Source organism: Carcharodon carcharias, chromosome 19 (genome assembly GCF_017639515.1).
Source record: "Carcharodon carcharias isolate sCarCar2 chromosome 19, sCarCar2.pri, whole genome shotgun sequence".
Classification (NCBI taxonomy): Eukaryota; Metazoa; Chordata; class Chondrichthyes; order Lamniformes; family Lamnidae; genus Carcharodon; species Carcharodon carcharias.
Genome location: NC_054485.1, coordinates 72697703 through 72769791, shown reverse-complemented (window position 1 = coordinate 72769791; position 72089 = coordinate 72697703). Strand labels below are relative to the sequence as shown.

At 45.2% G+C, this 72089-nt stretch overlaps 1 protein-coding gene across 1 annotated transcript; it reads left to right on the top strand.

Moving 5' to 3' along the window:
- The first annotated feature begins 61071 nt into the window (after positions 1–61071).
- On the top strand, positions 61072–71412 carry LOC121291476 (gastrula zinc finger protein XlCGF71.1-like). Its single transcript, XM_041212707.1, has 2 exons — positions 61072–61093; positions 65264–71412. The coding sequence occupies exon 2, from the start codon at positions 65840–65842 to the stop codon at positions 66611–66613; it is 774 nt and encodes a 257-aa protein (XP_041068641.1). The 5' UTR covers positions 61072–61093; positions 65264–65839; the 3' UTR covers positions 66614–71412.
- The last annotated feature ends 677 nt before the right edge of the window (positions 71413–72089 follow it).

Below are 72089 nucleotides of genomic sequence, written 5' to 3'. Positions count from 1 at the left end.
GACACGGTTGAGGGCCCTGTCAACGACCGTGGGTGGAAAACCTCGGTTAAGGAAGAAGGAGGACACGTCAGAGGAACAGTTTTTGAAGGTAGCATCATCGGAACAGATGCGACGGAGGGAAAGAAACTGAGAGAATGGGATGGAGTCCTTACAGGAAGTGGGGTGTGAGGAGCTGTAGTCGAGGTAGCTGTGGGAGTCGGTGGGTTTGTAATCGATATTGGTGGACAGTCTATCACCAGAGATTGAGACAGAGAGGTCAAGGAAGGGAAGGGAAGTGTCAGAGATGGACCACGTGAAAATGATGGAGGGGTGGAGATTGGAAGCAAAATTAATAAATTTTTCCAAGTCCAGACAAGAGCATGAAGCAGCACCGAAGTAATCATCGATGTACCGTAGAAAGAGTTGTGGAAGGGGGCCGGAGTAGGACTGGAACAAGGAATGTTCCACATACCCCATAAAGAGACAGGCATAGCTGGGGCCCATGCGGGTACCCATAGCCACACCTTTTATTTGGAGGAAGTGAGAGGAGTTGAAGGAGAAATTGTTCAGCATGAGAACAAGTTCAGCCAGACGGAGGAGAGTAGTGGTGGATGGGGATTGTTCGGGCCTCTGTTCGAGGAAGAAGCTAAGGGCCCTCAGACCATCCTGGTGGGGGATGGAGGTATAGAGGGATTGGACATCCATGGTGAAGAGGAAGCGGTTGGGCCAGGGAACTGGAAATTGTTGATGTGACGTAAGGTGTCAGAGGAATCACGGATGTAGGTGGGAAGGGACTGGACAAGGGGAGAGAGAAGGGAGTCAAGATAACGAGAAATGAGTTCTGTGGAGCAGGAGCAAGCTGAGACGATCGGTCTACTGGGGCAGTTCTGTTTGTGGATTTTGGGTAGGAGATAGAAGAGGGCCGTCCGAGGTTGGGCGACTATCAGGTTAGAAGCTGTGGGAGGAAGATCCCCAGAGGAGATGAGGTCAGTGACAGTCCTGGAAACAATGGCTTGATGTTCAGTGGTGGGGTCATGGTCCAGGGAGAGGTAGGAGGAAGTGTCTGCGAGTTGACGCTCAACCTTCGCAAGGTAGAGGTCAGTGCGCCAGACAACAACAGCACCACCCTTGTCAGCGGGTTTGATAACAATGTCAGGGTTGGACCTGAGAGAATGGAGTGCAGTAAGTTCAGAGAGATACAGGTTAGAATGGGTGAGAGGAGCAGAGAAATTGAGACGACTAATGTCGCGCCGACAGTTCTCAATGAAAAGATTAAGAGAAGGTAAGAATCCAGAGGGAGGGGTCCAGGTGGAGGGAGAATATTGGAGGTGGGTGAAAGGATCCGTTGAAGGAGAGAGGACTCCTGCCCAAAGAAGTGAGCCCGGAGACGAAGACGGCGGAAGAAGAGTTCAGCATCATGCCGAGCCCGAAATTCATTAAGGTGAGGGCGTAAGGGTATGAAACTAAGTCCTTTGCTGAGCACTGAACGTTCAGCATCGGAGAGGGGAAGGTCAGGGGGTATAGTGAATACACGGCTGGGGTTGCGATTGGAAGAAAGGGTGGGGACAGAGGGACAGGCAGGGGTGGAGGGTCCTAGATGGGTGTTGGTGTCGATGAGTTGCTGGAGCTTGTGTTCATTAGCACTTGAGAGAAAGAGGAAAAGTTTCTTGTTGAGGCGTCGGATGAGCCGAAGAATAAAATGAAACTGGGGGCACGCGCAGCTTTGAAAAAGGGTACGGCGGTGCTGCTGGCGGGAGAGGTCGAGTGTGTTCATATGGCGGTGCATGGCACTGAGTGTGGATCTCAGGATGTGACAGGAACAGCAGTCCGAGAAACGTTTTATGTCCCAGAGATACCTGTAATCCTGGGTGGGTTCGAAACATGAGGGGTGGAATTTCAGTTGAAATCCACGTGGGTTAAGTCGGAGACGGAGACAGTCACTGAGAAAGGAGATATGGCTGTGAAAGCGGGTTTTAGTAAACACCTTGTCAAACACCAGGAGGGAAATGGAAAGCAATGAAGGTGAGACAGGCAAAAGAGAGGTACGGAATCCTACCCATGTTCTGCCTGTCAGCCAGTTCTCAATCCAGGCCATTATATTCACCGCGATCCCATGTGTCCCAATTGTGTTTAATAACCTATTGCATGTGACCTTATCAAAAGATTTATGAGAATCTAAATGTACTACACCCATCGGTTGCATCCATATCTATTACGCGAGTTATATCTTCAAAAAAAGACTCCAAGAAATACTTTAAATTTGATTTCCCTTCCATTAATCCATGTTGATTCTGGCCCAATCAAACAATATTGTAAGTGTCCTGTTATCACATCATTTATAAAAGATTCTAGTATTTCCCCTGTTAAATGTGTTAGGCTCAAAGGTCTGTAGTTCACTGTTTACTCTCTCCCTCCTTTTTAAATAGTGGGATTACATCTACCACCTTCACCGTTTTCATTGTGAATGTTATGGGCACTCTGACACAGAGCCCTTAATTCAGTATTTTAACTGTTTTGTAAACAGCGCCCCTATCTTAAGATTGCCATCATTGTCCCTTAATGCTATACTCTAATTTTCTTTATCTTTAATTCTATCTTGATCTATTGTCATGTCACTAACCTTTCGTTTGGATAAGCTTCCCCTACACGTCCATTTCACCCCTTTATTAAGTTTAAAGCCCTCTCTACTTCACCACCTATTAAACTCACTCGAACATTAGTGGCAACACAGTTCAGATGAAGTCCGCCCCAATGGTACAGCCCCCATGTGTTGTTGTTAGTGCCCCGCGAACTGGAAATCACTTCTCCCTCACCAGTCTTTGAGTCACGCATTGACCTGTCTAATCTTATTCTCCCTGTGCAAGTTTGCACATAGCTCAGGCAATAATCAAGGGATTATTACATGTGAGCTTCTGCTTATTAATTTAGTGCCTATCTCCTGACACCCCCAATGCAGAACCACATACCGATGCCAGTGATGCCTACATGGACCACCATAAGTTTCTCTCCAGCCCTGGCCAGGAATCCCAAACCCTGGCACAGGGCAAGCATAACAGTCTTCATGTAACTCGTTCTGAGCGGCAGGTAGCAGTGCCTTTCCTCCTGATTAAACCGTACCTGAAGAGAACTGCATTCATTTTAGCTCTCCCTAATTAGGCTCCTCCACTCCCACTTTCCCGATCCATTCACTTGCCTGCCCCACACACACACCACCCTGCACCGGACCACTGACCAAATGATGAGGTGAACCAAGTTTCCAGGTAACCTCTCCACTCCCTGATTTGTCGCAATGTAGCTGGGCTCAATTTGCTCTGAACCAAGGCGCTGAAAGCCGCAGATGGTTACTGAAAATGTGGTTATCATGGATTGCATTGCCTTCCAGCAGAGCTTACATATTGCAGCCAAGACACATCACCTTTCCTACCATTTGTATTTTGTTAATGAAATTTATTTTACTGAATTAATTCATAGTCGCTCTCTAAACCAACATCCCTAACTCAGCAAACTCCAGGTTTCTCTCTTGGTGCACTCAGGCACCCCTCAGGGACCACTTTATATATACGCTTAGCCCTGATCAAGCTCTGACACCAATTAAAGCCTAACTACCAAGCAATAGAACTCATCAGCACCTCTGTTTCAGCCCAGCTGCTGAATAAACCCTCATCCGTGTCTTTGTTAAATCCGGTTTCAGCTATTCCAATATTATCCAGACGACACAATTCATGTTAAAAACCTTTATGACATCGAGATCAACCAAAGCTCTGCTCTACCTCTCCAAACTAACACCAACTTGCGTTCACCCGTAATCCCCGTAATGACTGGACTACATTGCTACTGGTCAAGCAGGTCCTCAATTATCATCATTTTTGTAATTGGATATCTCCATTGTCTCACTCCTCCATTCAATCACATTCATCTGTATATACCCATAATCCTGCAAATAATTCAATTTTCTTGATTCATCCATACCCTGTGTTTGGAAAGTTAGTGGAGGTGCTGTGAATGGTTTTCTGGAGGTCGTGTTGTGAGCTGCTGCATACAATCAGTGAGGGCAGAGGATTTGGTGATCCAACTCTGGTTGTTCTGGGTGTTCCTTGTGCGCTTCCAGCACCCACCATGCACGGGAACATGCGCTCTCGCTTCATATGAAACGTTTTTCTGCACTAATGTTCCATTCACTCCTGTCAATTACCTTAATTAAGCAATGTCTTATTCAAGAAATTTCAGTCACTTGAACCAGTTTCACTTTAATTCCTCTGTCCAAAACCTTCATGAATTTCAACTTCCATATTAATTCTGCCCTTTCCCTTCACTGTTCTAAAGAGAACAATCCCATCTTTTCTGATTTCCCCATGTAACTGAACTGCCCACACCTCAGGAATCATTCAAGCAAATCATCTCCGTACCTTCACCACGCCTTTCTAATTATTCCCAATTTTTGATGATTAGAGCTGGACAAAATTCTCCTGCTGGGATCTTACTGATTCGGTAAAGCCATTGACGTTTATCCCTGACTTTGTCCTTTTATGTCCCTGTTAATAAAGCGAGGAAACCATACTTTTTTTTCAACAGCGTTCTGATCTTGTCTGCTCACGTTCAAATATGTTGCATTCATAAAGGCCGGATTTTCATGTCCTCACGGAGACGGGAATGGTGTCGATAATCACCACAACTTAGTTTCTTTCCGCTGAAAATGTAGCTATCCAATAAATAATTCAGTCCACACAACTTTTAGCGCTTGCTGCACGAGCGCTAATTCTGGTGACATTGAAGCTCAACGTGGCTCTTAACTTTTTTCACAACAGCTACTTCCAAGGCTCATGTCTGATTTGTGAGGCATCTCCCAGCCAAATGTGCACAGGCTTATCCAAACTGTGACTGTCTTCAGACCTTCTTTCCAAAGGCACATTCCAGAAGGAGGTGGACAGCGGTTTCTTCCCCAACACAGCTACTTCCAGGTCAACTCCCACAGAGTGTAGTCTCTGCCCAGGCAACAAGTATTTGATGGGGACGGCCTTTGTCACCACCAGCCAAACGATGCCTTGGTGCTTGTTTGGAAGGTATCATATTGAGGGTTTCTGACAAATGGCTTTGCGAGTATGCTTGGGGCATCACCCAACAGGAACCACCATTTTTTTCAGCAAAGTGCCTCCTGGATGTTACATGCAGCTCACTGCCTACAAAAATAGAAAATAGTAGCAGGTATATCTCATTCGGCCATTCGATCCTAACCTGCTACTCAATATGACCGTGTTTGATCTTATATCTCAACGCCACACTCCCGCTGTATTCCCATACCCCTTGATATCGAGGAAATAACTGAACTCCAGAGCCGAACTGAGAATCACTGCAAATGACATCAAGACAACATTTGATCGTGTGTGAGGTTGTTGAGTCGCAGCAAAACTGAAGTCAATGGGAATTACAGGAAAACTCTCCTCTGGTTTAGACAGTCCTAGCACAAATATAGATTGTTGTGGTTGTTGGAGGTCAATATTTCAGTTCATGAGCATTGCAGGAATTCCTCAGGGCAGTGTTTTAGGACAAACCATCTTCAGTTGCTTCATCAATGACCTCCCTCCCATCATAAGTTCAGACGTGCAGGTGCTCACTGATAATGGCACAATGTTCAGCACCTTTGCTCTGATACTGAAACAGGTCGTGTTCAAATGCAGCGTGACCTGAACAACATTCAGGCTTCGGCTGACAAGTGCCAAATAACACTCATGCCACGCAAGTGCCAGACAATGTCCTTCTCCAACAGAAGATAACCTAACCTGGATATTCAATGCCATTACCATGGCCTCAACACCCACTATCAACATTCAGGAGGTATCACTGGCCGCAAACTGAACTGGACTCGTTATATATGTACTATGGCTACAAGAACAAATGAGATATAAGGACACCTGCGGCGAGCAACTCACCTCCTGAACCTCCAAAGGCTGTCCGCCATTCACAAAGCACAAGTCAGTATAGTGATGAAATGCTATTAACTTGCTTGGATGTATGTCAATCCAACAACACACCAAAAGCTTGACAAAATCCAGGACAAAGCAGCCAGCTTGATTTCCACCCCTTTCACAAGCATTCACTCACTCCACCTCTGACGCACATTAGCGGCAATTTGGACCATCTTCCAGATGCACTGCTGGAATTCACATAGGCGCCTTTGACAGTACTGTCCATGCTCATGATCACTACTATTTAGAAGGACAATGGCAGAAGATACATGGGAACTCCAAGATCTGGAGGTTCCCCTCCAAGTTACTCACCATCCTGACTTAAACATTTTTCACCATTCTTTCACTTTCGCTGGTTCAAAATCCTGGCACAACATCCCTAATAGGACTGTGAGCGTACTTATCCATCATGGACTAAAACGGTGCAAGAAGGCTGCTCTCCACCACCTTCTCAAGGGCAATTACGTATAGCACTAAATGCTGTCTTATCCAATGACCCTGTAACCGCTAAATTAATAAAAAGTGAGGCTAGAAGTCAACTATTTTCTTCTTTAATAAATTCAGTGGCTTGGCCTCCACAGCCTTCTATGTAAGAGAATTCGAATGATTCGCCATCCTATGATTGAAGGAATTTGTCCTCAAGGCCCAAATGGACTGCCATGTATCCTGCAACTGTGACTCTTTTTTCTAGCCCCCCAGCTAGAGGAAGACACTTATGTGGGGTTTTAGCAAAAGCTTTCTGAATACCCTTATACACCACATCCACTGGCTACCCTTATCTATTCTGCCAGTTGAGTCCTCAAAAACAAAATCCAGTAGGTTTTTCAAACATGACTTTCCTTCCATAAACCCATTTTGCCTTTGTCTAATCCTGTTAACACGTTCTAAGTGACCTGTTATCACATACCTTATGATAGGCTCTTGTTTTATCCCTCCTGCTGATCTAAGGGCAACTAGGCCAGAAATTGCCTGTTTTCTCCCTCCATTTTTTTTCAAATTGTTGGGTGACATCAGCCAGGACAGTTCTATAATCTAAGCAATTTTGGAAGATGACAAGCAATGCAACCATTACTTCTATGGCCAGCTTCCTTAGTATCATGGGATGTGGGTTATCAGGCCCTGTGGACATATTGGTTTCAGTCTCATTAATTTCTCCATCACTATTTGTTTCTTCTTCCTTGAAGGCAGAACCGAAGCAGCTGCTTAATTGATTTACCAGTTCCTTGTTATTAATTTTCCCATTTTGGAATGTAAGGGACCTCCGCCTGATGGATTTAAGTTGAAAGTTGTTATTATCCATAATTATTCCTGCGAAGGATAGGTGCTATGAAACAGTCCATTTTTTGGGGGTGGATTTCATGGGATGTGGGTGTTGCTGGCTAGGCCAGCATTTATTGTCCATCCCTAATTGCTAGGTTCAGGTGTCATTTAATACTCAAACACATTACTGTGGATCTAGTGGCATAAGCAGGTGAGGCCAGTTGGGCATTAGTGAACCAGATGGTTCTTTTTATAACAATCGGCAATGGTTTTGTGGTCATCATGAGGTTTCTAATCTCAGATTTTTATTCATGTCAAATATGACCATCTGCCATGGTATCATTCGAGCCCGGGTCCCCAGGAATTACCCAGGGTCTTCTAGAATACTAGTCCAGTGGCAGTACGACTATTTCACCACCTCCCCCATAAATGTTTGTAGTGTCCTGCAGCAACGTGGTCAAACACATTTTTGGTAACAGTGGGGACAGGGAGAATCGGTAGGACAGGAAAATGTAACTAGACTGAAGAACATTCTAGTCAACCATTGATTGAAAAGACCCTTACCACGTTGAACAGGGTGATTTTCCGTTGATTCCAAAAGGATAAAATACCTTTCCCCAGCTCAAATATTATCATGAGCTGGTGTTACCAGAAGAATAAATGTATTCCCTGTAACAACCTATCGAAGGATCTACCGTGAATCTACAGAACTGATCGCTTCGGCGATTCACAAAATTCCATAGATTTTTTCATTATACAGAGTAACCAGATTTGAATATATTCGGGCTTTACCCGAGACACTTTATCTTTTTATTCTGTGCAGAAATTAGAATTTATACAGATTAGAACGTAAATGACGAATAAACTTGTGTAACTTCAACACTATGCTTAAGCACATGACATTATCAGTAATCTTAGGTAATTCATTATTATTTCAATTTTCTAAACAAAACTTCCATTATATTTCACCACTGCAGTCTTAAGGTGCACCTGTTTATTATTAATAACTTTATGATTGGATTCGGATGTATCAACCAGTGCATCTTGAAAAATTAATCTATTCAAACATTGTTACAAACCCCTGCGACAGTCTCAGACAAAATTCCAGCAAAGGGACATTGACAACAATCTTAATGCTAGGACTCCACTTGAAGTGGCCGTTGGCTTAAGAAGTGGTTCAGATACTTCAACCGCTAAGGTGGTCCTCTACATTCCCAACATTCCAGGGTATCCCGTTTGATTGTGGCTAGCTGCATGCTCTGTAACTTGTTGCTATGAAGAGGAGGCCAACTTCATGAAGGAAGAAGATGAAGATGACGAAGAGGTGGGTAGAGAGGACAAAGGCCAACTCAATAGATCCTGGAGACAAGGGGTACAATGTGCCTATCAATCGCCACAGGATTCTTTGCAGGCTTCATTGTGGACAGAGGCTGGTTCATCCAGCATCACTTCACAAGACGGCTGCCTTGCAAGAGTGTGAGGCAAGCTTGGAAGGGAGAGGAAGGAGTTCAAAACTTCCTGGGCACAACAGCTGTCATGGTTGGATTTGAACACAAGACCCCAGAGCATTAACCTGAGTATCTGTTTTGCGAGTTTAGTGAAATTACCAGTATCCACTGTCGTCCCCAGGTTTCACCACACAGATGTTAAGTTCACATCTGGACAACCCAGAACCTGTCTACATACCACTGTGACCCATTTGGTGTTCGAACCGCCGTGGTCTCCTCCACTCACTGACATTCCTACGCAATGTTTCCCTTGTCCCCTGTGAGGGTGTGGAGACCGGCTGCCAACCTGTCTGGCTAAATAGCTCTGAAGAACGCAGTGGTCAGCCTCGTTGCGTAGGAACCCTTGTTGACTCTCCCTGTGACTGCATTACCTTCAGCTCTGCAGGGGCAGCTGCCCTCACTTGCTGGGGTATATCAGAAGTTGCATCTAACTGAGGGGTCAAGGAATCAGATAATGGAGATATTCCCTCAAAATCCAATGTCCCCCCACCCCCACCCCACCCCACCCCACCCCCAGCCCCCATCCCCCACTCCTGCTCACGATTCTCAGCTCTTGGGATAGTATACCGATGGCTGGTTAGGGTGGGCTGCTGAAACACAGCTGCCATTCTCTCGAGAACACTGGTCGGTTACCCATGGTAGTCCTATTCAGGGTCCTTAACACTTCTCCCACTCTTGCAACAGAGCTAGTGCCAGGAGATCTCACATCTGCTGCGTGGGATCACCACAAGGCTGGCCAGTCTCTGGTGGCTGCTAATCATGTGCTCTCCAAACTAGAGATATGAATGATGACATGGTCATCAAGGACTCCTCCATTCAGAGTGTATGAGCCCCCAATACTACAGGGGACTAGGTAAGATGACCACTTATCTGCAGTTGTAGGTCCAAATGCTGAATCCTAAATTGAGACTCCAGAAGCATTAATGAGATGATGTCATGTATAATTTATTCATTCTAGGAGACATAGTTCCAAAGTCGTCCCTTTGCTCAGTTGTTGTCATTCACTGTCTCCCTGGCTAACCAATCTCATATCGTGGAGTTATAGATTGCCATTCTGATTGGAGCTGCCATTCACAAATCCCAGCCCGGCCCCTGCACCCGAGAGCCCAATCACCACCTGAACAACTGCATCAACACCAGGGCCATGTAAAATTGGAATTGTGGTCTTGTCGTCACCCACAATTTCAGTGGATGTTATCCTGGCAACGTGTATTGTCCTCTCCTCCACGGATATTTGGGAACCCACCACCAGTCCTCTGTAGATCTCCAGTGTTGTACAGGCTCTTTTCCTGCAAGCACAAGAGGCAAAGATTGAAGATTCCCCCAAATGTTCTACAGTTTATTGTAATCATTGTCATCCATTATCATTGACAGTTAATGCTTCACAATGGCAATGGGCACAGGGTCCCGTAGATGCGCTGAGCATCATATACCTTGTGCCCACCTGAGGCCTGAGATGCTGTATACAGTGATGCCAGGCTGAATGCCCAGTAGGGACATCTCCCTCAACTTGGTGGAGGGCAGAAGTTCTTGAGCTGCTTTCGACACTGTATCCAGGTCCACTGATGGGCATGACGTCCACCAGCTGCCCCCAAGTTCATTTTGTGGTGGCCAGAGGCAATCTGGATCCGTCAGGGAACAGGAAATCCATATGTGCTTCTAACTCTGTCAGGAGGATGTTTATGCCGTGCTCCATGAAGTGGGGCGCTGCTGTCTCCCGGGATCCCAGAGGGAACCTGGACCCTTCAAGCAGCAGTTTGTCCCTAAGTGTGTCTACCTCTTCAGGAGGATGTCCAGGCCATGATCTAAGAAGAGGGGCACTGATGCCTCTGGGACTCCTGGCTATTCATTCAGTCTGCCATCCTGCGTTAAGGGTATTGGAGATACATGGGTCAAGGTGTACGTGTCTCATTGTGTTCTCCATCATTATCCTCATGGGATGATACATACATGAGGGGGAGGTGCTACTCTGTGTGTGGAACCCCTGTGAGCAAGGGGTTTTGCATGGCATAGGCTGGGTGTCCTCAGCATTGCATGACAAGTGACAGGGTGTCAAGCTATGTCCCACATTACCAATCTAGTTAGTGCCCTAGGTCGTCGAGTAACATTCCTGACTTGTTTTGTGGTCCTTCTGGGGATAAACATAGGAGTATTCAGTGTGCTGTCTTGTCCAAATTGGAACGTATTGAGATGAGGTTTCTGGGTGTTAGAGGGTCTGATTGAGCAGTGAAGCTGTTTAAATTGTCTCATGTGGTCACCAGCAGAGCTGTGTAAGCTGATTTATAATGATTTTTTAGGTCAGTGTTTTTAAGGGGTGAGCAGGAAAAGATTCTTACAGCAGGGTGCACAGAGGTTGGAGTAGATTGAGAACATTGGGTTTTAACATTGGACACAGCAATGGTTAATGAGTACACTAAGATATTTTTTCTTACTCGGTCAGTCCTCACATAAGTACAATCAGATTCAACTTTTACACCAAGAAACCTCATCTCAATACGTTCCAATTTGGACAAGCCAGTACACTGAATACTCCTATGTTTATCCCCAGAAGGACCACAAGGTGCATCAAAACGATCAATGAATATTATAATCATTTCAATATGGTCAATGCAGACAATCAGACAAAGGTATTGGAGTTATCAACATACATCATGTTGCACTCTGAGGTGCTTCAATACAATTATAATACAATTAGCATTCAATGCAGACATTCATTTTGAGCTGTACAGCCCGAAGGGCTCTCAACAGTTCCCAGCCCCTGGGAATCTGATTGTACTTATGTGATGGTGATATTGAAATGGTTTGGAATGTTCTGCCAGATGTTTTATGAATAAAGTATATTTTTTTAAAAAAAATCACTGATGACTGAAATATCGTTGTCCTTTGAGGACTGACCGAGTAAGAAAAAAATCTTAGCGTACTCATTAACCATTGCTGTGTCTAATGTTAAAACCCAATGTTCTCAATCTACTCCAACCTCTGTGCACCCTGCTGTAAGAATCTTTTCCTGCTCGCCCCTTAAAAACACTGACCTTCAGCCCATGGAATCTGCACTAGCTCTGTCGAGCTTCCATCTGTCCCACTCTCGTTTTTTCCCCTCATTCTTGCAATTTTCCCCATCACATATTTGTCATTTTCTGATTGTGTGTTTGTGTGTATGTGAGAGAGATAGAGAGAGTCTGCATGCAGGTGAGTGAGTGTGATTGTGCGCATGTGTACATTTGTGTGAGAGTATGTGGTTGAGTGTCTATAAGTGTATGCATGTGAATATGTGTGTTTCTCTGCGTGTGAGAATTTGTGTATGAGTGTATGGTTTAGTGTGAGTGTGAATATGTGTGTGTGTGTGTGTGTCTGTGTATGTGCTTGTGTGTGAGCTTGTGTGTGTGTGTTTGAGTGCTTAAGTGTGTTAGTGTCAGTATGCATGTGACTGAGTGTGAGAGTATGCGTGTGCGTATTGTTGGGCGAGTGTGTGTGAGTGCGTATAAGTGTGTGCGTGTGAGCATGTGTGTTTCTCTGTGTGTGAGAATTAATGTGTGGGTGCGGGCGTGAGTGTGAATGTGTGTGTGTGTGTGTGTGTGTGTGTGTATGTGTGTTTGTGTGTAACAGTATGCATGTGAGTGTATGTACCCTTTTGTGTGTCTGAGTGCGTGTACACATGTGTGAATGCATGTGAGTGTTTGTGTTCCTGTGTTTGTATGTGTTTTTGTGTGTGTGCCTGTTGGCCTATTTCTTTCTGTGTATATGTGTGTGTGTGTGTGTGTGTTACCTGTGTGTGTGCATGTATGTGTGACGAAAGTATAATAATTTTCAAAATACATTTCTTGTTTTATTTTAAAGTAGGCTCATGGGTTAATTAAAAGTTTTTTTCTGTGATTTAATCATATTTGGAATCATGTGGACTGCAAGCTTGAAATCATCAAAACAAGATAGGTTTGCAAATCTGCTTGAAGTGCTTATGACTAAACATGACTGCTGGCTCTGCATGAAAGGTTGTGAAGGGAATTTGCATTTTTCAATAAGAGAAGGGATTACTAGATTTCAAAGGGATGGTAGTCTGTTTACAACTAGCCAGATAAGCAACGCTAGTGAGTGTTTAAAACAGCCATCAAGAAGCCTCCAGCCATTTGTGCATAGGCCTGCTCTGTGAAGTGACTGAAGTTGGCGTTCCACTGTCAAGCGGGTTTTGTTTTAACATGCTGGTCTTGTTTTAAATCCAGAACCTATTTTGTACTTCTTCCTTAAAACCGGTGTACAACTGGGAGTCAGGTCAATTTGGGTTTTTAAAATTTGTTTTAATAGGAAGTAATCGTATTCTTATGTGGATGTCTGAAATATTTTATCTTGTTGAGAAATATTTTAATTTGATTTTTAAAACCTCAAATTGTCTTGGTGGACTAATTACTTCTGAATTCAGTGCACAGATCTCAAAATAAATATGAATTACAAAACCGATGTTATAGCGTGGCCACATTTCTCTTGATCGGCCTGGCACACATCTTTTGCCACATGAGTGCGAACATATGTGCGTTACTGCGTGTGCTTGTGTGCATGTGTGTGTGTGCGTTCTCCGATTGTGTATGTGTGAGTTTGTGTGTGTGTGTATGTGAATGTGTGTTTGTGCACCTGGGAGTGTGCATGTGTATGTTTGTGTGCGTGCCTGAGCGCCAGTGTATATGTGTGTGTGTGTGCGCGTGTGCACGTGATTGTGTTCGCTTCTTGTGAGTGTCCGTGTGTGTGTGTGTGTGTGTGTGTGTGTGTGTGTATGTGTGAGTGAGTTTCTGTCAGCCTGCACTGCCGTGTGTGTGCATAAATATGTGAGTGTGCATATGGATGATTGAATGTGTGAATGCCTGTGCTTGTGTGTCCGCACGTGTTTATGCGAATGCATAAGCTTATGTATGTGTGAATGCATGTATCTGTGCGTGTTTTGTGTGTTTGTGTGTGTGTGCCTGTCTGTGCCTGCGTAGGTGTGAGTGAATATGCGTGTAATTGTGTGAATGTGCATGCTTGGATGTGTGTTTGTGTGTGTATGTGTGTGTGTGTGTGTGAGAATGTCTGGCTGTGTGCCTGTGTGTGTTTTTGAGTGTGTGAACATTTATGTGTATTTGTGTGTGTTTGTTCCTGTGTGCGCGTCTGTGCCTGTGTAGGTGAGTGAGTGGGTGCGCATGTTATTGTGCAAATGTGCATGGATCAATGTGTGTGTGAGTATGTATGTATGTGTGTATTTGTGTGAGCATGTCTGTGTGTGTCTTTGTGTGTACCGTGTGTGTGTGTGTGCATTTGTGCGTGTTTGTATGCTACTGTGTGTCTGCGCTTGTGTGTGTGTGTGCACTTGCATGTGAGTGCACATATGAGTGATTGAGTGCGTGAATATCTGTGTTTGAGTGACCGTAGATGCTCATGCAAATGCTTCAGTTTCTCTGTGTGTGCGTATGTGTGTGTGCGTGAAATTTAGTGAGTGAGTGTGTGTGCGTGTGTCTCATGTATGTTTATATGCCAGTCTGCCTTTCTGTGCCTATGTATGTGAGCGAGTGAATGTGTATGTGATTGAGTGAGTGTGCGTGGATATGTGTGTGCTTATCTGTGTGGTTGTTTGTTTGTGTGTGTGTGTGTGTGTGTGTGTGTGTGTGTGTGTGTGTGTTGCATGTGTGCCTATTCGTGCCTGTGTGCATGAGTAAATGAGTGAGTGCATGGGTGTTTATGTGATTGTGTCAGTGTGCGTGGATACGTATGTGTGTGTCCATGTCTTAGTATGTGTGTGTGAGTGTGTGTGTGTATGTGTGTCTGCATGTAAGTTTGTGTGCTCTCTGTTGTATTTATGTGTTAGTTTTTGTGTGTGTGTCTGTGTGGCTGTGTTTTTGTTTGTGTGAGCACGTACGTTAGTGTTTGTGTGTGTCAGAGTGAGTTTTATCTGTGTGTGTTTGTGTGTGTATGTATGAGCGTCTGTGTGCGTTTGTGTGTGTGCTTGTGTATGTGTCTGTGTGTGTGTATGTGTGTGTGCGCGCGCCTGTGAGAGAGAGATTGAGCGAGAGTTTGTTCATGTGTCTGTGTGTGTGTTCCCATATGTGCCTGTCTGCCTGTGCATGTGTGAGTGATTGTGTCTGATTGAGTGAGTGTGAATGGATGTGTGTGTTTGTTTGTGTGCATAGTGTTTGTGTGTGTGTGTGTAAGTGTGTGTATATGTGCCTGTCTGTGCCTGCATAGATGAGTGAGAGTGTGAGTGAGTGTGTATTCAATTGTGTGAGTGTGCCATGGCTGTGTGTTTGTGTGTGCGTGTGTGTGTCCATTTGAGTGCATGGGGGAAAGCGCGAGTGCATCAGTGTATGGCTGTTTGTGCTTTGTGAGTGTTTGTGTTTATGAGTATCTGTGATGTGTGTTTGTCTGTGCATGTGCGTTTGTGAGATATGGAGGCAGAGATTTCATGCCAGTGCACATGAGTGTGTGTGTTCATCTGTGTGTGTGTGTTTGTGAAAGAGGGAAAGTGTGCGCATGTGTCTGTGCTCCGTGAGTCATTTAGTGTGTGTGAGTGAGTGTGTGTGGGTTTTTGTGGGTGTGTGGGTGTGTGTGTTTGTGTGTGTTTTGTGTGTGTTCGTGTTTTGTGTGTGTTTTGTATGTGTTTTGTGTGTGTTTGTGTGTGTGTGTGTTTTGTGTGTGTGTTTTGTGTGTGTGTGTGTGTTTGTGTGGGTGTGTGTGTGTTTTTATTACTGTGTGATTGATTGCTTGAATATGTGAGTATGATTGTTCTAACATGTATGCGCGTTTTTCCTGGAACATACGTGTGTTTTAGAGAAAGTATGTGTCAATGTGTTTCTGGACGTGCCTTTGAGTGTTTGTGCATGTGTGTGTACATAGCTATGTGTGATGGGGGTTGTCAGTAGATGTGTAAGTGTATGTGTGTGTTTCTGCTTGCATGTGTGCTGTATTTATGTGTGAGATTCTGGGTGTATCAGAGTGAGTGACAGAATGTGTAAATGGATGAGTGGATTATTGGGTGAGTATGTGCATATGCGTGTGTGTGAGTTTATGTTTTTGTGTGAGAGAGTTTGTCTGTGTGTGTGTGTGTGTGTGTGGCTTCTAACCCCGGGTGTCCCATTTGTCCTGATTCTGCTGCTCAATGTTCTCACTGTGAGACACGCTTTAGAGAGCAGCACAGCCCGCAGGAGACTCCGAACTCACAGCAAGGGGGAGAGTCCCAGATACACAGAGATGGAAAGTCGAAGGAAATCCATCATTTTACTGTTTTTGCTCTGGGCCAATTTCATCCTGTTATGGTCAATGTTAATGGTTTATTCTATATGGAGCCGGGTGTACTTTTCTGTGTTTTATTCTGTATGGTTAGATTACTATGTTGTGGAATTGGGCTTCATGCTGCAGCTCCTGAGCTAACACCGCAATTTACGCCCTGACACAGACTCCCTTCAGACAACATTTGAAGAATGTGCTGAAATATCCCTTTACTACAATTATTCAACTAATTCATTGAAGAGAGAACACAATCACTGAGTGTGACTGGCCAGGCTACCTGCCAGTCATGGGTACTCAGTGCATGGATAGAGAAAAATATAAACTCCTAACTTTTGTGGTCGCCCATTGGCTGGACTGCCTGTCGATTCTAGAAACCCCTCTCTGATTGGGCAGAAAAAAACACCTTCTAACATCACGAACCACGCATTGGTCAGGCTGCCTGTCGATCATGGACACCCCTTACTGATTGAGGAGAGAAACACACCTCCTAAGATTTTTGACCTCCCATTGCCCTGGCAGTATGTCCATCATGCATTGACCAGAGAGAGAGAGAGAATGCATTTCCGAAAATCACTACCCTTCCGCATTGGCCATGCTGCCTGTCTGTCATCGCAATTCCTCAGTGATGGGAGAGAAATAAGACTTCTGATCATCTCTGGAAGCCCATTTGGCCAGGCTGCCTGTCTTTCATCGCCTTACCCCAGGCTGATCAGGCAGGGAAAATAAAAACCTCCGATCACCGCTGTCATCCACTTTGCGGACTGCCTGTTCATCCTTGCTATCCCTCACTGATCGGGCACAAAAGCGCAGCTCCTAACAGCTCTACGCGCATTTTACCTACCTGGTCAATATGGATACCACTCACTGGTTGGACAGAAAAATACACCTTCGAAAAGTGCTGCCATCCCTTTCGACTGTTCGAATGTCCCTTATCACTATGGCTCTTAGTGGTTGGGCAGGAATCCTTCTTTCGGAAACCTGGAAGACAAATAACAGTGAAAACAGGGGGCAGGGGTCACAGGGAATGAGGTCAACAGGAAGAGTATGGATCTGGGTCAAGGATAAGTGAGTGGGGTCAATTCATATTGTTGGTTAAAGGGGAATTGGAGAAGGGAGCGACAGAGAGAGAGACAGAGAGGCTGAGAGAGAGAGAAAAGGGCATAGAGCAAGGCAGAGAGAGAGAGAGTGAGAGAGATAGAAGGGGGGAGAGAGGGGGGTAGGAAGAAAGAAAGGGGGAGAGAGATAGGCAAATAGAGAGAGCCAGAGATAGAGAGGGAGAGACAGTGAGAGAGAGAAAGAAAGAGAAGCACGGGGACAGAGAAAGTGTGTATGTGTATGAGAGAGGGAGAGGGAGGGAGGGAGAGAGAGAGAGAGAGACCGTGATGGAGTCTGAAAGAGAGACCGAGAAACCAAGACAGAGAGAGACAGAGAGAAAAAAAGAGACGGAGAGACAGAAAGTGAGAGACTGTGAGTACATGAATGAGAAGGGGATCGAGACGGACAGAAATAGGCGCACAAAAATATACATAGAGAAAGAGATAGAGAGTGAGAAAGATACATAGAGAAAGTGAAAGAGAGAGAGAAACAGAGAGACAAAGACAGAGAGGGAGAGACAAAGTGAGAATGAAACAGATGCTCAGAGAGAGAAAAGGACTTGCAGAGAGAGAGAAGGAGGGAGCGAAAGAGACAAAGAGAAAGAGAGCATGAAAGAGACGGTGAGACTGAGAGGAGAAATGGAGAGAGAGAGAGAGACTGCAAGAGACGCGGAGGGATAGAGAGTGGAAATAAGGAGAAAAAGATAGAAAGAAATACAAATAGAGAGAGAGAGGGTGAGAGGAATGGAGACGGAGACACGTAAAATAGAGAGACGGAGGGAGATACGGGCCGGGGTTTACAGAGCGTGAGAGAACCTGAGAGAGGGAAGGAGATGGATAGTGTATTAAAATGAAAGAGAGAGTGGAACAGACACACAGAGAGAAAAAGAGGGAGATAAACATACTTGGAGAGAAAGAGGAAGGAGCGAAAGAGGCAGAGAGATAGGGAGAAAGAGACAAAGAGGGAGAGTGAGAAAAGAGCGAGTTGGAGGGATAGAGAGAGGGTGAGAGATGGATACAGAGAGATAGAGTAGCTGATAGAGTCCGAAAGGAAAAAATTGACAGAGAAAGAGAGACAGAAGTTGAAAGAGACCGAGAGAGAAAGGAAGAGAAGGAATTGGAGAGGTGGACAGAGAGAGTGATGGAGAGGAGAAAGATGGAGGGAGGAAGAGAAGTAGACAGAGAGAGATTAAGTGAGAGAAAGAAAGAGACATAGTGGAGGAGAGATAGGGGAAGGGAAGTAGAGTTAGAGAGTAAGAGAGATAAGGAGTGAGAGTAAAAGAGACAAAGAGGGAGAGAGAACAACGAAAGAGACAGGGAGTGAGAGTGATAGAGAGAGGCAGTGAAGGTGAGAGAGATGGAAAGAGAGAAAGAGAAAGAAAGAGATCGTGAAAAAGAACATGAATGAGAAGTAGGGAGAGATGGAGAGAAAAAAGGACGAAGAGAGAGAGTGTTCGAGATGGAATGAGACAGGGAAATGGAGATGGAATGAAGGAGAGAAGAAAGAAAGAAGGAAGTGGAGAGAGAGAACGAGAGAGTGAGAGAGACAGACAAATCGGCAGACTGACAGAGACAGGGGGAGACAGATACGAAGACAGCGAGAGACATATGTAGCAAAACGGGGTCAGTGAGACCGAGAGAGAGAGAACAAGAGAGGGAAAAAGGAGAGACAGAAAGAGTGAGACAGAGAGCGAGCCACTGAGAGATGGAGAAAGAGGCAGAAACAGATAGAGAGAAAGTCAGAGAGAGGGAGCGAAAAGGACTGATTGAGGAAGTGATGGGCATCGAGGAACATGCAGAGAGGGAAAGATGATGAGAGAGAGCAAATGGAGAAGAGACAGAGGGGTTCAGAAGGAGGAAGAGAAGGAGAGAGACATGCTGAGAGAGAAGGGGGTGTGACAGACAGAGATGGTGACAGATGGTGAGAGAGAGATGGACGACGAGAGAGAGAAGGTTGGAATGGTGACAGAGAGGGACAGAGCGGGATGGGGATGGGTTAGAAGGAGATGAAAGAGAAACACGGAGGAGAGAGAGTGATGGACGGAGGATGAGGTAGACAGAAGGAGTAAGAGACGAGGGCGGGGGAAACAGATGAGGGGAATAAGGAGCAAGGGGAAGGCTGGGAGAAAGCAAGACCGAGAGAGGTTGAGAAAGAGAGACGCTTATAGGGAGAGAGAGAGACAGAGAGACACAGACAGAGATACAGACAGTGTGAGAGAGGCACAGAAAGAACGAGAGTTAGACAGAGAGAGAGAGGCAGACAGACAGAGAGAGATGGACACGGAGCTAGAGATAGAGCCATAGAAAGCAAGGAGAGGGACAGGCAGAAAGAGAACAAGAGGCACACTGTGACGGGCATCGAAGGAGAGAGAGGGGGGTGGAGACAAAGGGACAGTGAGAGAATGAGACAGAGGGGGGCGACAGAGAGTAATTGAGAATGGCACAAAGAGAGAGATAGAGTCAGAGAGAGAGAGATAGAGAGGAGAGTTAGTGTGAGAGAGAGGGAGACAGGCAAAGTGGCAGAGAGATGGGGAGAGAGTACGAGAGAGACCGAGAGACAGAGAGAGACGTTGAACGAGGCAGACAGGCTGACAGAGAGAGACAAACAGAGAGAATGGCAGATTGAAATACAAAATCACCCAGAGAGAGACAGATTGTGAGAGAATGACAAATAGAGACAGAAACAGACACGGAGAAAGGGAGAGAGAGAGGGAGACAGAGAGAGAGAGAGACAGAGAGAGGGGAAGAGAGAGAGAGTTAGAGAATGAGAGAGACAGAAGGAGATTGAGTTGGGTGGAGGCAGAGAGACATGGACAAAGGGAGAGAGAGAGAGAGATGGACGAATGATGGGCAAAGAGAGAGAGAGAAAGCTGGGGAGACTGACAGGGGGCAGAGAGAGTGATAGACAGAGGGAGAGGGGGAGATGGAGATCGTGAGGGAGAGAAAGAAGGTGGGAGAGAGAGGGATAGAGAGAGGAAGAGATGGATATAGAGAGACAACAACAGATCGGCAACCAAAGAGGGAGCAACAGAGAGAAACAGAGAGAGAGAGAAAGAGAGTCAGATAGAGATTGAGTCGGCTGTAGCCAGAGAGACACGGAAAAAGTGAGAGACAGAGCGACGGACAGCGAGAGAGAGAGAGAGAGAAAGAGAGAGGGAGGGAGAAAGAGAGTGAGTGAGAGGGAGAGAGAGATGGAGAGACAGGGTTCAAAAGAGAGAAAGAGATAAATAGGAAGATGGTGAGATATGGAGATAGAAAATGCAGAGAGGGAGAGACAAAAGCAGGGAGACAGGGATAGGGAAACGGCAAGAGAATGATGGAGAGGGGTAGAGGGAGAGAGAGGAATAGAGAGAGATGGAGGCTGAGAGAGATATGGAGAGATGGGGAGGCTGAGGGAGAGCGCGTTAGAGAGAGAGAGAATGAGAGAGGGAGTAAATAAGAAAGAGGGAGAGAGAGGGAGAGACAGGAAGCGGAGAGAGACAGGCCGACGGTGAGGGACAGACAGAAAGAGATACTGAGAATGAGACTGAAAGATATAGCGAGTGACAGAACATGACAGACATAGAGAGGGTGTCAGAGAGAGAGAACAGAGGGAGAAAAAGAGTGAGAGAAAGAGACTTAGAGGGAGAAAGGGAAAGAGAGAGAGAGAGAGACAGAGAAAATGAGAGGGGGGTTAGAGACGGAGAGAAAGAGATGAAGAGACCGAAAATGGCAGAGGGAGATGGAGAAAGAGAGAGAGAGATCGATAGAAAGAGAGAATAAGGCAAAGAGACAGAGCGAGAGAGAGAGAGACAGAGGGAGGGACGAATAGAGACAGAGGTATAGAGAAATGGAGAGAGCGTGATGGAGAGACCACAATGGGGAGAGGGAGAGACATAGAAACAGAGAGAGAGAGGGATAGAGAAAGAGAGAGAGGGAGAGAAAGGCAGAGAGAAGTAGATGGAGAGGGAGACAGACAGAGAGTGAACAACAGAGGGACAGCAAAATAGGGAGTTACAAAGAGAAACAGAGAGAGAAGGAGAGAAACAGTCAGACGGAGATCAGGTCGGCTGGAACCAGAGAGGCACGGATATAGATAGAGTGACGGATGGAGCGAGAGTGATTGAGAGAGTGAGAATGACAGAGCTAAATAATGTGGTGGAGGCAGGGAGAGAGAAAAACCGAGGGAGAGATGCAGGTAGATAAAGAGTGAGAATGTGACAGACAGAGATGGCAAGTGATAGTATGTGGCAGACTTTGCAAAGTGAGAGACACAGAAAGAGAGTAAGAGAGGGAGAGAAACAAACATAGAGAGAGTCAGAGGGAAAGATCAGAGAGAGAGCGTGAGAGAGAAAGAGTAAGGGAGAGTGAGAGAGCACAAGAGAGAGAGAGATGGAGAGAGAAGGATGAAAAGAGAGACAGGGATAATGAGTGAGGGGGAGAGAGTGAGTTAGTGAGTTATGGAGGTAGACAAAGGGCAGAGAGAGAGACAAAGACAGACAGAGCGAGAGCCACACAGAGAGGGAGAGACGGAGAGAGAGAGATGGAGAGATGTAGAGATGGAATGGTAGAGCGGGAGGGAGAGAGAGAGGAAGACTGAGAGAGATATGGAGAGGTGGATAGGGGAGAGAGAGAGCTTGAGCGAGAGAGTGAGAGAGACAATGAGAGAGAGAGAAAAATGAGAGAGGGAGGGGAGAGAGAGAGAAAGAGAGGGACAGAAGGAGAGATAGAGGCAGAGAAAGAATGAGAGAGTTTAAAAAATGAGAGAGAGGGAGAGAGAGAGAAAGAGGGAGAGAGAGAAGAGGCACTGACCATGGGAGAGAGACAGATAGACATAGAGACTGGGAGTGCGGCAGACAGACAGAAACAAGCAGACAAAGAGAGGGAGTCAGAGAGAGAGAGAACAGAGACAGAAACATACCATCAGAGAGAGGGAAAGAGAGAGAGGGAGATAGAGATAGAGAGAAAGGAACAAGTAGAGGGACAGAGACAAAGGGAAAGGGAGAGAAACAGGAAGCAAGAGATGGAGATACTGAAAATTTAGGAGAAAGAGAAGGAGATACAGAGAGAGAGAGAAAGAGAAATGGAGATAGACAAAGGACAAAGATAGAGATACAAATACAGGGACAAAGGGAGAGAGACACGGAGGGAATCAGATGGAGAGATAGAGGCGGGGAGAAAGAGAGACAGAGAAAGAGAGGGGGAGATAGAGAGAGACATGGAGGGAGAGGCTGACCGAGGGAAAGACAGATAGGCAGAAGGGCTGAGAGTGATTCAGGCAGATACCACCTCTGACAGAATGTGATTGACATCAAGAGAGTCAGAGAGAAAAAAAGAGAACAGGGAGAGAAACATAGAGAGAGGGAGAGCTAGGGAGAGAAAGAGGGAGAGAGAAAGGGAGAGCCAGAGAGACAGAAAAAAAGGGAGAAGGAGACAGAAATGGAGAGGAAGAAGTGGAGGGGCTGAAAATAGAAGAGGCAGAGTGAGAGAGAGGGGGCATAGAGGGAAAGAGAGGGAGAGTTGGAGAAAGACAGAGAGAGAGCGGGAGAGTGAGAGAGCAAAAGGGATAGAGAGAGAGAGAATGACAGAGGGGGATAGAGAGGGATAGGCAGACATAGAGACAGTGAGTGAAAGAAAATTACAGACAAGGACAATGAGAGAATTGGAGAGAAGCAGACATAGAGATGAAGTCAGAAAGAGTGATCAGAGAGAAGAGAGACAGACATAGAGAGGGATTCAAAGTGAGGGAACAGATATGGAGGGAGGGGGCAGATGGAGGGAGAGGCAGAGAGAATGGCAGAGAGATAAAATGAGGGAAGAAATGAGAGAGAGAGAGAGACAGAGAGAGATAGGGGCAATGGGGCATAGTGAGAGACAGGGGGAGCGAGGAACAGAAACAGTGAGAGTAAAACGGAGAGAGAGAGATGGAGAGAAGAAATGGAGAGAAGGAGAGACAGAGAGAGCGAGAGAGAGCGACAGACAGACAGAAAGGTATAGACAGACAGAGAAAGAGACAGTTAAGAGACAATGGCAGAGTGAGTGTGACCCAGAGAGGCAGAGGGAGAGGGAGAGAGAGAGAGCTGGGAATGGAAAGAAAGTGGGAGAGAGAGACAGAGTGAAAGTATAGACAGATAGAGGGAGAGACTTAGAGAGATTGACAGAAAGAGAGCGACCGAGGGAGAGAGAGAGAAATTGATATGGTGCAAGAGAGAGGGAGAGGGAGAGGGAGAGAAATAGAGGGAGAGAGATGGAGGAACGAGAGAGACCGGCGTTGATTGAGGCAGATGGAGAGAGACTGGGACCGACATGTAGAGGGAGAGATGGTCGGACCAAGGGAGAGGGAGAGAGAGAGAGTGACGGACGAAGAGGGAGAGAGGGTGCGTGGGGGGGGGAAGAGAGAGAAAGGGTGAGGTAGTGAGAGAGAGGGCAGCAGAGAGACCAGCAGAGAGAGGCCGTCAGAGAGAGGGGGACAGTGAGAGACAGAGATGGAAGGAGACATCATGAGAGAGGGGCTGAGAGCGAGAGGGACAAAGAAAGAGAGAGAGAGAGAAGAATGAGAAAAGGGAGAGACAGAGAGAAAGATGGTGAGAGAGAGTTGCTGAAAGGGACAGAAAGAGAGAGAGAGAGAGGTAGCCGGACAGATTCAGGTAGAGAGAGATTGAGAGGGAGAGAAAGAGAAATACTGAAAGAGAGATTGAGGAAAGGAGAGGATTTGAGAGCGAGAGAAAGACTGAGATGGACGTAGAGAGTAATGGGCGGGCAAAATGGAAAATTGATAGAGTGAGGGATAGAGTGTGGGAGAACACAGAAAGAGCTAATGAGAGGTGGAGAGAGCGAGATGCGGAGAGAGAGAGAGATTGAGTGACAGAGAGTAGCTGAATCTATTCCATTGTTGAAGTTAAATTTAAAGAGCAGATGGAACAATGGTGAAAAAATTATCTGGAGTGGTGGAATAATTACCCATTGCAGGGGTTCAGTTTATTCTGGGTAATGTTTTAGCTGGATCGCAAATGTGGGTGATGCCTATGGTGGTTGAGCAGCCTGTGGAAGCATTTTCAACAGAAGTGCCACAGAAGGAACATCCTTAATTGCTTCCTGAGTGTGTTATAACGAGACCAAAAGCTCATTGGGAAGAACAAAATAAAATGAACATGATAATCAGACAGTTCAATGGTAAGACGAAGGTGTCAAAATCCAGTTAGCCTACAGTGTATTTGGCAACATTATTCAGGAGGAAGTAATGAAGGACAGCTCAGTTGAAGTACAGAAAAATGATATGCAATTAAAACAGTTATAGCAAAAAGCTTATTCAGAAGCTACTTTCCTGGATTCCGTGTCGAATTTCAGGGAAGGATTGAACAGAGCATGTGAGTTGGCAGAGGAACATTTAAAGATATCGCAGCAAGTGATGAAAGTGAAAGCAGATAAGAAAGCTAAATTTCGCAGTTTTGTTTATGGAGAGAAAGTATTAGTTTTAATGCTAGAGGGTTCATTAAGTGCAAGTTTTAGTGGACGTTACAGGATTGAAAATAAATTGAGTGAATCAGATTGTTTAATACATACTCCAGATAGAAGAAAGAAACATAGATTGTGTCATGTAAGTATGCTTTAAAAAGTGATTTGGCAGGGAAGGGGAACAAAAAGAGATGGATGCTGAGAAAGAGGTAGAAGTGCAGGACTCTGAAGCTGATTGTCCTCTAATCAAATTGGATAATATGGGGGTGCTGTAAAATTTAAATGTAGTATTTAGTTATCTTCCATGAAAGCGTCAAAGTGATTTGGAAAAGCTATCGCAGCCACACAACCCTATTTGTGGAAATAAGCTGGGAAAGACACTTTTAGCTTTGCATGATGTATACATGGAAATATCATTTTCGATATGGCAATAAACTTATAAATTAAATCAGGCAAAGTTATCACATGAACAAAATAAATTGATTTCAATGCTTCAAATGATAGAATTGACTCAAGTTGCTGTAACTGGAGTTCTCCTGTTGTATTGGTACCAAGACCAGATGGAACACAAAGACTTTGTGTGGACTATTGAAAGGTGAAGGAGGTGCCATAGCGGACATACATCCCAAACCATGGTTGGAGTATTGCATTGAGAAAGTGGGACAATCAAAATCAAAATCAAAATCCGCCGATGCTGCCAGACCTGCTGAGTTTTTCCAGGTAATTCTGTTTTTGTTTTGGATTTCCAGCATCCGCAGTTTTTTGTTTTTAACACTATTGACCTTGCTTGAAAAGATTCAAAGTAATCTCATTCTGAGTGGGATAAGGAATAAAAGAAAGATGAAAAACTAGCAAGAGACCAGAACAAAGAAGAATATTTAACCTTTCTTCTCTAAACTAAAAGCCGTCAATTAGAATGACATTCTGAAAATTACTGGGGAAGATTTTGATCAACGAGGAAAGGAGTTGTGTGCATAAAAATAAGCCATTTTGAACGCGCTGTTCCGAAAAGAGATTAAACATGTTTCTGCCTGAGAAAAGGTTTCAGACATAAATAAATGCCTGTAGTTCGTCGAGCGGGAGATAATTTAAATGTGAAATTAACTGGAAAATGCATTTTCAATTTGATATTGAAGAATTTATAGATATGGACGACACTAAAGTTCAAACGGTGAAATCTGAACAGTCTAATTCAAAAACTGAGATCAGAAACTGGAACATCAAGAACAATGAGGAGACTCTTATAGAAGGAACTATGGATTATAATTGTTTTAAGAAGAAATCTTTCAGAAAACATCGGACAGCAAAATATTTTGCCTTCTAATTGGAGTATTGCTCCTGGCCATTAATTGGGCATTGCGCTGCTGTCAAACTGGCTGGCTTATGGGCAATGGGAGACTTGTTTTGTGACTTGCCCATGGACTGAGCCGTGTGCTGCTGTCAGATGGGCTGACCTGTGGGTTTTGGGGGATTTTTATCAGCAATAACCATGTATTGAACAGTGTGCTGCTGTCCAGATGGATTGACTTGTGGATAATGGGAGAATTGTTTTGTGTAAGGACCATAATTGAGCAGTGCGCTGCTGCCAAGGTGACTGGTTTGTGGACAATGGGAGGATTGATATGTGTGTTACATCCGATCAGAGAATCTTTACAATATTAAGCATGTTGCAAGTTGTCAGATTTTAGATGGTAGGGATAAAAGCAAATCAATGATGATTTTATTTTCTTTATTTGGAGGTCTGACAAATATACCAGCAGCACGAATGTCAACGGCTATGCAGGTCATGTTTTCCACGAACAGGATGCTGCCATCCCTACAGAAGGACGTTTTACCTACAAAATTATCAAGCAATTTCATTCAGTTTCAGTGCAATACGATGTATGCAGGGCAACAATTGGTTGACCGAATCATCTACATGTCCCTTCCGTTGTTAGAGAGAGACTGAATAAAGACCATACTCAAATCAGCCCGAGCTTGCAAAATTTAAAAAAAAGGTCTACTCTTGGATGTCATTCTGCATTTGGAAAGCACTTGCAATACTGAGTATTATTATCTACACTAAGAACCAATTACAGATATTCAGTTGAGCTCGTAATGTGGCTCATTTACATTTACAACAAGACTCGAAAGAGTTACATTTACAACAAGCGTCACTGCAACTCATTCTGCGCAAACTAAAGGAATATGTTCGCGCGCTGTGCCTATTTTGAACTCGCTGGAGGTTTGGGAGCCTTTGGTTTTCCACTTCCTTCTCCATGGAAATGCCTCGGCCAATCAGAATCAACTTGCCAGCCATTTAGCATACTTTTCTCCTGATGAATTCAAGACGAAAACTATTAGCAGCAAAAGTTAAATATGGAAATATTTCTCGCCCAATAGGTAATGGGTGTTTTGAAGTTATTTTTAGACAACTAAATGCACTGAGTGTGCATTTGATATGCATCCCAAAAAGCACATAAATAAAAGATTTTTCGTACAAGGTGAATTTTCAGCGCTGTAATATTTTCTGTTCAATATTCACAGTCAATCTCCCCTTGGTGTTGGCCCTATGATGCTTTACCGACCTTTTTTCAGTCCAAATACCCGAGGATGTCTCAAACTTACTTTTATCATTTATTATTTTATCGGAAGTGTCTGTTGAATTCATAGTGCTTTGAACTAATACTGAGATCAATAATGTTTGTAAATATCTGATCAATGCTCAGATGGATAAACGCAATAATTTTCAAATTACGCCTTGGACCAATAATTACACTGTGCATTAGTGAGTGGAAGCCAGTGTCCAGTGGTGTACCACAGGGATCTGTGCTCGGTCCCCTGTTATTCGCCATTTATATAAACGACATAGATGACGATGTCGGGGGTGGGAATAGTAAATTTGCGGATGACACAAAGATTGGCCAGGTGGTTAAGAGTGAGGTTGAGTGTCTTGGGCTACAGGAAGGTATAGCTTGGCCTAAATAGCCAAGTGGTTATGGTACTGGGTTTGTAACCCCAAGATCAAGAGTTCAAATCTCACAGTGGCAAACTATGAAATAATGTAACTTCATCTGAATAGGAATAGATGGAAATGTGTTTGTACTCGAAAGAATTACAGGAAGATATAGAAGGGATGGTCCAATGGGCAGGAAAGTGACAGATGAAAGTTAACCCTGAAAAGTGTGAGGTGATACACTTTGGAAGGAGTAATTTGACGATGAAGTATTCAATGAATGGCACTAGGAAGTTTGGAGGAACAAAGGGACCTTGGCATCTGTATCCATAAATCTCTGAAGGCAGAGGGGCATGTTAGTGGGGTGGTGAAAAAGGCATATGGGACACTTGCCTCAAGATTACTCCCTGTGCCTGCCACAGAAACTCATTCCCACATTATGAAACTCACATCCACAGTGTGAAACTAAACACTAACCGTGCGAAACTCGCACCCACTGTATGGTTCTCATCCTCACTTTATGAAACCCACCCCACCGTGTAAATCTTATGCCGACCATATGAAACTGACCACCACCATGTGAAACTCACCCCACTTTAAGAAACTCAACACTACCGTGTGAAACTCAGCCCCACTTTATGAAACTCACCCCCACTGTGTGAAACTCACCCCACTTTATGAAACTCATATCTACTTTATGAAACTCACCCCCACTTTATGAAACTCATACCCACCATCTGAAAATCACACCCACTGTGTGAAACTCACCCCACTTCATGAAACTCACATCCACTTGATGAAATTCACCCACACTGTGTGATTCTCACCCCAACATTATGAAACTCATGCACACCATGTGGAACTCGCCCCTACTGTGTGAAACTCACACCCACCGTGTGAAACTCACACCTACCATGTGAAACTCACCTTCATTTTATGAAACTCATACCCACTTTATGAAACTCAGCCCCACTGTGTGAAACTCATCCCCTCTTTATGAAACTTAGACTCACCGTGTGAAACACACCCAAACCATGTAAAACTCACCCACACTGTGCTTAACTCATCCCCACTTTATGAAACTTAGACTCACCGTGCAAACTCACCCCCTCCATGTGAAACTCACCCGCACTGTACTTAATTCACCTCCACTTTATGAAAATCACCCTCACATTGTGAAACTCAAACTCACTGTGTGAAAAGCAAGCCAACCGTATGAAAATCACCCCAACTTTGTGAAACTCACTCTCACTTTATGAAACTCACTCTCACTTTATGAAACTCACACCCACTTTATTAAACTCACCCCCACTGTGTGAAACTCACTCCACCAAGTTTAGCTCACCCCCACAATGTGAAACCCACCCTAACCGTGTGAAACTTACGTTCACCGTGTGAAACTCACCCCCACTTTATGAAACCCAGCTGGACCATGTGAAACTCACATCCATTTTATGAAACTCACCCCCACTGTGTGAAACTCACCCCCACTGTGTGAAACTCACACCCACTTTATGAAACTCACCCCCACTGTGTGAAACTCACCCCCACTGTGTGAAACTCACACCCACTTTATGAAACTCACCCCCCACAGTGTGAAACTCATCCCCTCCGTGTGAAACTCACCTGCACTGTGCTTAACTCACCCCCACTTTATGAAACTTAGACTCACCGTGTGAAACACACCCCCACCATGTGAAACACACCCTCACCTTAAGAAAGTCACCCCACCATGTGAAACCCACAACCACCTATTGAAACTCACCCCCTTTTATCAAACTCACCTCCACCATGTGAAACTTAACCCCCACATTGTGCAACTAAACCCCACTTTATGCAACTCGCCCCCACCATGAGAAACTCACCCTCACTTTATGAAAATCACCCCAACCATGTGAAACTCGCCCCCACTCTTTGAAACTCAACCCCACCATGTGAAACTCACCCTGACCATCTGAAACTCACCCACATGGTTTGAAACTCACCCTCACCATGTAAAACTCACCAACACCGTGTGAAACCCACCTTCTCTGTGTGAATCTCTACCCCACTGTGTGAAACTAAACCCCACTTTAAGAATCCCACCCTCACCATGTGAAACACACCCCCACCATGTGAAACACACCCCCACCATGTGAAACACACCCCAACCGTGTGAAACACACCCTCACCCTGTGAAACTCACATTCATTTTATGAAACTCACCCCCACTTTATGAAACCCAGCCGGACCATGTGAAACTCACCCCAACCATGTGAAACTCACCACAACCGTGTGAAACTCACCCCCACCATGTGAAACTCACCCTCACTTTATGAAACGCACCCTCACTTTATGAAACACACACCCACTTTATTGAACTCACCCCTATTTTGTGAAACTCACCCCGCCAAGTTTAGCTCACCCCCACAATGTGAAACCCACCCTAACCGTGTGAAACTCACGCTCACCATGTGAAACTCACATCCACTTTATGAAACTCACCCTCACCATGTGAAACTAACCACTGCCCAATTGATTCTCACACCCACTTTATGAAACTCACCCTGACCATGTGAAACTCACACCCACCATGTGAAACTCACTCCCTCCATGTGAACCCACCCCGACCGTGTGAAACTCAGCCCCACGTTATGAAACTGACCCCCCCCACCATTTGAAACTAAACACTGACCATGTGAAACTCACCCTCACTTTATGAAATTCACCCTGACCATGTGAAACTCTCCCCCACAGTATGAAACTCACCCCCACTTTAAGAGACTCACCATGACTGCGTGAAACTCACACCCACCGTGTGAAACTCACCCACTCCGTGTGAACTCACACCCACCATGTGAAACTCACACCCACCGTGTGAAACTCACCCCCTCCATGTGAAACTCACCCCCACCGTGTGAAACTCACTCTCACTTTATGAAACACACACCCACTTTATTAAACTCACCCCTACTGTGTGAAATTCACCCCACCAAGTTTAGCTCACCCCCACAATGTGAAACCCACCCTAACCGTGTGAAACTCACCCCCATTTTATGAAAACCAGCCCCACCATGTGAAACTAACCACCCACCATGTGAAACTCACCTTCATTTTATGAAACTCATACCCACTTTATGAAACTCAGCCCCACTGTGTGAAACTCATCCCCTCTTTATGAAACTTAGACTCACCGTGTGAAACACACCCAAACCATGTAAAACTCACCCACACTGTGCTTAACTCATCCCCACTTTATGAAACTTAGACTCACCATGCAAACTCACCCCCTCCATGTGAAACTCACCCGCACTGTACTTAATTCACCTCCACTTTATGAAACTCACCCTCGCATTGTGAAACTCAAACTCACTGTGTGAAAAGCAAGCCAACCGTATGAAAATCATCCCAACTTTGTGAAATTCACTCTCACTTTATGAAACTCACACCCACTTTATTAAACTCACCCCCACTGTGTGAAACTCACTCCACCAAGTTTAGCTCGCCCCCACAATGTGAAACCCACCCTAACCGTGTGAAACTCACATTCACCGTGTGAAACTCACCCCCACTTTATGAAACCCAGCTGGACCATGTGAAACTCACACCCACTTTATTAAACTCACCCCTACTGTGTGAAACTCACCCCTATTTTATGAAACCCAGCCCCACCATGTGAAACTAACCACTGACCATGTGAATCTCACCCCCACCACGTGAAACTCACCTGACCATGTGAAACTCACACCCACCGTGTGAAACTAACCCCCACTTTATGAAACCCAGCCCCACCATGTGAAACTCAGCCCCACCATGTGAAACTAACCACTGACCATATGATTCTCACCCCCAATTTATGAAACTCACCCTGACCGTGTGAAACTCACACCCACCGTGTGAAACTCACCCCCACTTTATGAAACTTACCATCACCGTGTGAATCACACCCCCACCGTGTGAAACTCACCCTGATCATGTGAAACTCACCCCCTCCATGTGAAACTCACCCTCACCATGTGAAACGCACCAACATTGTGTGAAATCCAACCCCACCATGTGAATCACATTCCCAACCGTTTGAAACTAACCCCCACTTTATGAAACCCAGCTGGACCATGTGAAACTCAGCCCCACCAAGTGAAACTAACCACTGACCAAGTGAATCTCACCCCTAATTTATGAAACTCACCCCCTCCGTGTGAAACTCACACCCACCGCATGAAACTAACCCTCACCATGTGAAACTCACCAACACCGTGTGAAACCCAAACCCACCGTGTGAATCACACTCCCACCATATGAAACTAACCTCCACTTTATGAAACACACTCCCACCTGTAAAACTCACCCCCACCTTGTGAAACACACCCCCACTTTAAGAAAGTCACCCCCACCAAATGAAACCCGCAACTACCTAATGAAACTCACTCCCTTTTATCAAACACACCCTCACCTTGTAAAACTCACTCCTACTTTATGAAACCCAGCCCCACCATGTGAAACTTAACCCCCACATTGTGCAACTAAATCCCACTTCATGAAACTCGCCTCCACCATGTGAAACTCACCCTCACTTTATGAAAATCACCCCAACCATGTGAAACTCACCCCCACTGTTTGAAACTCAACCCCACCATGTGAAACTCACCCTGACCATGTGAAACTCACATCCACTGTGTGAAACTCACCCCCACTTTATGAAACTCACCCCCACTGTGTGAAACTCACATCCACTTTATGAAACTCATCCCCACTGTGTGAAACTCACCCCCACTTTATGAAACCCAGCCGGACCATGTGAAACTCACCCCAACCATGTAAAACTCACCACAACCGTGTGAAACTCACCCCAACCATGTGAAACTCACCACAACAGTGTGAAACTCACCCTCACCATGTGAAACTAACCACTGCCCAATTGATTCTCACACCCACTTTATGAAACTCACCCTGACCATGTGACACTCTCCCCCACCATGTCAAACTCACACCCACTTTATGAAACTCACACTGACCGTGTTAAACTCACCCCCCACCATGTGAAACTCACCCCCACTTTATGAAACTCACCATGACTGCGTGAAACTCACACCGACCATGTGAAACTCACCCTCTCCGTGTGAACTCACACCCACCATGTGAATCTCACACCCACCGTGCGAAACTCACCCCCTCCATGTGAAACTCACCCCCACTGTGTGAAACTCACCCTCACTTTATGAAACACACACCTACTTTATTAAACTCACCCCTACTGTGTGAAACTCATCCCGCCAAGTTTATCTCACCCCCACAATGTGAAACCCACCCTAACCATGTGAAACTCACGCTCACTGTGTGAAACTCACCCCCACTTTATGAAATCCAGCCCCACCATGTGAAACTCACCCCCAATTTATGAAACTCACCCTGACCGTGTGAAACTCACACCCACCGTGTGAAACTCACCCCCACTTTATGAAACTTACCATCACCGTGTGAATCACACCCCCACCGTGTGAAACTCACCCCCTCCATGTGAAACTCACCCCCTCCGAATAAAACTCGCCGACACTGTGCTTAACTCACCCGCACTTAATGAAACTTAGACTCACCATGTGAAACACACCCCCACCATGTGAAGCACACCCCTACCGTGTGAAACCCAACCCCACCGTGTGAATCACACTCCCACCGTTTGAAACTAACCCCCACTTTATGAAACACACTCCCACCTGTAAAACTCACCCCCACTTTATGAAACTCACCCCCGCTGTGTTAAACTCAACCCCACTTTATGAATCTCACCCCCACCATGTGAAACTCACATCCACTTTATGAAACTCAACCCCACCATGTGAAATTCACATCGACTTTATGAAACTCACCCCCACCATATGAAACTCACATCCACTTTATGAAACTCACCCCCCACGGTGTGAAACTAACCACTGAACAATTGATTCTCACACCCACTTTATGAAACTCACCCTGACCATGTGAAACTCACACCCACAGTGTGAAACTCAGCCCCACGTCATGAAACTGACCCCCCACCATGTGAAACTAACCACTGACCATGTGAAACTGCCCCCCACTTTATGAAACTCACCCAGACCGTGTGAAACTCACACCCACTTTATGAAACTCACCCTGACCATGTGAAACTCTCCCCCACCGTGTGAAACTCACATCCACTTTATGAAACTTACCCCCACCGTGTGAAACTCACACCCACTTTATGAAACTCACCCTGACCGTGTTAAACTCACCCCCCACTGTGTGAAACTCACCCTCACTTTATGAAACTCACCATGACCGCGTGAAACTCACACCCACCGTGTGAAACTCACCCCCACCATGTGAAACTCACACCCACTTTATGAAAGTCACCCCCCCACCGTATGAAACTCACCCCCTCCGTGTGAAACTCACCACCACTGCATGAAACTAACCCTCACCATGTGAAACTCACCAACACCGTGTGAAACTCACCAACACTGTGTGAAACCCAACCCCACCATGTGAATCACACTCCCACCGCTTGAAACTAACCCCCACTTTATGAAACACACTCCCACCTGTAAAACTCACCCCCACCTTGTGAAACACACCCCCACTTTAAGAAAGTCACCCCCACCAAATGAAACACGCAACCACCTAATGAAACTCACTCCCTTTTATCAAACACACCCCCACCTTGTGAAACTCACTCCTGCTTTATGAAACTCACCCCCACCGTGTGAAACTTACCCCCCGCATTGTGCAACTAAACCCCACTTTATGAAAATCACCCCCACCATGTGAAACACACATCCACTTTATGAAACTCATCCCCACCATGTGAAACTCACATCCACTTTATGAAACTCACCCCCACTGTGTGAAACTCACATCCACTTTATGAAACTCACCCCCACCATGTGAAACACACACCCACCGTGTGAAACTCACCCTCTCCATGTGAACTCACACCCACCGTGTGAAACTCACCCCCACTTTATGAAAGCCACCCTCATCGGGTGAAACTCACCCTGACCATGTGAAACTCAGCCCCACTTTATGAAACTGACCCCCCACCATGTGAAACTAACCACTGACCATGTGAATCTCACACCCACTTTATGAAACTCACCCAGACTGTGTGAAACTCACCCTACCATGTGAAACTCACCCTCACTTTATGAAACTCACCCTGACCATGTGAAACTCTCCCCCACCGTGTGAAACTCACATCCACTTTATGAAACTTACCCCCACCGTGTGAAACTCACACCCACTTTATGAAACTCACACTGACCGTGTTAAACTCACACCCACCATGTGAAACTCACCCTCTCCGTGTGAACTCACACCCACCATGTCAAGCTTACACCCACCGTGTGAAACTCACCCACTCCGTGTGAAACTCACCCCCACCGTGTGAAAATCACCCTCACTTTATGAAACACACCCACTTTATTAAACTCACCCCTACGTGTGAAACTCACCCCGCCAAGTTTATCTGACCCCCACAATGTGAAACCCACCCTAACCATGTGAAACTCACGCTCACCATGTGAAACTCACCCCCACTTTATGAAACCCAGCCCCACCATGTGAAACTCACCCCCAATTTATGAAACTCACCCTGACCGTGTGAAACTCGCACCCACCGTGTGAAACTTGCCCACACTGTGCTTAACTCACTCCCACTTTATGAAACTTAGACTCACCATGTGAAACACACCCCCACAATGTGAAACACACCCCCACCGTGTGAAACACACCCCCACCGTGTGAAACACCCCCACCGCGTGAAACTCACCCTCACCATGTGAAACTCACCAACACCGTGTGAAACCCAACCCCACCGTGTGAATCACACTCCCACCGTTTGAAACTAACCGCCACTTTACGAAACACACTCCCACCCGTAAAACTCACCCCCACCTTGTAAAACTCACCCCCACTTTATGAAACTCAGCCCCACCATGTGAAACTCACCCCCACTTTATGAAAATCACCCCCACTGTGTTAAACTCACCCCCACTTTATGAAACTCAGCCCCACCATGTGAAACTCAGCCCCACTTTATGAAACTGACCCCCCACCATGTGAATCTAACCACTGACCAATTGATTCTCACACCCACTTTATGAAACTCACCCTGACCATGTGAAACTCACACCCACCGTGTGAAACTCAGCCCCACATTATGAAACTGACCCCCCACCGTGTGAAACTAACCACTGACCATGTGAAACTCCCCCCCACTTTATGAAACTCACCCAGACCATGTGAAACTCACACCCACTTTACGAAAGTCACCCCCCACCGTATGAAACTCACTCCCTCCATGTGAAACTCTCCCCCTCCATGTGAAACTCACACCCGCCGTATAAAACTCACCCCCACCATGTGAAACTCACCTCCTCCGTATGAAAATCGCCCCCCATCGTGTGAAACTCACCCCCACTTTATGAAACTCACCCCCACTTAATGAAACTCACCCCCACCGTGTGAAACTCACCCACACCGTGTGAAACTCACCCTAACCATGTGAAACTCACCCCCACTTTATGAAACTCTGCCCCACTGTGTGAAACTTACTCTCACCAGGTGAAACTCACTCCCAATCGTGTGAAACTCACACCCATTTTGTGAAACACACCCATAATGTCTGAAACTCAAGTAGCGGAAACAACTGTTCAGGGTCTACCCTGTTAAACCCTCTCAGAACCTTATATGTTTCTGTAATTAATTAATTAATTAATATATAATACATTATAATATATAACCTATATATTATAATATAATATAAAATATAATAATATATGATATATAATATATACTAACTAATAATTCATCAATTAATAATGACTAATTAATTAGTAATAATCTTGTTGTAAAAGAACCTTTAGGAATGAGTGACCACAATATGACGGAATTTTACATTATTTTTGAAAGTAATTCACTCTGAAGCAAGGGTGTTAAAGTTGAATAAAGGAATTTATGAAGGCATGAGGGACAAATTAGCTGAGGTGGATTGGGCAAATACATTAAAAGTTTTGACTGTACATGGGCAATGGATAGACTTCAAAGAACTATTACATAGCTTACAGCACCTATACATTCGTTCAAGGTGCAAAAACCCAAAAAAGTCAGTCAACTGTGGCTGACAAAGGAAATTAAGGATTGTATAAGATTAAAAGAAAAGGCTTATAAAGTTGCCAGAAGTAGTAGTAAACCTGAAGATTCAGAGATTTTTAGAATACAGCAAAGGAAGAGCAAGAAACTGTTAAAGAAAGGGAGAGTAGAATATGAATGCAATCTAGCAAAAATCATAAAAATGTACTATAAAAGCTTCTATAGGTATGTAAAAAGGAAGCGTTTGGATAAGACAAATGTGGGTCTATTGCAGGCAGAGTCAGGAGAATTCATAATGGGGGATAGAGAAATGGCAGAGAAGCTAAATGATTACTTTGTGTCTGTTTTCACTGAGGAAGATACAGGAAATCTCCCAGATTTAGAGATCCAAGGGGACTTGAAGGAAATTAGTATAAGTAAGAAGGCTGTATTGGAGAAATTAATGGGACTGGAAGTTGATAGGTCCCCTGGACCTGGTATTCTGCATCCCAGAGTGTTGAAAGATGTTGCTATAGAGATAGAGGATCCTTGGTGATCATTTTCCAAAATTCTATAGATTCTGGAATGGTTCCTACAGATTGGAAGGCGGCAAATGTCACTCCACTATTTAGGAAAGGAGGGAGAGACAAAACAGGGAACTTCAGACCTGTTGGCCTTACACCAGTAGTAGAGAAAATGTGTGAATCTCTTATAAAGGATGTGATAAATGGATACTTGGGCAATCATGATCTACTTGGACAATCATGATCTGACTGGGCATAGTCAGCATGGATTTGTGAATGGGAAATCATATTTGACGATCTTGTTGGATGTTACTAACAAGATTGATAAAGGAAAGTCGATGGATGTAGTATACTTGGATTTTCAGAAGGCTTTTGATAAAGTCCCCCAGAGGAGGTTGATCAGCAAAATAAAAGCACAAGGGGTAGGAGACAATATACTGGCATGGATTAAGGATTGGCTAACAGACAGTAAACAGAGAGTAGGAGTAAATGGGTCATTCTTATGTTGGCAGGTTGTGACTGGCGGGGTACCGCAAGCATCAGTGCATAAGCCACTGAAAGCTAACATGCAGGTGCAAGGGGGGTTTCAGCAAAGGCTTTTTGCCCTTTGGTATTGGGAGCTTTTCTATGGTTGTTTGTTCTCCTTTGAAGGGGCTTCAGTGCCGAACATTGGGAACTTAAAGAGGTGATGGCTGCAACCAGTCAAGCCCCAAACCAGGGGGTACATAACATCGTTAGGGTGGCGGTGAAAGACAGTGAAGGAAATATACCCATTGACTGTGCCTTCTTCATTAAGAGAATCCTTTTGAAGTCGTGTGAATTTGAAGCCGCGGAGATCTTGCAGGACTTCCCCAGTGCTGGATACTTCGATGTGACCTTCAAGAATGTTGCTGCCTGCGTCAAGTTCCTGAAGGTGTTCAAGGAGAAGAGAGACCAGCTACAGATGAGGATCCTCACGGTGAAGCCACTCTTTGCTCTGCCGTCACAATGGTACCGTGTGGTGACTGTGCATCTCTATAACCCCCACGTCCCTGCCACCGATGTGCTCACCTTCCTCGTCAGGTATGTCGACAACGTTGGGAACTGCATCGAGGTCAAAGATGCCTTTGGAATTTGGACCAACAAACACCAGGTCAAGGTCACGCTCAAGGCGGATGGTAAGGGAGCCATCTTTCACCCTCCTTCCAGCTTCAGTATTAGGGGAAGCCGGGGCTACCTTGTCTATGCTGGGAAGCCCAAACTTTGTTGCTCATGCAGCAAGTCTGGTCATGTGGCGGCCAACTGCAGCGCTGCCCTCTGCAAGAACTGCAAACAGGAAGCGCACCAGACATAGGACTGCAAAAAGACTAAGTGCTGCAACCTGTGTGGCGAGACAGGCCACCTCTACAGGACCTGCCCTAAACGCTGCCTCACTTATGCACAGGCAGCCAAAGCCAATGAGGGGGAAGCAGATGAAATGGTCAGTCACTACGTGAAGAATACTTGTAAACCTCCAACCACCAAGGCCCCCAGGGAGTAAAATGGGACAAAGGAGGAAACGGAGAGAGACAAGGTGGAGGAAAAGATTGAGGCAGCAGACGGCTAAACAACTGCACTGCCCCCTGAACCTCCCACTCCTCAACAGAGCGAATCAATGGAGGAGGAAGCAACAGACAATCAGCAGGGGGAGTGGCAGCTGGTGAAGAGAGCCAAAAGGAAGAAGGGGCTAAGGAGGGACCAAGCCACTACCCAGACAAGTGGCAAGAGGCGTCTCCCAACCGACTTGGATCACAGGGGCAGCTGCTCTTCGGATGAAGAAGGGCCAGGGCGGCACCGACAGAAGAAGCGGCAAAGCTCTCAGGAGTTGGAGGATGAGACACCTGAGCTCCAGAACATTGGAGACAATGAGGAGACTAGCACACCCCAACTTTGCCCACAAATCAAAGAGGCCAGCACACCCCAGCCCCAGGAATCTGGGAGCAGTGAAGTGCTCAGCGTACCCCAGCTCTGGGAAGCCAGGAGCAGCAACGCCCTAGAGGGGGAATGGATCGGAGAGACTTCTCCAACAGAGAACAATTCAAACCTCACGCCTTGCACAAACACCCAGATGCTACATGAGCGGAACATCTCCAATGCGGTGGTTCAGGACAGTTTTCTCAGCCCATCTAAAGTGAGGCAATTTGTCTTAGACTTCCTGTTTGTGTCCCGTGTGTTCGCAGTCAGATCCACCGACGTCAAGCCAGTGTTTTTCTCTGACCACTGCCTCCTACTGGCTGACTGCCACTTAGAGAAGGACCAGAGGGTGGGTAGGGGGACATGGAAGCTAAACGTGCAACTGCTGACCCCAGAGAATATTGAGGAGCTCAAGAGGGATTACAAAGGTTGGAAAATCGTGAACTCCCTCTTTGAGTCCCTAACACACTGGTGGGAAGCGATCAAGGGAAACATCCAGAGATTTTTCATCCTCAAAGGTGTCCAGAAAGATAGAAATTAAAAGAGGGAAATGTCCCGACTCCAGAAAATCATGCAGAATCTGCTCCGGCTGCAGTCGATGGGGGACGATGTCAAGGAGACACTCCAAGAGATGAAGAGCCATCAAGCCTCGCTCTTTGCCTCAGAGCCCTCCAAGATCATCTTCCATTGCAGAGTCCGCTCCGTGGAGCAGGATGGCACGTGCTCACGTTTCTTCTTCCAAAAGGTACACAGAGAGAGCTCTGTGATCAGCAGCCTGAAGGAAGAAGACGGCTCAGTAAAGTCATCGCAGTCCGACATTTTGAGGATCAGCAAATCCTTTTATGCTGGACTGTATGACGTGAAGCTCACAGACAGCACGGCCTCCCAGTCCTTCCAGTTCTCTATCACGGAGGTCTTAGACGATAGTACCTGGGAGAGCCTGGACAAACTGCTAACTCCTGATGAACTGACTAAGGCCCTTGAGTTCTTCGAGAAGAGTAAGACTCCTGGAAATGATGGCTTACTGGCTGAGTTGTATTCGGTTATGTGGGACTGGATCGGCCCAGACCTGCTAGAAGTGTACGAGAGTATGCATACACGTTAATTAACCAGAATGGAGCGTTCTTGTACATTACATCTGCTACGAGGAGGTGCCCGCCCACCACCTCCTTAACCTGGGAGACGGTGAAGCTGCCTCCCCGCAGCAGAATACCCAGGCCAGAGGAACGTGAGTCATTTCCTCCTGACCAGATCGATGGCCCATGGGACCACCGTCATGACCATTGCCTGTAGGAGCTGAGGTGCGGTATCGCACACTCCTGCGGAAACAACAGGTCAGCTTTGACCTTAGCAAGGTAGTCCAAGGTCGCAACACATCATGTAGTAGATTTAATGCTACACATATTTATGGATACAATCTTTATCCCCATTTTTACACCATTTTGTCACTTACCAAACCTGTTGTCTTTGAGAGTTCCAGACCTTTAGTCGGCTGCTGCATACCCATAGTGTGCTCAAATTGCCTCACTTTGGATGGGCTGAGGAAACTGTCCTGAAACTCCCCATTGGCGGTGTTCTGCTCGGGTGGCATCTGGGGGTCCGTGCAGAGAGCGGGGTTTGAAATGTCCTCTGTTGGAGAAACCTCTCCAATCCTCTCCTCCTCTGGGGCGCTGCTGCTCCCGGCTTCCCGGAGCTGGGGTGCGCTGAGCACCTCACTGTTCCCAGATTCCTGGGCCAGGGGTGCACTGGCTTCTTCGGGTTGTGGGCAAAGTTGGGGTGCGCGGGTCTCCTCATTGTCTCCAATGTTCTGGAGCTCCGGTGTCTCGTCCTCCAACTCCCTAGAGCTTTACTGCTTCTTCTGTCGGTGCCGCCCTGGCACTTCTTCGTCCGAATAGCTGCTGCCCTTGTTATCTGTGTCGGATGGGAGACGCCTCTTGCCACTTGTCTGGGAAGTGGCTTGGTTCCTTCTTAGCCCCTTCTTCCTTTTGGCTCTGTTCACCGTCTGCCACTCCCCCTGCTGCTTTTCCACCGCTGCCTCCTCCTCCTCCATTGATTCGCTCTCCTGAGGAGTGGGAGGTTCAGGGGGCAGTGCTGTTGATTGGCTGTCTGTTGCCCCAATCTTTTCCTCCACCTTGTCTCTCTCTGTGTCCTCCTTTGTCCTGTTGTTCTCCCTGGGCGTCTTGGTGGTTGGAGTGACACGAGGCATTTCTTCTGCTTCTCCCTCGTTGGCTTTGGCTGCCTGTGCATAAGTGAGGCAGTGTTTGGGGCAGGTCCTGTAGAGGTGACCTGCCTCGCCACACAGGTTGCAGCACTTAGTCACTTAGTAAATTATTTTTAAATATATTTCCATCCATTGTTTTATCTCTACCTTTTAACCTTTTTCGATCCCTTCCCCTCACCCCACCCCCACTAGAGCTATCTGTACCTTGCTCTCCTGCTTTCTACCCTTAATTAGCACATTCCTTAGATAATATCACCACCTTCAACACCTCTTTGTCCTTTTGTCTGTGACATCTTTTGGTTATCTCCACCTATCACTGGCCCTCTTTCCAGCTCTTCTTGTCCCACCCACCCCTCCTTAACCCAGCTTATATTTCACCCCTTTTCTATTTTTCCTTAGTTCTGTTGAAGAGTCATACGGACTCGAAACATTAACTGTGTTCCTCTCCGCAGATGCTGTCAGACCTGCTGAGTTTTTCCAGGTATTTTTGCCTTTGTTCACATTGTCAGGGATAAACATTGGGGAAGGATGTGAACCTATAGATAATGGAACAAGATCGGACTTTCAGATCGGGCTGTATTCCCTGGGGTTTAGAATGTCGACTGGTGATTTGATTGAGGTTTTTAGGATATTAGCAGCAATAGCTGGTGTCTTCTATCCAGATGTAGGAGCAGACTGAAAGAGTGCTGTTGTTCTTGGTGTGGAATCAGTAAATAAAAGCTGAGAAATGAAGAAAGACTTGACTTCAGTGTTCTGTCATTCACTGCCCGGCTATCTGAGTTTTGACAGCCTGGCTGATAGACACAAGATGGGACGACTCGTCACAGAGTCGTCATGTTCTGGTAGAAACACCGGCAACATGAGGTGAGAGTGGGGTCACTCCAGTCTCTTCAATGAAAATGTGACCATTTCCTGAGAGATTGTCTATGACATCTTTGGCAGTCTCTTCTTAGCCTCCACCTATCACTGGCCCCCTATTGAGCTCTCCTGTCCCACCCCCTTCTACCAGCTTATATTTCATCTAATTTCTTTATATCTTGGTTCTGATGAAGGGTCATACGGACTCGAAACATCAACTGTATCCCTCTCCGCAGATGCTGTCAGGCCTGCTGAGTTTTTCCAGGTATTTTTGTTTTTGTTCCTGAGAGAACATTGTCAGTGCCAGGGAGTTCGAGATTTGGTTCCATTGGAATGTGATTCTCCTAGAGCCTCAGGGCGCAGGGGAGGAATTGCCGAGAGTTTTCCTGAAATGGTCACGTTCCAAAAGACAGCATTCCTAGGTGGTGGGACAGCAGCAAGCAAGTTGATGCTGTCTGCCGGATGAGACAAGCTTGATGGATCTGATAGAAATGTACAAAATGATGGGTAAGTGAAGAGTATGTACAGACTATGCATTGTATCTGAGCCCTGCCTGGTGTGTGGTTCAGAGATTTCACCCAGTCAGTAGCTGAGCCCAGTGACAATCCCCAGACTGTAGTTCCCCTATTAGAGAATTCAGCTCTTCCTCCATCTGTTCCTCACTAGGGTCTGTATGCAAATCGGCCAACACACACAGTTCATTAATTTTCCTTCCATGTTTAATTCCTGATCTTAAACTTCTCACATTTAAGTCATTGAAATGAAACATAAGAACATATGAAAAATGACAGACAGGAAAAGATGCTCTGGTCCATCCAGCCTGTCCCACACAAATGCAGTAAAATACATCAGATTTTCCAGCCCAACTGAGTCTGTGTTACCTCCTGGGAGAGACCAGAAAACAGGTTCAAAACCAAGGGTCATTTCAGAGAAAACTTTACAATGGATCAGTTTACAAAGAAGCTGAATCTTATTCAGGTACAGAATACTGGGAACTAACCAAGCCAGGCTGAGGACAAAGCTGGTGGAGGAACTGGTACAGGAATGGAGATTTAAATCAGCTGATAAAGTATTATCCAAGAACGCCAGTCTGAATAGTGAAATCTCCTGAGATATAAGGGTGACTTCATGTTGCAGGTGTTTTTGGGACACATGTAGTGTGTCCACCATGGCTATTCTCACACTGCAGGAAGACAGCAATCTAATAGGACTTCCACCTCAACATCCAGGACATCAATCAGATACTGGCAAGTTCCAGACCCCAGGATCTGTCTGGGAATAACACTCTGTTGATCTAAGTGGCCAAGCAGGGTCAGCCCTCCTCACTCTGAGTAACAGTTGGACAGTGTTTGGGAAAAGAAACATTCCTGAACTAAAGGATGGTTGTCTTTCTCTTCAAATGACTTGGCATTCCTTAGTTTGACCCTGAGTTCAGACAGACAGCATTCAACACCAGGAGTGTCTGAGAAGTACAGCTTGTGAGGCCAGTAAAGTATAAACTAGAACCACCTCTTGCTGCAATATTCTGTATATCTGGATGACCTTAGTGTGGATCATCCCCCTGGTCAGGGTGGGTTACAGATCAACTGATTGTCCCTAGTGTTGTGTTCCACACTCCGTCTAAATGTGACACCAGGAATCTCAGAAGGTCAGAAGCAGGTCAGAACCATTACTTGGAGATGGATCAGGTAGAGCTGCATCAGGTGACAGGATAAGTAAGAGAAAGGTACGATTATCATTATCAGTAGCGACTCAATTAATGTGCAAAAAAATCAGATTGAGAAAAAAACAAAATAAAATAAATGTGATAAAGGCACCAGGACCGAGACTTACATCCCTGGACAGTACTGATGACACTGACTAGGGAGGACTGGGAAAAGAAGCTACAGAATGTGACAGCCAGGGCAATGACTGGGGCTGGGAGCAGCCACTGGAATATAAGCCGTGGCTCCTTCAGCTCTGCCTGGGACAGAGGTGAAAGGGCCAGTGGCCATGGCCCCTGTTGTACATGAACAACGGCAGCACGGTCAGGGGAAGACCTGAACAGTAAAGAGTGTACCTCTCACCCTGGCCAAGAGGCAAATGATGACTAGAGACCTGCGGAGAGAGGCCTGGGCGGCAATGAAGCAGCATCACTGAATTCAACAGGAAGTCAAGCAACTGGAAAAGGATGTGAAAACCGAACTGGAGGACGTACCCCAGTGGCAGGCGATTTGGGACTGGGGTATTAGGGTGGACAATCATCCTTGGGTCAGAATTACCTCTCATATACTGGTGGTAGTGCAACTGCTAATTGTTATCGTCCTTCTGATCGAATGTGGTACCCGTTGCAGGTGATGCTGGAACCGAGCCATTGCTAAACTAAAGCACCAAGCAAGCCTGGGGAGAAACAGTTGGAAAATAACACTGTGTGAATCTAACCGTCTGCCTGGCCAGCAGTGATAGGGTGAGGAGCGTGGGATAGTTTAGCATTGGTTAGCCATCTTGGGGATTCATAGCCAGGGTCCAAAAGGGGGTCTGAAGAGGCAAATCAGGATTGTCAGGGGGTTAAAAGCAAAATACTGCGAATGCTGGAAATCTGAAACAAACACAGAAAATGCTGGAAAAACTCAGCAGGTCTAACAGCATCTGTGGAGAGAGAGACAGAGTTAACGTTTTGAGTCTGTATGACTCTTCTTCAGAGCAAAAGAGAAGTAAAAATGCGATGAAATTTATATTGTTTAAGGGGGGGGTGGAGCAGGTGAAGCTGGATAGAAGGCCAGTGATAGGTGGGGGCAAAGGAGAGATTGACAAAGATGTCATGGACAAAAGGACAAAGGGAGTATTAATGGCAGTGATAAGGGCTAAAGGAGGTGCTGATGGTGGCATTAAGGTCAGAAAGCAGAATGTGATAATAGCAGGACAAGAGTAAGCACTCTGGAAAGAACAACATGAACAAGGGACAGATGGCCCTCACGGGGGTGGGGTGGGGGGAGGGGATGGTGGCGGGAAAAAAGATCAAAAATAGGATAAAAGGTGGGGATAAAACAATTAATAAAAATGAAAATAAAGATAAAAATAAGTGGATAAAAAATAAAAATGAATATTGAAAAATGGGGATTAAAAAAGGGGTGAGGATGGAGGAGAGAGTTCATGGTCTGAAGTTGTTGAACTCAGTGTTAAGTCCAGAAGGCTGTAAAGTGCCTAATTGGAAGATGAGGTGCTGTTCCTCCAGTTTGCGTTGAGCTTCACTGGAACAATGCAGCAGGCCAAGGACAGTCATGTGGGCATGAGAGCAGGGTGGAGTGTTGAAATGGCAAACGACAGGAAGGTCTGGGTCATGCTTGCGGACAGACCGAAGCTATTCCACAAAGCAGCCACCCAGTCTGCGTTTGGTCTCTCCAATGTAGAGGAGACTGCATTGGGAGCAGCGAATGCAGTAGACTAAATTGAAGGAGGTGCAAGTGAAGCACTGCTTCACCTGAAAGGAGTATTTGGGCCATTGGACAGTGAGGAGGTTGGAAGTTGCACCTTCTACTACTACATAGGAAGGTGCTGTGGGAGGGGGATGAGGTGTTGGGGGTGATGAAGGAGTGGACCAGGGTGTCCCGGAGGGAATGGTCCCTGCAGAATGCCGAAAAGGAGGGATGAAGAGAAGATGTGTTTGGTGGTGAACCATTAACACTCCCTTTGTCCTTTTGTTAATGACATCTTTGTCAATCTCTCCTATCACTGGTCTTATATCCAGCTTCACCTGCTCTACCCCTTTAAACAGTATAAATTTCATCATATTTTTACTTCTTTTTAGCTCTGAAGAAGAGTCATATGGACTCGAAATGTTAACTGTCTCCCTCTCTCTCCACAGATGCTGTTAAGCCTTCTAAGCTTTTCCAGCATTTTCTGTTTTCATCAGGGGCTTACCCAGGCTTGGCCAAGTTGTGGATATAAGTTTTATAGGTGTCTTCAGTTAAAAAAAAAACTGACCTTTCATGAATATGACCTTTTGACCAGCCTTGGAAGCTAATGACAAGCCCATGGGTCAGTCCATGATAAAGATAAAGGAATGTGACCTTTGGGTCAGGATAAAAAAGTTGGTGAATGCATTATACTGTAATAAACTGGATTGCTTATGTCACGGTCAAGGTGAGATATGCAGATAAATTAGCACAGCAGCAAAATATCAGGATAGAAAAGCAAAGTACGTGTTTTGGAACATTGTGCTAATGGTCAGGTCTCCAGAACTGCAGAGGTGATGAACAGTTCATTCCCTGTTTATGTTGTAAACTCATTTGTAATTAAGAATGTAATAATCAGACGTACAAGATAAGAACATTGTGAGTTAATGATGAGTTACCTAAAAGATGGTATATATATCCGACAGAAACTGTGCAACTTTGAATTGCCTTTTAGAGCATTCTGAAAGAGTATTTCCCATGTGTGCACACTTGTACTAATTAAAGAACTGCTGCTGAATCTACCTACAGTCGAATCCATGCATTTGTAGAGTATCTTTGAAATATTCCTCAACACTAGGTTTGCTTATTAACACATTAGTTTATTTAACATGTTCACCTTAATTCTCATTCTGTACGAGACAGACTTAATTAAAGTTAAAACTATGACATCCTAGAACAGGATGTCTGTCTCGCATAGGCTTTCGTCAATGTTAACTATGTTTTTATTAACTGGCAAAGTGTGAATTTGTTCAGGATCATTACTCATTGCTGTACATCATGTTCTCTTCTCGTTCCACACCATGTTCCAGAAATCTGCACTGGGTTCAGTCTGGAAAATAATAACAGAAATTTCCAGTCAGTTGACTTCATCTTAAAAGAGACAATTTCTTTGAACAAGGGAGGGAGGTGGAGGTGGCGCGGGGGTGGAGGGGGGTGGGGAGGAGGGGAATGTTGGTGCAAAAGGCATTTGTTCTCAGGTGATTCATAAATCCCGGACACTCAGAGAATTCTGCTGTTCCTGACTTTTCTTCACTGCCTGCCTCCATGAATCTGAATGCATGTGCTGTATGACTTTCTCTTTTCCCTATCTCCCAACTAATTTTCAAAGTGAAAGGTTAACTTCCAATTTACATTGCTATCATTTTAGATCTGAAGGACCTATCCCCATCTGTAGTTCCAATCAGGATAGTCAATGTTCTCGAGGGGAACTTGCAGCTGGTGGTGCGCACCTGTTCTCCTGGTCCTTACAACTGGTAGAAGATACTAGCTTGGAAGGTGCAGCTGAAGGAGCCTTGTCAAGTAGCCGCAATACATCTTGTAAATGGCACACACTGATCCCATTTTGCACCGGTGGTGGAGGGATTGAATGCTTAAAGTGAGGGATGGGGTGCCATCCAGCCGGGCTGCTTTGTATGGGATGGTGGTGACCTTCCTGAATGCTGTTGGAGCTGCACTCAGCCAGGCAAGTGGAGAGTATTCTTCATATTGCTGGGTAGATGTCAGGTGATCCCTTACACATCCGATTTGTACCTTGTACATGATGTGTCAGGTTGGCAGACTGAGGAGGTGAGAAACTCACTACAGAATTCCCAGTATGAACTCCTGTTGTAGCTGCAGTATTTATTTGCTGCTTCAGGTAAGTGTCAAGTCCATGGTGACCCTGGAATGGTCATTGTCTGCCACTTGTGTAGCATAAATGTTATTGTCATTTACCATTCAGAGCCACAATATTGTCCAGGGATAGCTGCAGACACAAACTCTGAGGAGCTGTGAATAGAACTAACCACGGTATAATCATCAGTGGGTATCCACATTACTGACTTTCTGATGGAGGGAAGATCATCCATGAAGCAGCTAAAGATGTTTGGACCAAGTACAATACCCAATAGAGCTCCTGTAGTGATGTCTGGGGCTGAGATGACAGCCTCCTACTAAAAAAGCATCTCCCTTTGTGTTAGGCTTGACACCAGTTGGTTTATGGAGCTTGCCCACCCCTCTACCCCTGACTCCCCGATTTCCATCGCCTTCAATCTTGCTCAGGTTCCCTTGAGCCACAGATGGTTAAATGCTAATTTGATGTCAAGGGCAGTCACTCATGGTCTCTGAAATCCAGCTATCTTGCTGATGTTTATTCCTAGGGCTTTAATAAGCTCTGGAGCCCTGGAGGATAGCAAGCTGAGCATAGGTGTGCAGGATTGTTTAGATTAACCACAATTGATACCACAACTGTTGAAACCATCTCTTTGCTGATTATAGACAGTAGACTCATGGGGTGGTATTTGGCCAGAATGGATTTGTCCTGCTGCTTGTGGACATATATTCCTGGGCAATTTTCCACATTGCCAAGTAGATTCCAGTGTTGTAGCCAGACTGGAACAGCTTGGTCAGGTCTGCAGCTAATTCTGGAGCATGAATTTTCAGTCATATCTCAGGGACATTGCCATGACCCATAGCCTTCACTGTATCCTGTGCCTTCAGCCATTACTGGATATATCATGGCATGAATCAAATTAGCTGAAGACTGGAGTCTGTGATGATGGGGGCTTCAGAAGGAGGCCAAGATGCATCAAGCACTCTGGCTGATGGTGACTGCAAACCTTTCAAATGTGCCATTTGCATTCCCCTGTTTGATACCAACATCATTCAGATGTTCATGGAGACTCCTCCATCCTATAGTTTATATTAATTGTCCACCACTATTCATGACTGGGTGAGGCAAGACAGCAAAGCCTTGAGCTGATCATTTGTTTTTGGGATTGCTTAGCTATGTAAATTGCATGATGATTCTGCTGCTTTGCATGCAGGTAGTCCTCTGTTATACCTTCACCAGGTTGGTACCTCATATTTAGACATGGTCAGTGCTGTGCCTGTCATCATCTCCTGCAGCCCTCATTGAACCGAGGTTGCACCCTTGGCTTGATGTCAATTGTAGAATGAGGGATATGCCGGGCCATGAGGCTACAGATTATGGTTGAATAGAATTCTGTTGCAGCTTATGACCCACGGGGCCTCTTGGATGCCCAGTTTTGAGTTGCTAGATCTATTTGAAATCTATGCCTTTCAGCGTAGTAGTGGTAGTGCCACACAACAGGATGAAGGGTATCCTCAGTGTGAAGGTGGGTCTTCATCTCCACAAGGTCTGCATGGTAGTCAGTCCTACTAATACCACCAAGGGCAGTTACATCAGTAGAAGGTAGATTGGTGAGGATGAGGTTCTCTTTTGTTGCTTCCCTCACCACCTACTAAAGGCCCATTCTAACAATGATGTCCTTTAGGACTCAGCCAGCTCAGTTAATAGTGGTGCTACTGAGCCAGTCTTGGAGATGGACATTGAACTTCCCCACCCAGAGTTCATTCTGTGTCCTTGCCACCCTCAGTGCTTCTTCCAATTGGTGTTTAACATGGAGGAGCACTGATTCATCAGCTGAGGGTGGAGGGGGAGGGTGGAGGGGGGGCAGGGGGGGTGCTGTGGTGGCAATAGGATTTGTGATTCAAACCTTGACCATGTTTGCCCCGATGCCATGAGACTTCCTGGAATACAAAGTTAATGTTCAGGGCTCCCAGGGAAATTCTGCCGCAATGGTATAACATCTCTGGTGGGTCTGTCCTGCTGGTGGGGCAGCACATACTCAGGGATGATGATGCTGGTGTCTGGGCATCGTCTGTAAGGTATGATTCCTTGCTTATGACAATAGTTGCTCAAACAGTCTGTGGGCAGTTCTCCAAATTTCAGCTCAAGCCTCCAGATGTAAGTGAAGAGGACTTCGCATGTTCGACATGTTCAGTTTGCCACTATCGTTTCTGGTAGGTTATGCTTCAGTTAAGGCCATTGCTGAGACCACATCTGGAGTACTGTGTTCAGTATTGCTGTTCTTATTTAAGGATGTACATGTGTTGGAAACAGTTCAGAGAATGTTTACCAGACCAGGCTTGTCCAACCTTTTATCATTGGGAGTGGGGGGAAGGGGCGGGGTGGTGTGCAACAGTTCCATTTTTTTCTCACTCAAGGTGCTGAGGAGCCAAGTTTCAGAAAGATAAAGTTTGGCACAGTACTTAACATGATACTTTTAAAAATGGAGATATGAACAAAGAAACAACTTTCTGATCAATAATAAGGCAATGCAAAAGAAATAAATTGAGAACTAAAAATATAGTAATTAATAAAGATGACAATTAGAGTGTGAGAAGTTGAGAGTGTGTGTCTAGCTCACTCACAGTCTTATTGTGCTCACTCACTTACCTTCACCTGCTGGGAGAGTTGGTCTGATAATGTGTTAGTGTGTGGAGGTGAGAGCGAATGAGGGGCATATGCCAGGGGTGGGCCAGGCAAGTAATTACACATGCACACACACACACACACACACATACGCACACATACACAAAGCACAAGCACACACACCACACAGCACACACATACAGCACACGCACACAGCACACATACATGAAGAGCTGATTGTCCCAGCACATGACAATACTGTGTTCCTGATACATCTCATCGGTTGACTTCATATGTGAAGATGTGGATTGATTCCCAAACTCAGAACCTCATGATCAGAAAGACAGAAAGTTCCCAACTGAGTGCCAATGGCAACTGAACTATCCAAGTGCAGAATGGAAACACCCCCCGAATACATTAAGAGAACAGACTATAAATGCAGCATCCTCTCGGAGTCCGGAATCAAAATATTTCCACTCCGGCCACTGATCCTGAAGCTGAGGAAGTCTGTGGACGATGGGGAAAGCACTGCTTTTGGTGCTTTGTCTCTTGGTGATGACTCAGTTCATCATGGTTGAACTTGCAATTGACAAGAGAGGTGCCAGAGATAAACATCTGTAAATATCTCTGATCTTCCAGCAGCCATTGCTCAGTTTTATTTCTAAACTATGTTACTCCCTTTCAATCTCATACTTTGATTGGCTGATTTTTAAAATATTTTTCCTGGTGGATCCAGCATGTCTTTCCCATCCCTAATTGAAAAGGTAGTGGTGAGCCCCCATTTTCAAACCCTGCAGTCCATGTGGTGTAGGTACACTCACAGTGCTGTTAGGGAGGGCGTTCCAGGATTTTGACCCAGCGGCATTGATGAAAAAGTGATATATTTCTAAGTGAGGATGGTGAGTGTCCTGGAGGGAAGCTTGCCGACACAGGTGCTCTCATGCATCTTCTGTCCTTGTCCTTCCAGATGGAAGAAGGTATGAACGAAGGAGGCTTGGTTAGTTGCTGCAGTGTATCCTGTATATAGCGCACACTGTGGCACTGTGCGTCAGTGCTGGTGGAGGCGGGAGGCGGTGAATTTATAAATTGGGCTGCCGATTAAGTGGGCTACATTTTCCTGGATGGCATTAATCTTCTTGAGTGTTGTTGGAGTCACACTCATCCAGGCAAGTGGAGGGTATTCCACCACACTCCTGACTTATGTCTAGTAGATGGTGGACAGGCTTTGGGGAGTCAGGCCGTGAGGCACTCACCTCTGAACTCCCAACCTCTGACCTTTTCTTACAGCCGCAGTATTTCTGTGGCTGGTTCAGTTCAGTTTCTGACCCTGCAATCACAAACATCTTCCTTTGTGCTCGGTGTGACTCCAACCAGTGGAGAGTTTTCCCTCTGATTCCCATTGACTTCACTTTGCTGGAGCCCGTTTGATACCACGCTTTGCCAAATTCTGCCTTGAAGTTATGGACAGTCATTCTTACCTCTTGTGTTCAGCTATTTTGTAAATGTTTGGACCAAGGCTGGAAGGATGTCAGCAGCTGATTGGCTCTGGTGGAACCCAAACTGAACAACACTGAATATGTTATCTCTGTACAAGTGCTGCTTGATAGCAATGTCAATGATGCCTTTCATCACTTTGCTGATGATGATAAGTAGACATGATGGGGCGCTAATCAGCTGCAATGGGCTTGTCCTGCTTTGCATAGACGGGACATATCCAGGTAATGTTCCACTTTGTCGGGACGATGCCAGTTTAGCATTTGGACATGAACAGCTTGGTTAGTGGTGCGGCTAGTACTGGAGCACACGTTTGCAGTATTGCTGCTTGGAAGTTTTCAAGATCCACATATCCAAGTCCCACAACCATTTCCTGATATCACGTTAGGTGATTTGAATTGGTTGAAGACTTTCCCCTATGATGCCGGGGACCTCAGGAGGAGCAAAGATGTATTGGTCACTTCTTGTTGAAGATGGTTACTGATTATGTTTATTGTATTTAACCTGAAGAATTTGATCTAAACTAGTTCTATAGGTAAATCCAATGATTGTTTACTTGCTGTCTGTAGTGGAGATAAAAACATATAAAATGCTGTAAATAGTCAGCAGGTCCGGCAGCATCTGTAGAAAGAAAAATGAAGTTAATGTTTCAGATCCTTGATCTTTCAGAGGATGAGTGCTGTGAGCTGAAACTGAACCGAACTAGCCATATAAATACTGTCACTACAAGAGCAGGTCAGAGGCTAGGAATCCTGCGGTGAGTAATTCATCTCCTGACTCCCCAAAGCCTGTCCACCATCTACAAGGCACAAGTTAGGAGTGTGATGGAATACTCCCCACTTGCCTGGATGAGTGCAGCTCCCACAACACTGAAAAAGCTGGACACAGTCCAGGACAAAACAGCCCGCTTGATTGGCACCACATCCACAAACATTCACTCCCTCCACCACCGACGCACAGTAGCAGCAGTGTGTACCATCTACAAGATGCACCGCAGGAACTCACCAAGGGTCCTTAGACAGCACCTTTCAAACCCATGACTGCTACCATCTAGAAGGACAAGGGTGGCAAAGTCGTGGGAACACCACCTGGAATTTCCCCTCCAAGCCATTCACTATTCTGACTTGGAAATATATCGTTCCTTCACTATCGCTGGGTCAAAATTCTGGAACTCCCTCCCTAACAGCATGTAGATGTGCCTACACCACATGGACTGCAGCGGTTCAAGAAGGTAGTTCACCACCACCTTCACAAGGGCAATTAGGGAAGGATAATAAATGCTGGCATCCCATAATGTATAAAAAATGGATCTAAATATCCAGTAATAAAAGCATTAATTACTGAGTGATGCCGAGTTGGAGGATTTCAGCCAGAGTATTGACTGGGCTCAGAGACTCCACAATTTGGCCCAATACCCAGGGATTGTGGAGTGTATATGAGGATAGGATTGAGAGTTCCTTTTATCCCTTTCACCCAGACTCACTGTCCAGTCTCACTGGTGAAGGATGGTGAATGGGGAACGATATTGGAGGTACCTCTGGAACTGCTCCCCAACTGTTCCATAACATGAGGGAATGGGAGGGAAAGTGGTTCAGACAGGTTTACTCATTTTGATGAATATTTCAGCTTTCATAGCAATGGGGATGTGACCAGCGGGGAACAAACCCATGGTCAGTCATTAGATTTCATTCTGATTCAGTTGAAATTTGAGTGAAAAAGTCATGAATCACTCTCTGAATCAACATGACCCGGAACTCTCCATCCTGTCAAATCTCATTCGCTGTTTGTGGGACTTTGCTGTGAGCAGATTGGGCCTTTCCTATAAAACAGCGTCTGATCTTCAGAAGCAGTCTACAGTCTGCAAAACTCTTTGGACCTTCTGATGAAGAGGAAGATTCGATGTAATGGACAGAACTTTCTCAGTCGATGCTCTCAGATAGCAGATATGATGGGGTCCATCTTGAGAAAGTACATTTCAGGGCAGACAGAGAGTCTGTACAGGTGGGTGGTGGTGTGGGAGGGAGGTAGGTGTGTGGTTTGATTAGAGTCTCAGGTTTATTCATTGTTCTCCCTCCAATGTGTACAGAACTATTAATTCATTCATTCTTTAGTTTTGGCTGTAGATGTGTGCAGCAAGCTGGGACGTGGAGTGTGTCGTGGTGAAGACTGTTACACAGGCGAGAAGCATTTCCAAAGTATGGACTGCACCGTTGGGAAGGAATGTTGTAAGGTCTAAGCGTTAATTTCCCATTAACAGATTCCCTACAGCCCAAGTTCTCCCAGTTCTCGACGAATGAACTTTCCATTATCAAAACGGCCTCTGTTTGATTGTTTAGGTCCAGGAATGTCTGACCATGTATCACTGCTATCAGAATATTGGCAGTCCTCAGAAATAAAACTTACTGCATTGTTCACAGCTAAATATCTGTGTCTTGTTTCTCTTCAGGATCAATGAGTCTGAGGACAAGGTGTCTGGGGTGGAAGAGAGAGAGAGAAAAAGAGAGATCAAATGAAACAAAGAAAGAAAGGAAAAAAGAAAAAGAAACAAAGAAATAAAATAATCTACAAAGACAGAAAGAAGGAAAAAGTGAAAGGAAGAAAGAAAGAATGAATGAAAGAAAGGAAAAAAGAATAAATGTAAGAAAAGAGAAAAAAATGAAAGAGACAGAGAGAAATAAAGAGAGAGAGAGAAAGAGAAAAAAAGAAATAAAGAAAGAGACAAAGAAAGCCAGAGAGAGAAAGAAAGGAAGAGAAAGAGACAGAAAGAAAGAGGAGAGAAAGAGAGTGGGAGAGAGAGAGAAAGAGGGAGAGAAAGAGAGAGGGAAAGTGAGAGAGAAAGAGAGAGGAGAGGGAGAAAGTACGAGAGACAGAAAGAGAGAGGGAGAAAATGAGGGAGAGAAAAAGTAAGAGAGGAAGAAACACAGAGAGAGGAATAGGGAGGGAGGGGGTGAGGAAGGGAGTAAGGGAGGAAGGTTCAGCAAATTAAGTAACTAATCTGGTTCTGTGACTGAGACTTATTTGAATCTCCATAGTATAAATAAGAGAGTTTAAGTGCATTGTCATGGAGTTCAACTGGTACAGAGTGAAATTACTGCAAGTTTCATAAATAAGGGAGCTCGGTGGGGAGGGGAGGGAGGTGCTTTTTTTCTTCATTGCTCATTTCTTTTCTTTCTCAACCTCCAATAGACCAGGAGGGCATAATCTCAGAGTAAGGGGTGCCCATTTAAAACAGAGATGAGGAGGAATTTCTTCTCTCAGAGGGAAGTCAATCTGTGGAATTCTTTACCGTAGAGGGTTCTAGAGGCTGGATCGTTAAGTATATTCAAGGCTGAGATAGACAAATTTTTAATCAGTAAGGGAATCTAGGGTTATGGGGAAATGGCAGGAAAGTGGAGTTGAGGATTATCAGATCAGCCATGATCTTATTGAACAGCAGAACAGACCCGATGGGGCAATTGGCCTACTTCTGCTCCTACATCTTATGGTCTAATGGAAAAGCTGCACAAGAGGGCTGAGTTTAAAAACATCCAAGAGTGACATCACAGGAGAAACATAAGTTCATTGGTTGGTGAGAAATTGCTGTTAGGGAGGGTCTTCAAGTTGCTGAAAATTAGATAATCATAGTCATTTTAAAAGAAGGAGCTACTTAAATGTAAGTAACACAAGCAATAGAGAAGTAAAATTAAGTCAAGGCCAGGTAAAATAAAGTAGTATAAGTAAACCAAAGTAAAATAAAGTTAACATAAGAGAGGTAAATTGAAGCCATGGCAGGGCACCTCAGTCGTGTGAAATGCGTGTCCTGTGATATGTGGGAAGTCGTGGATGCTACTGGTGTCCTCAGTGACCACATGCACCAAAAGTGTCACCAGCTGCAGAAACTTGAGCTCCATTTTTCGGAGCTTGAGCAGTGGCTACAGTCACTCTAGCACACCTGCAAGGCTGAGAGCTATGTGAATAGTACATTCAGAGGTGGATCAGGTGGATACAGCACAGCTTAGGAGCCTTGAGGCGGAAAGGGAATGGATGACCACCAGGCAGTCCAAGAAAATTGGGCAGGTAGTGTAGGAGTCCGCTGGGTCCCACTCACCAATCGGTTTTCCGTTTAGGATACTGGTGAGGGCTTTGGTTCCTCAGAGGAGTGCAATCAGGACCAGGTTTGTGGCACCATGAGCTGCTCTGCTGTAGAGGAGGGAGGAAGAAGAAAGAAAGAGCAGTATCGATTTGGATTCATTAGTTAGGGGAGCAGGCAGGCATTTTTGTGGCCACAGATGTGACTCCAGGATGGTATGTTGCCTCCCTGGTTCCAGGGTCAAGGACGTCACAGGCCAGCTAAAGGGCATTCTTTTGGGGGAGGGTGATCAGCCAGAGGTCATAGTCCATGTTGGCACCAATGACTTAGGTAGGAAAGGGGATGAGGTCCAGCAAGCAGATTTTAGGGAGCTTTGAAGAAGAATGAAAAGCAGGACCTCTAAAGCAATAATCTCAGGATTGCTCCCAGTCCCACGTGTAAGTCAGTATCTAAACAGGAGAACTGAGCAATTAAATATGTGACTAGAAAACTGGTCTAGGAGGGAAGGCATCATATTTCTGAGGCATTGGGACCAGTTCTGGGGAAGGTACAAGGTGGATGGTCGACACCTGAACAGGACTCGGACGAATATACATACAGGAAGATTTGTGCTTTGCTAATGCTGTTGTGTGGGGGCCTGCTTTTGGGGGGGGGTGTGGTTTTATACTAGATTGGCAGGGGGTTGGGAACCTGATGCAAATTCAGAGCAGGGAGTGGGAGAGGGAGAATTAGTGAGTGACTCTGAAAGACAGAAGCAGCACAGATTAAAAAGTGTACAGCACAGGAATTTGGCAGTGTTAAAAAGTATATATGTAAATGCAAGGAGCATAAGTATATATGTAAATGCAAGGAGCTGACGGCACAGATTGACACATGGCAACATGATATCATCGCTATAATGGAAACTTCGCTCAAAGGGGAGCAAAAATGGCACATCAGAATCCTTGGATATAGAGTTTTCAGGTAGGATAGAGAGGAGGATAAAAAATGCGAGGGTGTAGCATTCTTGGCTACAGCTGAGGAGGCATAATATATAAATTGAGGCATCAAATGAGAGCATATGGATTGAGCTCAGAAATAAATAAAAGGCAGCCATACTGCTAGGAGTGCACTTTAGGTCCCCAAATAGTGGAAGGGAGTTGGAAGAGTAAATATATAGGCAAATTTCTGAGTGGGAAAACAACAGGGCAGTAATAGTTGGAGACTTTAACTACCCTAATATCAATTGGGATATGAATAGTGTGAAGGGCACAGAGGGCACACAATTCTTGAACTGCATTGGAGAGAACATTTTTAGCTAACAAGTCCAATGAGAGGAGGCATAATTCTAGATTTAGTCTTCGGAAATGAAGCTGGGCAAGTGGATGAAGTAGCAGCGGAGAACCATTTTGGAGTTAATGACCATAATATGGTTAGATTTATCATCATTATGGAAAGAACAAACATCAAACAGGAGTAAAGGTTCAAAATTGGAGGAAGACAAATTTTGCAAAGCTGCGAGGTGAACTGGCAAAAGTGGACTGGATACAGCATTTCGAAGAGAGAAAACAGTGTCAAATCAGTAGGGGGCATTTAAAAGCAAGATTCTACAGGCACAGTGTAAACATATCACCAGAAAGAAAAAAGGTGATACTGCTATCTAGAGTCCTCTAGCTATCCAGAAGCACGTAGGGTAAGATAAAGCAGAAAAAGAATACTTATGATCATCACAAAAAGCTTAATACTGTAGAAAGCCTAGAGGATGAAAGTAAGTACAGGGGTGAAGTAAAAAAGGAAGTTAGGAAAACAAAGAGAGGATATGAAAAAATATTGGCAAGGAAAATCAAAGAAACCCAAAGATGTTTTACTTGTACATTAAGAGCAAGAGAATAACTAAGGAAAGGGTAGGGCCTATCAGGTATACACATGGTAACTTGTGTGTTGATGCTGAAGATGTGGGCATGGTTCTCAATTAGTACTTTGTCTCTGTCTCCACCAGGGAGAGGGATAATGCAGACATTCTAGTTAAAGAGGTGGAGTGTGAAATATTAGATAAAATAAGCGTAATGAGAGAGGAAGTACTGCAGGGACTGGCATCCTTGAATGTGGATAAATCGCCATGGCCAGGTGGATTGTATCCCAGGCTGTTAAAGGAAGCCAGGGAGGAAGTAGTAGGTGCTCCAATCCCCACTTGATATAGGCAAGGTACCAGAGGATTGCAAGTCTGCGAAAGTTGTACCATTATTTAAAAAGGTACGAGGGAAATCCCAGAAAATTATAGGCTGGTCAGTTTGACCTTGGGCAAATTATTTAAGTATAAAACACTGGTAAGGCCACAACTGGAATATTGTGTGCAGTTCTGGTCACCACATTACAGGAAGGACGTAATAGCTCTGGAGAGAGTGCAGAGGAGGTTTACAAGAATGTTGCCAGGGTTAGAAAAGTGTAGCTAAGAGGAGAGATTGGATAGGTTGGGGTTATTTTCCTTAGAACAAAGAAGGCTGAGAGGTGACTTGATTGAGGTGTACAAAATTATGAGGGGAATAGATAGAGTGGACAGGATAAAATTATTTCCCTTGATGGAGAATTCTAGAAGCAGGGGACATAGATTCAAGATAAGTGGCAGAAGGTGTAGGGGGGACATGAGGAAGAACGTTTTTATGCAGAGGGTAGTGGGTGTCTGGAATTAGCTGCCCAAGTTGGTGGTAGAGGCAGAAACTTTAAACTATTTTTAAAAGTACCTGGATCTACACCTAAAGTGCTGTAAGCTGCAGGGCTATGGGCCGGGTGCAGGAAGGTGGGATTAGAAAGGGCACCTGGGTGTCCTTGGGCTGGCATGGACAAGATGGGCCGAATGGCCTCCTGTGCTGTAACTTTTCAATGGTTCTATTTGAATTAATTCTGAGAGACAAGATAAACTGTCACTTAGAAAGGCAGGGGAATTAAACTAATTTTACATCTTAAAGAGCTGATACAGTCATGACAGGTCGTATGTCCACTTTCTGTATTGTATTATTCTAGTATTCTATCCTGGAGAGTAAACTAACTCAAAGTCATATCCTCATCACACTCCTTCTTCATCAACCCAAATGACCCAACGCAGTCCCAATGCCTTCACATAAATGATTGAGGTCCATCTTGATGAATGAACTGACCATGCCCTTTCTATTTCTTTGCCATTGCTTGCTTATCTCTTGCACAGCTCTGCAATCTCCACACTCCCGTACTGCAGCAAGATCTGAACTGTATATCAGTATCACATAAGAGCACTAGAGAAATTCCATCACTAATGCCTCCGTCACATCATCCACATTGACTAGCAAGATCATCTCAAAATCATTAGTGTCCTTCTTGAATCCAGGTCCACAATTATTCAGAGAAAACTCCAATACAATCGACTTCGATGGAATGGCCAGTCTCCAGAAGGCTGAAAATCATCTGCTCCACTGGGTTCTGTTCTCATAAGTCTATATTCGAGGGAATTTAAGCTCAGTCTGTGCAACCTGGCTTCATAATTTAACCCTTTTAGCCCCCAGGATCATTCTGGTGAATCTACACTGCACTCCCTCCAAGGCCAATATATCCTTCCTGAGGTGCAGTGCCCAGAACTAAACACAGTTCTCCAGATAGGATCTAAAGAGAGCTCTGTACAGCTGGAACATAACTTCCACAAGGACACAGTTGGTTTTGGGGAGGAGAAGTTGTGGGTTATCTTTTCTCTTCAGGATGGTCCTTGAGTAATGAGCAGTTTTGGTAGAGGAAAGAAGGACCACTAGTGCTTGATGTGGTCCAGTCAGATCTGGTGATGGATGGCTAAACCAGTTGTGTACCAGATATGCTCAAATGTTCACTCCTTGGACTTGAGAAGCAGGGAGATCGACCAGGAAGAGAATAAAGGTATTTATGGGAACAGGGTGTAGAAGGTGGTTATGAGGGAGTGGTAAAACCAGATTGACAGTTACAGAAGCATTGTGGCAAATGGAGGGTCAAAGGGCAGAGTTGGGATTTAGAAAGCGCTGTCCAACTCGCCTGGGGGAAGAATGGAAACTGATTGGTCCATGGGCCTACGTGACCACTGGATCTCTGTAATCATTGGTGGGTTTGTATGATGGAAACGAGTTCTATCCTGTGCCACTAAAGTTTGGTGTTATTTCTGACCATCGGAATTGGGAGCCAGACTAAAGCACAGGGATTTTGAAGAAACTTCTGTCTATAGTATTCTGAGAGAGTTTCCCTTGATGTGAGAAAGTTTGTTTTGATTTAAAGTGGTAACTAGTTAGAGCTGCAGGTGTCAGTGTTGTCTTTCTGTCTGGGTTCCTGATTTTCCTTTATTCAGCAAATGTAAATCCCTGAAGCCATGCGATACACACTGCGGAGGAGATGATTCGGGACAAAGTCCATCCCTTCCTTCCATGGCAGATGCCAGCATTTCATGCATCACACACACTAAGGAGGAGGGACACAGGAGAGAGGACATTGGTCCAGTGTTTGGGCATTGACTCATTTATTGACACCTATCTCTCTGAGGCAGGTCACAGGGAGAAGCTAGTGGGATGTTGAAGAACTGTTTCAGGCATTGGCTACACCTAGGGATCGATCACAGTATTCCCCAGAGGGAGAGTGTACTGCACACTGAACAATATCATTCTCAAACAAGGTCTAGACTGGGACAGTCCAGGAGAGGAACTGAGAGAGGTAAATGGACTGAGACATCCCAAGAGAGGTGAATGGACTGGGACATCCCGGGAGAGGACCGGACAAGGTGCATGTTGAGTCTCCAAAATTGGAGCTGAGGGGATTGAACCTCCACAGAAGGTGACCCATGGACAGGGCGTGGTTGTCAAATATCAATTTATGGGGCATAGGCTCACACTAAAAGTCAATGCCCAAACACTGGATCAATGTCCTCTCTCCTCTGTCCTTCTCTCCTGTGCACGTGCTGATCCCACCACTGCACCCCATCACTGCCTTGGTTGATGTGGGTCTTCCTCTTCTGATCTGCTGTCAAACAGATCGAGGGCTACACATCCCAGACTGATGTTGGCAGTTTGAAAGCCTCCGAGGATGAAGAATGCTATTCTCACACTAGAAATCTCTGTCAAACATTTGCCGGGGGAACTGAGACAGCAGCTGCAATAAGTGAGGTTTTATTCTGATGGGACAATGACAAGTTTAAATCCCCACCTGATCTGCTGCTCAAAGTCGCCTCCGTTTCACTGGTCAGTTTCCCAAGCTTCAGGAAACTCATGTTACTCCAGAAATATTTGGATTGGCTGTGAGAGACATCAATCAGAAAGCCCACCTACTCTGCCCATTCTCTCCTCTTCCTCTTCCACAGCTGGTTCACTTCCTGTAGGGACTGAAAACCAAGTGAGGAGATGGTGAGTGAAGGAACAGAATTTATAATAATTACATCACATAATATCCACACTAATGTTCAGGTAGTCTGACTATCCTGTGGGGAATCAGTGTGGAAATGCCCCTTATGCTGTGTGAGAAGATCCAGCTGAGAGACCTGTTTACTGGGTGCTTTGTGCTGAACTGTTTGACTGGAGCTGTGTGTTGGATATTGAGTGTGTTTATTGGAAGCATTTCCCTTCTGATTTACAGGCTGAGTTTTGTTGATGGGTCATTACTGAATATGAGAAGGTGAGGTGTAATTATCTGGGAGGTGCAGAGTGTCTGAGGATTCTTACTGATTTCCTATTGTTGAGTTGTGTGTGTGTGTTTTGGGAGCTGATTATTATCCCTGTGAATGGTCAGTTCCATCTGTGTGTTGGGATCTGGATGTTTTTTGTCTTATCAAATCCCTCCAAGACCTCCCACCATCCTATCACTGAAACCTCCACCGAAAAGGAAAAAAGGCCTGCATTTGTATAGAGCCTTTCACGACCACCAGATGTCCCAAAGCACTTTACAGAAAGAAATTTCTTTTGAAGTATGTTCACTGTTGTAATGTAGGAAAGGTGTAAGCCAATGTGTGCACAGCAAGCTCCCACAATGAACATGATAATGAGCAGATAATGTTTTAGTGGTGTTAATTGACGTATTGATCTTGGGCTGGCCATCAGGGATAATTCCCCTGCTCTTGTTCAAAATAGTGCTTCGGGATCTTTTAGACCCACCTTAGAGAGAAAGCAGAAGGGCACCTTTGTTTCACCTCCCATCTGAAAGACAGTGCAGCACTCCCTCACTATTGCACTGGAGTGTCAGCCTCAGTGCTCAAGTCCTGGAGTGTAACTTGAACCCACAACTTTCTGACTCAGAGGTGAGAGTGCTCACTCCTGAGCCAAGGCTGACAATCAACTCAGCCCTACAACCCTCTAAGACATCTGTGCACCTCCAATTTTGATCTCTTTTGCATCCCTGATTTTAATTGTTCCACCATTAGTGGCCGTACCTTCAGCTGCTTGGGTCCTAAGCTCTGGAATGCCCTCCCTAAACCCCTCCGTCTCTAACTCTCTTTCTTCCTGTAAGACACCCCTTAAAATCCACCTCTTTAACTACATTTTTGGTCATCTGTACTAACATTCCCTTTTTAGCCTCAGAGTCAAATATTATTAACAATCTTGCAAGGCACCTTGGGATATTGAAGTATGTTCAAAAAGAGATAAAGAAAGTAGCCACGATGTCTGCTCCTGGTCACTATCCAGTGTTCCTGCTGGAAACAGAGGGTGTGTGACAGTTAAGTGAGGAAAAAGAAAGGACTTGTATCTGATTCCCCACACAGGGGAATAGCAGACTGGCACTCACTGTGGAACAGTCTCTAACTGGAAGGTGGCAGTGGTGTAGTCATTGGACCGGTAATCCAGAGGCCCGGGTGAATGCTCTGGGGATCTGGATTCAAACTGCCCGTACAGCAGCTGGTGGAATTTAGATTCAATTAATAAATCTTGAATTAAAAGCTAGTCTCAGTAATGGTGACCTTGAAACCATTGTTGATTGTCATAAAAACCCATCTGGTTCATTAACGTCTTTTAGGGAAGGAAATCTGCCTTCTTTACCTGGTCTGCCCTACATGTAACCCCACACCCACAGCAATGCGGTTCACTCTTAGTTAATTTAGAAAATCACGGAGTTGTATCAAAGTCATAAAGGAATGAAACTGGATGGACCACCTAGCATCGACCTAGGCACTAGAAATGACAATGGCACACCCAGCCACATCGGCCCTGCAAAGTCCTCCTCACTAACATCTGGGGCTTGTGCCAAAACTGGGAGAGCTGGCCCACAGACGAGTCAAGCAACAGCCTGACGTAGCCATACTTATGAAATCAAACCTTGCAGGCAGTGTCCCAGACACCAGCATCACCATCCTGAGGTATATTCTTCAGCAGCAGGACAGACCCACTAGAGGTAGAGGAACAGTGGTAGACAGTCGGGAAGGATTTGTCCTGGAAGTCCTCGACATTGACTGTAGATCCCATGAAGTCTCATGGCATCAGGTGAAACATGAGCAAGGAAACCTCCTGCTGATTACCACCTCCCACCCTCCCTCAGCTGATGAATCAGTGCTTCCTCGTCACTGAACACCAATTAGAAGAAGCTCTGATGATGTCAAAGGCACAGAATGTACTCTGGGTGGGGAACTTCAATGTCCATCATCCAGAGTGGTTCAGCAGCACCGCTACTGACCAAGCTGGCCGAGTCCTAAAGGACATAGCTGCTAGACTGGGTCTGTGATATGTAGTGAGGGAGCCAACAAGAGGGAAAAACCTATTTGACTTTGTCGCCCATCTACCTGTCGCAGATGCATCTGTCCATGATGGTATTGGTAGGAATGACCTTGTGGAGGCGAGGATTCAAGGATACCATCAAGGATACCCTCCAGTGTGTTGTGTGGCATTACCACCATGATAAATGAGACAGGTTTTGAACAGATCTAGCAATCAAGACAGGACAACCATCAGATGCTGTGGGCTATCAGCAGCAGCAGAATTGTATACAGTCACAATCTGTAATTTCAAGGCCCGGCATATCCCCCACTCTACCATTACTATCAAGCCAGGGGATCAACTCTGGTTCAATGAAGAGTGCAGAAGGGCATGCCAGAAGCAGCACCAGGCATACCTAAAAATGAAGCACCAATCTCTTGGAGCTACAACACAAGACTACTTGTGTGTCAAACAGCAGAAGCAGCTTGCGAGAAACAGAGGAAAACAATTCTACAGCCGACAGATCAGGTTTAAGCTCGGAAATCCTTCCAGATCCAGTCGGGAATGGTGATGGACAATCAAACAACTAACTGGTGGAGGAGGCTCTGCAAATATCCTTATCCACAATGATGGGGAAGCTCAGCACATTAGTGCGAAAGATAAGGTTGAAGCATTTGAAATGATCTTCAGCCAGAAGTGCCAAGTGAATGATGCATCTCGGCCTCCTCCTGAAGTCGCCAGCATCACAGATGCCTGTCCTCATCCAGTTTGACTCACTCCATGTGTTGGAGTCATATCTAGCACAAAGGAAGGTGTTTGTGGTTGTTGGAAGTCAATCATCTCAGTTCCAGGACGTTACTGCAGGAGTTCTTCAGGGTGGTGTCCTAGGCCCAACCATCTTCAGCTGCTTCATCAATGACCTTCCTTCCATCATAAGGTCAGAAGTGGGGATGTTCGCTGATGATTGCACAATGTTCAGCGCCATTCATGACTCCTCAGATACTGAAGCATTCCATGAGCATATGCAGCAAGACCTGGACAGCATTCTGGCTCAGGCTGATAAGTAGTATGTAACATCCATGCCACACAAGTGCCAGGCAATGACGATCTCCAATCAGAGACAATCTAACCATCTCCCCTAGACATTCAATGGCTGTACCATCACTGAATCCCTCACCAGCAACATCCTGGGGGTTACCACTAACCTGAAACTGAACTGGTTGAAGCCTGTGGCTACAAGAGCAGGTCAGAGGCAGGGAATTCTGCAGCAGATAACTCACCTCCTGACTCCAAAATCTGTCCACCATCTACAAAGCACAAGTCAGGAGTGTGATGGAATACTCTCCACTTGCCTGGAGAGTGCAACTCTAACAACACTCAAGAAGCTCAACACCATCCAAAGCAGCCTACTTGCTTGGCACCCGCCCACAAACATTCACTCCCTCCACCGCTGACGCACAGTAGCAGCAGTGTGTACTATCTACAAGATGCACTGCAGCAACTCACCAAGGCTCCTTCGCAGGCACCTTCCAAACCTGTAACCTTTACCACCTGGAAGAGCAGGTGCAGCTGGTGTATGGGGACAGTACCACTTGCAAGTTCCCCTCCAAGTCACACACTGTCCTGACTTCGCTCTTTCACTGTTGCTGGGTCAAAATCCAGGAACTCCCTTCCTAACCGCACTGCGGGTGTACCTACACCACATGGACTGCAGTGATTCAATAAAGCTCACCACCACCTTCTCAAGGGCAATTAGCAATGTGCAATAAATGCTGGCCTAGCCAGCGAAGTCCACATCCTATGAAAGTGTAAACATAAAATACAGAGGAGGCAGACCCTTCAACAAGGGAGGAGACAGAGTTGGAGGAAATCATTTTTCCTTTTCCTGTTTTACAGAAGGATTGCACTGTACTACACCAGAGAATACAGAGAGGATAGACACATCAGATAGATCCTGACCATCACCCAAAGAACAACTGCATCACTGTGGGAAGACATCCAGTCCCTTCACAGCATTGCTCAACACAGAGAAGGTTGGGCAGTGAAACCATCACCTGGAAATCGGTTGGGTCAGGGGAGCTTTGACATATCATCAGATCTGAAACTGATCAGTGGTGTGGAGCTTTCCATCAGAATCAACCTGTGGGCGATCGGTCAGGGTGAGGCTGGGAAGAAGTGTGAGTGGGCTCCAAGTGTGGCAAGAGCATCAATCATTCATCGAGCCTCATGAACGACTGACTCATTCCTACATGTGAGAGGCTCTTGAAGTGTGAGGTGTGTGAAGAGGGATCCATTGACTTGTAAGGTCTCCTAACACACAAAGTGCATCTGATGTACAACTGTTATCACAAGGACAGCTTCATGGAAGAGAAACCATTCAAGTGTGAGGTGTGTGACTGAGCCTTTACAACGCCATCAATGCTCGTGAATCACTCATGCATTCACACAGGAAATGTCCTTCAAATGTGAGGTATGCCCTTCAAATGTGAGGTGTGCATCAAAAGCTTTGCACAGTTATCGGGCCTGGTGAATCACCTGACCATTCACACAGAGGAAAAACCATTCACATGCGAGGTGTGCAAGAAATCATTCTCACGGTCGTCGACTCAACGCAGACACCAGCGCATTCACACAGGTGAAAAACCATTCACGTGTAAGGTGTGCATCAAATCATTCTTATCGTCATCAGATTTCCTCGTTCACCAACACATTCACACAGGGGAGAAACCATTCACGTGCAAGATATGCAGCAAATCATTCTCAGATTCATCGACTCTCCACAGACATCAACGCATTCACACAGGGGAGAAGCCATTCAAGTGTGAGGTGTGCAACAAATCATTTTCGTCATCATCAGATCTTCGCATACACCAACGCATTCACACTGGAGAGAAACCGTTCATCTGTGAGGTGTGTGACAAATCATTCTCATCATCATCAGATTTGCGCACACATCGACGAGTTCACACAGGGGAGAAACCGTTCACATGTGAGGTGTGTGACAAATCATTCTCCAAGTCAGGTAACCTGCTCAGACATCAACGCATTCACAGAGGGGAGAAACCCTTCAGGTGCGAGGTCTGTGACAAATCATTCTCTGACTCAGTGAGCCTCTGTGTACACCAACGCATTCACACCAGGGAGAAACCATTCACATGCGATGTGTGCAACAAATCATTCTTGAGATCATCAAACCTCCTGTTCCATCAGAAGACCCACAAAACGGGAGTAACCCTTCAAGTGTGAGGTTTCCGAAAAAGCTTTTGAGACATGTTGGACCCGATGGTACACCAGAGAGGATTCACACAGGGGAGAAAATATTCAGAAGTTTGTGACAAGGCTTTCACATATCTCCTGAAGCACCAGCTTATTCTGGTGAGAAACCATTCAGGTGTGAGCTGTGTGACGAGGCTTTCACACGGTCAGAACATCTCCTGGTCAATCAATGCACAAATACAGAGGAGAAATCCTGTTGGTGAGAGTTCTGTAATAAATCCTTCACACAGTTGTTAGACCTCCTGGAACATCAGCGAACCCAGATGGGATCTACCTAACCAAGTTCTTGCCATTGTCATCAGAGTGTGAATCTCTACACAATCTCACTGCAAAGGATGTTCAGTGATATTGGGGCACAGAACAAGAAGCAGCTTTCACTCACATCCAGCAACTAGTGACGGCAACGCCAGTGCTGAGGTATGATGATGTCAATGATGAAGTCACCCTGCAGTGAGATGCCAGTGAAACAGGACTTGGAGCAACCCTCATGCAGCAAGGACAACCAGTTGTGTTTGCATCCAGAGCATTAACACAAACTGAATGATACTAGACACAGATTGAGGAAGAGAGCCTGGCTATTGTCTGACATGTCAACCAATGCCTGTTTAGGAGGGAAAAACTGATGGTAGAGTCTGACCACAAGTTACTTCAAACAATCGTTCTCAAGCCATTTCTAACTGTTCCAAAGTGTTTACCAAGGAGGTTACTTTGTTTGCAGAGATATCATTTGGAAGTGAAGTACAACCAAGGGAAGCAGATGAACATCACCAACATGCTGTTGAGAGCTGCAGTCTCTTTGAAGGAAGTTGATGATGCTAGTACAGAGTATGAAATCTTCCAGATTCAACAAGAAGCAACAGCACGACATGCTCTGGAAGTCATCAACCCAGCAGAGAAACTGAATCTGACAGACAAGTGTCTTGCTCAGATCAGGAAAACTACAACGAGATACTCTTTAAATGTTACAGGAAGTTGTGATGAAAGGATGGCCTGAAACCATCAAGGCCACACCTGTTGCTGTAAGAGATTTTTGGGCAGACATAGATGAAGTAATCACCCAAGATGGCATCTTTTACAAAGGGACTAGGGTCATTGTCCCTAAAGTGATGAGAAAAGAGATGCTGAAGCACATCCACACAAACCATCAATGAATTGAATCCAGTCTGAGGGAGGGAAGAGAAGTGCTCTACTGGCCAAACATGAGCAATGAGATTAAGGATCACATCAGCCAGTGCAATGTTTGTAATGAGCATCAAGCTAAGCAAGATAGAGAGCTGCTCATGACTCATGACATCCCAGACAGACCATGGATGAAGCTTGGAGTAGACTTCCTCACTCTCACTGGAACTGATTATCTCGTCACAGTCGACTGCTATTCAGACGACTGGGAGTTAGACCAACTGACGTCAACAACTACCAGTGAGATTGTAGAATGCCTGAAAGCACACTTCAGTCGTCATGACATTCCTGACATTGTTATGAGTGACAATGGCCCTCAATTCATGAGTGAAGAACTCAGACACCTGATGAATGATTGGGAAATTCGGCACCACACATCATCTCCACACTATCCCCAGTCAGATGGAAAGGCTGAGGCAGCGGTGAAAATTGCCAAAAAGATCATCAAAAAATCAACTAGATCCAGCACAGATGTGTACAAGGCAATCTTAGAGTGGAGAAACACACCTACTGAAGGCATGGAAAGTTGTCCAGTCCAGTGACTAATGTCACGCTGCTCCCATACTACTCTTCCAACAGCTAAAAAACTACTGGGGCCAGAAGTAGTGACAGGGAGTGAGTGACAAGATCAAAGTGAAACGACAGAAAGACAAATTTCACTTTGATAAAGCTGCCAAATCGTTGCCAGAGTTGAGAGTTGGAGAGCCGGTCAGAGTGAAAACATTCAACACACTTAACAAACGTGGCTCACTTGGCAACTTGCAACCTGTGTAGAGAAGTCGTCACCTCGATCGTACACGGTGAAACTGAACAACCAGATCTATCGTCACAACCGCAGACATCTACAAGCAACCGGAGAAGCTGCTCCTTCACAGCAGACAGCTGATGAGGCAGATCCAATTTCACCAACTAAGCAAGGAACTGAACGACCATCAGTCGCAGAGGTCAACTGTTCCCCAACAAATGCAACGGATCAGCAGCAACAATTACCACAGCAACAACATTCCCCAGAGAGACAACGTCACCTCAGGAACGAATAGACAACAGGTGAGCAGTCAACAACAACTCACACACATATCATAAGAAGACATGAACACTTTAAAGATTATGTATGCCAAGAAAGAATAATTTTTTTTGTTCACGTGATGATTTTCTTTATGGATTATGTTTGTGGAGTAACTTGCAAATAACTGTTATGATCACAGCTGATGTTACCAATGGACAAGCCAGTTCCCAGGGTGGAACCCAGTTTGTTAGATCCTAACTTTTATTTTTTGTTTAGAAGCATGGAGGGCAGCTCTGAACAGAGCCACAGGAGTCAGCTGATGAACTTTTAACGAAAGGATAAAACATGCATTAGACAAGAAAAGATTAACTATATTACAATACTCCTTCACCAACACCTAGATCTTTGCAGGTATATTCAGATTAATACAGATAACACAAGTTACTAAAGCTATCTTATACTCTAATGTTCACAGTAAGTACACAGCCCATATAAACCAATAGGTGACCTGTGGTCAGGCACACCACACTCTGAAACCAAGTGACAGATGCCACACCAAATGGGTGCTATGGATCCCTCATCAACTCCCCCAGACACTTGTCATACTGTGAGCCAACTGGTTTCAATGAACTCTATCTTTCACATGGGTGGTTCGAATTTCCACTCTCGAAAAACCCACTTTGGAATCTTCTCCCAAATGGCACTTTCTCTAGGACGCTATCCACAATGGTCCACCTGCAAGGTTTCAAATTCTCCTTCTGATGTTCCTCTACCCTGGATCAGCATGTGCATTCAAGCTTCCTTCTGCGCACTGTCTCTGATACTCAGCCATACCAACAGAACACCATTGCTTCACATGCCCACAGGAAGGAGTCACCAACCTTTTGCTGTCTTCTCAAATCTTCTGGCTTCTCGCAAGCCTATTTTGCTTTAAGTCTGTGTCCTGCCGCTTTTTCCCTTTAAGCTTGGAGCCGCTCTCTCTGCTCCTTACTTTCACTTCCACTTCCACTGAACAGGATCTTCTTCATATTCCTGTTCCTCTCCCTTGACATCACTGTCTTCCTGGGACCTTTCTCCTGTTCCGCTCCCGAATTTGGGACATTTCATTCTTTGAAACCTGCTTGCTTCAGTTCCCTCTCCTGTGTCCAGCTTCCTGCTTCCAACTGAACTATAAGAGCTGCTGTTCTTCTTCTCCCTGGGTCTGTGGGCTCCCCATTGCTAGGAAACAACAGTTTTTCCTATCTTGTGTTTGTTTTAGCTTCCTTTCAAGAGTTGTAAAACCTCGTTAACATGCAGGCATCTTTTAAAGTTTCCCCTTTCTTAACACCAATACAGAAACACAAATTAAACTTAAAGCTAAAATAGATTCCTCACACCCACAAATACAAATATAACTTACTTAAACTATCTCTATTTCCTAACAGTACATGCAATTTTTTTTAATGAACTGGTGCATCTTGTGGTCGGAGGGTGTACTGCAGCACCACCAGCTTTATAATGGGGAGATTCCTCCAGACACAGTGCATGTAGTGCTGGAAGGTCACACAACTGTCAGAGGTACCATCTTTCAGATGAGTTAAACCAACCCCATCTGCCCTTTGAGTGTAAGAGATCCCTTGACACTGTGTCATAAAGAAGCAGGGGAGTTATTGCTGATGGAGAAAAAAACACAAATATAGAATTAAACCAATATATTAAAACACAGACATCCATCCCAGCCAAATCCATCCTTTAACTTAGAACCAGATAACATCCATTGGACAAAAAGAACAACTCATTCCATCACCAACAGTTTGATAAAATATTTAAACTAAAAGGAAACCAAATGCTATAAAAGGAGCCCCCAACCTAAAGAAAACAATTATTAACATTGCCAAAACATTTAACCCCACAATATTAAAGGAAAAGTCCTAAGCAGAGGCTTAACTTGTGATCCAGCAGTAAAATAGCACAATATATAAATTCAAACAGATTTAGACAAATTTTATAGAAAAATTAAACTTATAGACCTTTTATGGTGTCTCCATTTCTGATAGGCTGCCCTTCATACCCAAATCAGATTGGACTCCACCAAAACATAAAATAAACCCAAAAATACTTGATTTCATCAAAGCAACTCAGTCAGAAAGAAGGAGGATACCCCAGAGAAAGGATAAACAAAACCTCACGAGAAGAGAAAAAAAAGCAATTAGGGAACTAAAGGCCAGTGAAGATATTATTATAAAACCAGCTGACAAAGTGTTATAAATTGTTGTATTATCTGTAAATATTTGTAAAGTGCTAGGAACGATTTAGCAAAGAACTTATTGCTATGTCTAAATGCTCCAGGGACCACATTTCACAGCTGCATTGAGACTGATGTAATGTGTGACAGAACCAGTTCAAACCGGTCCCTCTTTTGTACAAGGCAGCACGGCAAGTTAAAGATAAAGAATTCTGACCTTTCCAAGCTTAAAGTGTGGTTATTACCAACACCTGGGAACCAAAAGACAACACATAGCACACAGGTAGTATCATTGTTATCAGGAATCAGCAACAATACCTTTTTGGAGCTTACAGACAACTGAACAATACGGATTACCATACCAAGTTAACTAAACCCATTTATTAAGAGGTACAAAAAGAAATTATGGACATACTGTCACAATTTAAGGATTCCAAGTCCATCAATCAGAAACGGATAGAATACCTAAGGGGATAGCAGCCACAACCAAGAAAATTTTACATTCTTCCCGAAGTACATAAACACACAGACACATGGACAATTCCTCCAGGTCAACCTATCGTTTCAGATTGTGGTAGTGAACCATAAAAAAGTAGCAGAACACACTGACTCATTTTTGAACCTCTTAGCTCAAAAACATCCAAGTTATATTAAAGATACATATCATTGTATAGAAATAGTTAATTCACTAACTATAATCTCCCAATAACATACTCTTCACAGTGGATATAGAGAGTCTACACTAATAGAAAGAGGTATTCAGTGACCATAACATACTCTTCACAATGAATATGGAGAGTTTATACACTAAGGTAGAGATAGACAGAGGTATTCACGGACCATAAACCCTGATAACATACTCTTCACAATGGATATAGAGAGTTTGTACACTAATATAGAGATGGATAGAGATTTTCACTGACCCTAACCCCCAATGACATACTTTTCACAGCAGATATAGAGAGTCTGTACACTAATGTAGAGATAGATAGAGGCTATCACTGATCATAACCCCTAATAACATACTCTTCGCAATG

What these genes read in the sequence shown, in the direction of transcription:
- LOC121291476 (XM_041212707.1), top strand. Translation starts at nt 65,840, where the DNA reads ATGCCCTTCAAATGTGAGGTGTGCATCAAAAGCTTTGCACAGTTATCG.